The sequence below is a fragment of the Alosa pseudoharengus genome, unplaced genomic scaffold, assembly GCF_046254945.1.
Source record: "Alosa pseudoharengus isolate Yale_2024_CS ecotype anadromous, Long Island Sound unplaced genomic scaffold, YU_APseudo_1.1 YU_APseudo_1.1_scf_16, whole genome shotgun sequence".
Lineage (NCBI taxonomy): Eukaryota > Metazoa > Chordata > Actinopteri > Clupeiformes > Clupeidae > Alosa > Alosa pseudoharengus.
In genome coordinates this window covers 18,335,122-18,407,210 of record NW_027468630.1, presented here as the reverse complement: position 1 = coordinate 18,407,210, position 72,089 = coordinate 18,335,122, and the positions used below count along the sequence as shown (strand labels likewise).

The following is a 72,089-nucleotide window of genomic DNA, read 5'->3' as shown; positions in this document are numbered from 1 at the left end:
TGACTGTAATTGTGAATGGCTGCTATATGAAGTCCAGGAACCTGAAACAATGCTGTCCTTTTTGTAGAGCAATGAGTTGATACTGACAGATGGAGGTTACCAAGTTGTTAAAAGAAATTCAGGAGCAGAGGTGCCCTACCAGATCCGCACAATGGGGATCTACCTTGTGATTGAAGCTAACAATGGTCTGATTCTCATGTGGGACAGAAGAACAAGTCTCTTCCTTAAGCTGAGTCCAGAGTTTAAGGTGAGGATCTTTGTGTAACACAGTATACAATATTTGTGTTACCTAGTAAAAAATCATTCTCACTGATCACTTTCTTCTTAAAGGGTAATGTTTGTGGCCTTTGTGGAAACTATGATGGTAACGCTAACAATGACTTTGGCACAAGAAACCAAGGACAAGCCATTCAGTCTCTGGAGTTTGGAAATAGTTGGAAAGTTTCTCCAAGCTGCCCTGATGCAAAACAGACCCCAAGTCCCTGCACATCCAACCCTTACAGAAAATCTTGGGCTCAGAAAAAGTGTAGCATTATCATAAGTGAAGCATTTGCATCGTGCCATTTTCAGGTAAGCTGAATGTAACTATTGCTGCTTCATGGATCTTTTAATGAGCCCATCTTGTTTTCTTGCAATTCTTGTGTGCTTAACTGGCATATCTTTCCTGACAAGGTGGATCCTTCTCCATTCTATGATGCTTGCGTGAGTGACTCATGTGCCTGTGATAGTGGTGGAGACTGTGAGTGTTTCTGCACTGCAGTGGCCGCTTATGCAGCCGCCTGTAATGAAGCTGGAGCCTGTGTAGCCTGGAGAACCCCAAAGATCTGCCGTAAGTAATAACAACATATCTCTAGAGCAGTGTTTCTCAAACTTTTTCAGACCAAGGACCACTTAACCAATAAAAAAAAACCTCACGGACCACCTAGCTAAAAAAAAAAAAACAGTAGACCTACTTCAACAGTATATTACACAGTAGACCTACTCACTGAACCACCTTGCTTATTGTGTCAGAAGATTAATTTAAACTGGCTTAGCTTACATAAGCAGTGTTGCAGAACTGTCTGGATTTACATACAATTTGGTTCAATATTGCAAAAAACTCATCTATATTATATTTTACCATGTCTGCTCGCGGACCACTTGGGTCAGCTTGCGGACCACCAGTGGTCCCCGGACCACACTTTGAGAAACACTGCTCTAGAGTACTCCCAGAGTTATACACATATTTTATATATGTACACATTTTTAAATGGTAAGTTCAGAGTGATGGCAATCTTTGGACAGTGACACAATGTTTGTAATTTTGCTTCTGTAAACCACCAGAATGGATCTGAAATTATACACTCAGGAAGTGCTTAATACATAGACTTTGAGCATTAATTCAAGGAGTAGAACTAAAATATTACATTAACTGTTTAAGAATTACAGTCATTTTCATACATTGTCTCCCTATTTTTGAGCTCAAAAGTAATTGGACAAACAAACATAACTATAATAATAATAACTATGAAAATCCATTTGCACTATTTATGCAAATAGTAATCTATGGAAAGTTTAAATTACTGCGACCCTGACCTGTGATGATGAAGACTTTCTCTTCACTCATAGGAGTTTTTTGTAATCCTGTCTAAATAATTTCCCAATGGCTTGTCCTCTCATTCCAGCTCTCTTCTGTGATTACTACAACCCACCTGGTGAGTGTGAGTGGCACTACAAACCCTGTGGAGCTCCATGCATGAAGACCTGCAGGAATCCCACTGGGCAGTGCTCTCAGCAGATACCAGCGTTGGAGGGTAATAATCAGAAACACCATACACACAATTCATTCTTACTAACATCTATGTGGTGGTGTTTTCCTGTTCCTACTAATCTCAATGGCATCATAACATACTATCTTGCATTGATTAACTTATGCTTAGGATTTTCTTTAAGATTTATCTTAGAAATACGTCAGGTCACGGCACTAATGAAAAATGGATTCGATCAGTAGGATTCACACATTTCCCCCTCTGGGAAATCAATTTAGAGTGTGTCATTAGAGGCTTAGTAAAGGACCGGATAAAGAGTCACAGGCCTTGACTTAATAGACCGTTACTATATCATGTGAGCTTTGAGTCTGTTGGCACCAAAAATATTTGTTTTTGCCTGTGAACCAAAGTGGGTGTGTCATTCGAATTAGACAGGTTAGTTATGCATGTTACCAGTGTTGGGGAAGTGACTTTTAAAAAGTAGTTTTTGCTTGTTACTTCTTAAAAAAGTAACCTGTTACTTTACTTAGTTACCCTCTATGGAAAGTAACTTTTTACGTTACTCGTTACTTTTACGTTACTTTTATGTTACTTAGGGCAGAACCAAATATCTGTTCCTAAATGTGTAGGCCTACATAAAGTTCTACTACGGAGGACATAACAGGTATTTCTTTTGTGCTCTTTATTATAAAAAAATGCCACAAACAGAGCACTTGACAAAAAAAACATTGGGCTATATAGGCTTTACCACCACCACTAAAGCCCTATGAAACAATATCAAATAACATAGCCTTGATACATCTTAAGGGCATATAGGTGAACACAAAATACATGAGGGCTTATTTTATAGCCTTATAGCCTTACTCTTATAGCCTTATAGCCTAACTCTTTTCACTCAGCCGCCGTTGAAGCAGGCAGCTCACTGCGCCGGGATTAGTGTGTGCTTCACCTCACTGAGTGTGTGCTGTTTGTGTTTTTGAGGTTTTTTTTTACTTTGAATTTTTGGCTGGCCTGTTTGAATGGACTTTGTCTACTGCCCTCTGTTTTTGGATATTTTGCCTTTTTTTGACTAGATGGTCATTGCCTTATACCTGTGATACATTGCAACAATCTTCAAGGTGGTACAGGGGATTCATCTCTACCTTTTACTCCGGAGACCCGGGTTCGAATCCCCGTGCGGGCCTGACTCGTGATAGGCACAGTAAAGGCTAGGCTACAACTTACACTCACATTCCTCCCCTTAGTTTCAATGAGTTTGAAATAATGTGAATACGTCTATCCCTCAGAAGTTAGCGTTGGCTGCGTCTCGCTTGCTACGATTGCTCTTCATTGCCACCAGCCTCTGTCACGTACCGTGTGGAGCTATGATTGCACTTTGTGCAACCAGCCTCTGTCATGTAGAATGCCGCTGCCAATGGAGCTTGTGCCTATTGCGCAAGTGTGCAGATGAGAAAGCAGCGTTGCTGTGAAATCTGTCCCTGGGAAAAGTAACGTTGCACCGATTTGAAAAAGGAACTATGTTACGTTACCAAATTTTAAGTAGAAGCGTGTTACACTACTTTTTACCCGAAAAAGTAGTTACGTTACATTGCACGTTACACCCTATCTTGGGTGCATTGGGAAAATAACTTTTTCAAGGTCATTGTATTTAAACATTGTATGAAAAGGTTTATTTTGCCCCCCAGGTTGCTACCCTCAATGTCCTGTCAATGAGCCCTTTTTTGATGAAGACACCATGAAGTGTGTACAGAGGGAGAAATGTGGTTGTTTTGATAGTGATGGCAGACACTACAGCAATGGAGAGAAAGTCCCTACCACAACAAACTGTGAAACATGGTATATCAGACAAAGTACATTAAACAACAAATACACATGAGATGACTGGATGAGTTAGACATTAAACTTATATTTTATCTTTCCACAGCCAATGCATTTCCACAACCATCAGCTGCAAATTTGATGCCACAGGTGAAAATTGCTTTATGGAATTGTATTGAGTCTTTGTTGTAAAAATGTATTACTAGAGCCAGGTTTTGATCAAATAAAATTCTATTGTATCTGCAGCTTGCACCTGTCTTTACCATAATAAGGTTTACCACATTGGCGAACGTATATATAACACTACCGATGGAATGGGTAGCTGTTTCATAGCTGTTTGTGGAGAGAATGGGACTATTATTCGGTCAATTTATCCTTGTCCCACAACCCCAACAACAACAGTGCCATCACCAGTGTTTACCTCCACTACTCCAGGTAAGTGCAGATAATAAAACTTGGGACCCCCAACCACTTTGTAGAGGCTAATGGAGATGCACATAAAGACTAAAGAACAAAGAATAGATTTCCTAAACATTAAAGGGACACCAGACACCAAATGTTTTGGTGTTAATCATCTTCGTAAGTCGGTATATGGTTAAATGACTCATTACGGGGCGAATGAAGGCTCTCTCGCCCGCCCCTACTGCCTGTAGGAAGAATATCCCACTTGCAAGTTCGGTGTATCCTACCCGCCGACCGAAGCAGGATCAGTTTACAGCACAGAGGCAGGCTAACGAAACGCTAGAGATTGTTGCAAACGTGTGTATAATGGCAGAGCCGGCGAAGAAGCAGCGAAAACCCTTGACGGAAGACGCAAAGAAAAGGAAAAGAGCTTCAGACCGAACGAGGGGGAGTTTCGTAGAGAAAAAGCATCAGGCTTGCCTGGTGTCCCTTTAAATCAAGTTCAAGTAATACCAGTAGTACGATTTTTGTGTTTTTAATCAATTATTTATTCTATGTCAACAGAAACAACAGAACCTACCTCAACTGAATACTCAACACCCACTGTCACCCCAATAACATCAACCCCATATTGTAAAGTATGTACTTGGTCAAAATGGATAAATGTTGATTATCCGCAATATGGCTCTGGAGGAGGTGACACAGAATCCATTAGTAATATCATCAAGAAGGGTTATAAAATATGTGAAAGACCAGTTAATATCAGTTGTCAAGCATCTCGTTATCCAAACGTTCCTCTGTCAGAACTGGATCAAAAAGTGACCTGCAACACTGATATGGGATTAGTTTGTAAAAATATAGATCAAAGCCCAGTACCGATGTGCTTAGATTATGAGATAAAGGTTGAGTGTTGTAAGATGGAGCCATGTCCAACTCCAATGCCAACACCGAAAACAACATCCACCACGACCACAACAACAAATCCATCAACAACAAATCCATCAACAACAACTCCATCAACCACTCCTATATCCAGTACAACACCATGTACCTGTGAGTGGTCTGACTGGATTGACCAAGGACCTACTACACCTGGCCCTGATGGAGGAGACTCTGTATCAATTTCACAACTCGTTAATTCTGGACGTATCGGTTGTACACAGCCAACAGAAGTTGAGTGCAGGGCTAAGTTGTATCCAACATTGACACTTTCCCAGTTGGGCCAAGATGTGATTTGCAATCCATCAGTAGGACTTGTTTGCCTGAACAAAAACCAGGCCAATAAGCAAGAGTGTTTCAATTATGAAATCAGAGTACGCTGCTGCGGACCATGCACATCCACTACCACTACAACACCCACAAGTACATCAACTCCCTCTACACCTACAACTCCAACATCGACAACAACCTCCACGACAACTACAACCACTCAAAGAACCTCGACACCTGTAACAACGACACCGTCAACTTCAACAACTACATCAGTCCCAACAACAAGTCCTTTATCCAGCACAACGCCTTGTACCTGTGAGTGGTCTGACTGGATTGACCAAGGACCTACTACACCTGGCCCTGATGGAGGAGACTCTGTATCAATTTCACAACTCGTTAATTCTGGACGTATCGGTTGTACACAGCCAACAGAAGTTGAGTGCAGGGCTAAGTTGTATCCAACATTGACACTTTCCCAGTTGGGCCAAGATGTGATTTGCAATCCATCAGTAGGACTTGTTTGCCTGAACAAAAACCAGGCCAATAAGCAAGAGTGTTTCAATTATGAAATCAGAGTACGCTGCTGCGGACCATGCACATCCACTACCACTACAACACCCACAAGTACATCAACTCCCTCTACACCTACAACTCCAACATCGACAACAACCTCCACGACAACTACAACCACTCAAAGAACCTCGACACCTGTAACAACGACACCGTCAACTTCAACAACTACATCAGTCCCAACAACAAGTCCTTTATCCAGCACAACGCCTTGTACCTGTGAGTGGTCTGACTGGATTGACCAAGGACCTACTACACCTGGCCCTGATGGAGGAGACTCTGTATCAATTTCACAACTCGTTAATTCTGGACGTATCGGTTGTACACAGCCAACACAAGTTGAGTGCAGGGCTAAGTTGTATCCAACATTGACACTTTCCCAGTTGGGCCAAGATGTGATTTGCAATCCATCAGTAGGACTTGTTTGCCTGAACAAAAACCAGGCCAATAAGCAAGAGTGTTTCAATTATGAGATCAGAGTACGCTGCTGCGGACCATGCACATCCACTACCACTACAACACCCACAAGTACATCAACTCCCTCTACACCTACAACTTCGACAACAACCTCCACGACTACAACAACCACTCAAAGAACCTCGACACCTGTAACAACGACACCGTCAACTTCAACAACTACATCAGTCCCAACAACAAGTCCTTTATCCAGCACAACGCCTTGTACCTGTGAGTGGTCTGACTGGATTGACCAAGGACCTACTACACCTGGCCCTGATGGAGGAGACTCTGTATCAATTTCACAACTCGTTAATTCTGGACGTATCGGTTGTACACAGCCAACAGAAGTTGAGTGCAGGGCTAAGTTGTATCCAACATTGACACTTTCCCAGTTGGGCCAAGATGTGATTTGCAATCCATCAGTAGGACTTGTTTGCCTGAACAAAAACCAGGCCAATAAGCAAGAGTGTTTCAATTATGAAATCAGAGTACGCTGCTGCGGACCATGCACATCCACTACCACTACAACACCCACAAGTACATCAACTCCCTCTACACCTACAACTCCAACATCGACAACAACCTCCACGACAACTACAACCACTCAAAGAACCTCGACACCTGTAACAACGACACCGTCAACTTCAACAACTACATCAGTCCCAACAACAAGTCCTTTATCCAGCACAACGCCTTGTACCTGTGAGTGGTCTGACTGGATTGACCAAGGACCTACTACACCTGGCCCTGATGGAGGAGACTCTGTATCAATTTCACAACTTGTTAATTCTGGACGTATCGGTTGTACACAGCCAACAGAAGTTGAGTGCAGGGCTAAGTTGTATCCAACATTGACACTTTCCCAGTTGGGCCAAGATGTGATTTGCAATCCATCAGTAGGACTTGTTTGCCTGAACAAAAACCAGGCCAATAAGCAAGAGTGTTTCAATTATGAAATCAGAGTACGCTGCTGCGGACCATGCACATCCACTACCACTACAACACCCACAAGTACATCAACTCCCTCTACACCTACAACTCCAACATCGACAACAACAATAACATCAACCCAATATTGTAAAGTATGTACTTGGTCAAAATGGATAAATGTTGATTATCCGCAATATGGCTCTGGAGGAGGTGACACAGAATCCATTAGTAATATCATCAAGAAGGGTTATAAAATATGTGAAAGACCAGTTAATATCAGTTGTCAAGCATCTCGTTATCCAAACGTTCCTCTGTCAGAACTGGATCAAAAAGTGACCTGCAACACTGATATGGGATTAGTTTGTAAAAATATAGATCAAAGCCCAGTACCGATGTGCTTAGATTATGAGATAAAGGTTGAGTGTTGTAAGATGGAGCCATGTCCAACTCCAATGCCAACACCGACAACAACATCCACCACGATCACAACAACAAATCCATCAACAACAAATCCATCAACAACAACTCCATCAACCACTCCTATATCCAGCACAACGCCTTGTACCTGTGAGTGGTCTCACTGGATTGACCAAGGACCTACTACACCTGGCCCTGATGGAGGAGACTCTGTATCAATTTCACAACTCGTTAATTCTGGACGTATCGGTTGTACACAGCCAACACAAGTTGAGTGCAGGGCTAAGTTGTATCCAACATTGACACTTTCCCAGTTGGGCCAAAATGTGATTTGCAATCCATCAGTAGGACTTGTTTGCCTGAACAAAAACCAGGGAAATAAGCAAGTGTGTTTCAATTATGAGATCAGAGTACGCTGCTGTGGACCATGCACATCCACTACCACTACAACACCCACAAGTACATCAACTCCCTCTACACCTACAACTTCGACAACAACCTCCACGACTACTACAACCACTCAAAGAACCTCGACACCTGTAACAACGACACCGTCAACTTCAACAACTACATCAGTCCCAACAACAAGTCCTTTATCCAGCACAACGCCTTGTACCTGTGAGTGGTCTGACTGGATTGACCAAGGACCTACTACACCTGGCCCTGATGGAGGAGACTCTGTATCAATTTCACAACTCGTTAATTCTGGACGTATCGGTTGTACACAGCCAACACAAGTTGAGTGCAGGGCTAAGTTGTATCCAACATTGACACTTTCCCAGTTGGGCCAAAATGTGATTTGCAATCCATCAGTAGGACTTGTTTGCCTGAACAAAAACCAGGGAAATAAGCAAGTGTGTTTCAATTATGAGATCAGAGTACGCTGCTGTGGACCATGCACATCCACTACCACTACAACACCCACAAGTACATCAACTCCCTCTACACCTACAACTTCGACAACAACCTCCACGACTACAACAACCACTCAAAGAACCTCGACACCTGTAACAACGACACCGTCAACTTCAACAACTACATCAGTCCCAACAACAAGTCCTTTATCCAGCACAACGCCTTGTACCTGTGAGTGGTCTGACTGGATTGACCAAGGACCTACTACACCTGGCCCTGATGGAGGAGACTCTCTATCAATTTCACAACTCGTTAATTCTGGACGTATCGGTTGTACACAGCCAACAGAAGTTGAGTGCAGGGCTAAGTTGTATCCAACATTGACACTTTCCCAGTTGGGCCAAGATGTGATTTGCAATCCATCAGTAGGACTTGTTTGCCTGAACAAAAACCAGGCCAATAAGCAAGAGTGTTTCAATTATGAAATCAGAGTACGCTGCTGCGGACCATGCACATCCACTACCACTACAACACCCACAAGTACATCAACTCCCTCTACACCTACAACTCCAACATCGACAACAACCTCCACGACAACTACAACCACTCAAAGAACCTCGACACCTGTAACAACGACACCGTCAACTTCAACAACTACATCAGTCCCAACAACAAGTCCTTTATCCAGCACAACGCCTTGTACCTGTGAGTGGTCTGACTGGATTGACCAAGGACCTACTACACCTGGCCCTGATGGAGGAGACTCTGTATCAATTTCACAACTCGTTAATTCTGGACGTATCGGTTGTACACAGCCAACACAAGTTGAGTGCAGGGCTAAGTTGTATCCAACATTGACACTTTCCCAGTTGGGCCAAAATGTGATTTGCAATCCATCAGTAGGACTTGTTTGCCTGAACAAAAACCAGGGAAATAAGCAAGTGTGTTTCAATTATGAGATCAGAGTACGCTGCTGTGGACCATGCACATCCACTACCACCACAACACCCACAAGTACATCAACTCCCTCTACACCTACAACTTCGACAACAACCTCCACGACAACTACAACCACTCAAAGAACCTCGACACCTGTAACAACGACACCGTCAACTTCAACAACTACATCAGTCCCAACAACAAGTCCTTTATCCAGCACAACGCCTTGTACCTGTGAGTGGTCTGACTGGATTGACCAAGGACCTACTACACCTGGCCCTGATGGAGGAGACTCTGTATCAATTTCACAACTCGTTAATTCTGGACGTATCGGTTGTACACAGCCAACACAAGTTGAGTGCAGGGCTAAGTTGTATCCAACATTGACACTTTCCCAGTTGGGCCAAAATGTGATTTGCAATCCATCAGTAGGACTTGTTTGCCTGAACAAAAACCAGGGAAATAAGCAAGTGTGTTTCAATTATGAGATCAGAGTACGCTGCTGTGGACCATGCACATCCACTACCACTACAACACCCACAAGTACATCAACTCCCTCTACACCTACAACTTCGACAACAACCTCCACGACTACTACAACCACTCAAAGAACCTCGACACCTGTAACAACGACACCGTCAACTTCAACAACTACATCAGTCCCAACAACAAGTCCTTTATCCAGCACAACGCCTTGTACCTGTGAGTGGTCTGACTGGATTGACCAAGGACCTACTACACCTGGCCCTGATGGAGGAGACTCTGTATCAATTTCACAACTCGTTAATTCTGGACGTATCGGTTGTACACAGCCAACACAAGTTGAGTGCAGGGCTAAGTTGTATCCAACATTGACACTTTCCCAGTTGGGCCAAAATGTGATTTGCAATCCATCAGTAGGACTTGTTTGCCTGAACAAAAACCAGGGAAATAAGCAAGTGTGTTTCAATTATGAGATCAGAGTACGCTGCTGTGGACCATGCACATCCACTACCACCACAACACCCACAAGTACATCAACTCCCTCTACACCTACAACTTCGACAACAACCTCCACGACTACTACAACCACTCAAAGAACCTCGACACCTGTAACAACGACACCGTCAACTTCAACAACTACATCAGTCCCAACAAGTCCTTTATCCAGCACAACGCCTTGTACCTGTGAGTGGTCTGACTGGATTGACCAAGGACCTACTACACCTGGCCCTGATGGAGGAGACTCTGTATCAATTTCACAACTCGTTAATTCTGGACGTATCGGTTGTACACAGCCAACACAAGTTGAGTGCAGGGCTAAGTTGTATCCAACATTGACACTTTCCCAGTTGGGCCAAAATGTGATTTGCAATCCATCAGTAGGACTTGTTTGCCTGAACAAAAACCAGGGAAATAAGCAAGTGTGTTTCAATTATGAGATCAGAGTACGCTGCTGTGGACCATGCACATCCACTACCACCACAACACCCACAAGTACATCAACTCCCTCTACACCTAAAACTTCGATAACAACCTCCACGACAACTACAACCACTCAAAGAACCTCGACACCTGTAACAACGACACCGTCAACTTCAACAACTACATCAGTCCCAACAACAAGTCCTTTATCCAGCACAACGCCTTGTACCTGTGAGTGGTCTGACTGGATTGACCAAGGACCTACTACACCTGGCCCTGATGGAGGAGACTCTGTATCAATTTCACAACTCGTTAATTCTGGACGTATCGGTTGTACACAGCCAACACAAGTTGAGTGCAGGGCTAAGTTGTATCCAACATTGACACTTTCCCAGTTGGGCCAAAATGTGATTTGCAATCCATCAGTAGGACTTGTTTGCCTGAACAAAAACCAGGGAAATAAGCAAGTGTGTTTCAATTATGAGATCAGAGTACGCTGCTGTGGACCATGCACATCCACTACCACCACAACACCCACAAGTACATCAACTCCCTCTACACCTACAACTTCGACAACAACCTCCACGACAACTACAACCACTCAAAGAACCTCGACACCTGTAACAACGACACCGTCAACTTCAACAACTACATCAGTCCCAACAACAAGTCCTTTATCCAGCACAACGCCTTGTACCTGTGAGTGGTCTGACTGGATTGACCAAGGACCTACTACACCTGGCCCTGATGGAGGAGACTCTGTATCAATTTCACAACTCGTTAATTCTGGACGTATCGGTTGTACACGGCCAACACAAGTTGAGTGCAGGGCTAAGTTGTATCCAACATTGACACTTTCCCAGTTGGGCCAAAATGTGATTTGCAATCCATCAGTAGGACTTGTTTGCCTGAACAAAAACCAGGGAAATAAGCAAGTGTGTTTCAATTATGAGATCAGAGTACGCTGCTGTGGACCATGCACATCCACTACCACCACAACACCCACAAGTACATCAACTCCCTCTACACCTACAACTTCGACAACAACCTCCACGACAACTACAACCACTCAAAGAACCTCGACACCTGTAACAACGACACCGTCAACTTCAACAACTACATCAGTCCCAACAACAAGTCCTTTATCCAGCACAACGCCTTGTACCTGTGAGTGGTCTCACTGGATTGACCAAGGACCTACTACACCTGGCCCTGATGGAGGAGACTCTGTATCAATTTCACAACTCGTTAATTCTGGACGTATCGGTTGTACACAGCCAACACAAGTTGAGTGCAGGGCTAAGTTGTATCCAACATTGACACTTTCCCAGTTGGGCCAAAATGTGATTTGCAATCCATCAGTAGGACTTGTTTGCCTGAACAAAAACCAGGGAAATAAGCAAGTGTGTTTCAATTATGAGATCAGAGTACGCTGCTGTGGACCATGCACATCCACTACCACTACAACACCCACAAGTACATCAACTCCCTCTACACCTACAACTTCGACAACAACCTCCACGACTACTACAACCACTCAAAGAACCTCGACACCTGTAACAACGACACCGTCAACTTCAACAACTACATCAGTCCCAACAACAAGTCCTTTATCCAGCACAACGCCTTGTACCTGTGAGTGGTCTGACTGGATTGACCAAGGACCTACTACACCTGGCCCTGATGGAGGAGACTCTGTATCAATTTCACAACTCGTTAATTCTGGACGTATCGGTTGTACACAGCCAACACAAGTTGAGTGCAGGGCTAAGTTGTATCCAACATTGACACTTTCCCAGTTGGGCCAAAATGTGATTTGCAATCCATCAGTAGGACTTGTTTGCCTGAACAAAAACCAGGGAAATAAGCAAGTGTGTTTCAATTATGAGATCAGAGTACGCTGCTGTGGACCATGCACATCCACTACCACCACAACACCCACAAGTACATCAACTCCCTCTACACCTACAACTTCGACAACAACCTCCACGACTACTACAACCACTCAAAGAACCTCGACACCTGTAACAACGACACCGTCAACTTCAACAACTACATCAGTCCCAACAAGTCCTTTATCCAGCACAACGCCTTGTACCTGTGAGTGGTCTGACTGGATTGACCAAGGACCTACTACACCTGGCCCTGATGGAGGAGACTCTGTATCAATTTCACAACTCGTTAATTCTGGACGTATCGGTTGTACACAGCCAACACAAGTTGAGTGCAGGGCTAAGTTGTATCCAACATTGACACTTTCCCAGTTGGGCCAAAATGTGATTTGCAATCCATCAGTAGGACTTGTTTGCCTGAACAAAAACCAGGGAAATAAGCAAGTGTGTTTCAATTATGAGATCAGAGTACGCTGCTGTGGACCATGCACATCCACTACCACCACAACACCCACAAGTACATCAACTCCCTCTACACCTACAACTTCGACAACAACCTCCACGACAACTACAACCACTCAAAGAACCTCGACACCTGTAACAACGACACCGTCAACTTCAACAACTACATCAGTCCCAACAACAAGTCCTTTATCCAGCACAACGCCTTGTACCTGTGAGTGGTCTGACTGGATTGACCAAGGACCTACTACACCTGGCCCTGATGGAGGAGACTCTGTATCAATTTCACAACTCGTTAATTCTGGACGTATCGGTTGTACACAGCCAACACAAGTTGAGTGCAGGGCTAAGTTGTATCCAACATTGACACTTTCCCAGTTGGGCCAAAATGTGATTTGCAATCCATCAGTAGGACTTGTTTGCCTGAACAAAAACCAGGGAAATAAGCAAGTGTGTTTCAATTATGAGATCAGAGTACGCTGCTGTGGACCATGCACATCCACTACCACCACAACACCCACAAGTACATCAACTCCCTCTACACCTACAACTTCGACAACAACCTCCACGACAACTACAACCACTCAAAGAACCTCGACACCTGTAACAACGACACCGTCAACTTCAACAACTACATCAGTCCCAACAACAAGTCCTTTATCCAGCACAACGCCTTGTACCTGTGAGTGGTCTGACTGGATTGACCAAGGACCTACTACACCTGGCCCTGATGGAGGAGACTCTGTATCAATTTCACAACTCGTTAATTCTGGACGTATCGGTTGTACACGGCCAACACAAGTTGAGTGCAGGGCTAAGTTGTATCCAACATTGACACTTTCCCAGTTGGGCCAAAATGTGATTTGCAATCCATCAGTAGGACTTGTTTGCCTGAACAAAAACCAGGGAAATAAGCAAGTGTGTTTCAATTATGAGATCAGAGTACGCTGCTGTGGACCATGCACATCCACTACCACCACAACACCCACAAGTACATCAACTCCCTCTACACCTACAACTTCGACAACAACCTCCACGACAACTACAACCACTCAAAGAACCTCGACACCTGTAACAACGACACCGTCAACTTCAACAACTACATCAGTCCCATCAACAAGTCCTTTATCCAGCACAACGCCTTGTACCTGTGAGTGGTCTGACTGGATTGACCAAGGACCTACTACACCTGGCCCTGATGGAGGAGACTCTGTATCAATTTCACAACTCGTTAATTCTGGACGTATCGGTTGTACACAGCCAACACAAGTTGAGTGCAGGGCTAAGTTGTATCCAACATTGACACTTTCCCAGTTGGGCCAAAATGTGATTTGCAATCCATCAGTAGGACTTGTTTGCCTGAACAAAAACCAGGGAAATAAGCAAGTGTGTTTCAATTATGAGATCAGAGTACGCTGCTGTGGACCATGCACATCCACTACCACTACAACACCCACAAGTACATCAACTCCCTCTACACCTACAACTTCGACAACAACCTCCACGACTACTACAACCACTCAAAGAACCTCGACACCTGTAACAACGACACCGTCAACTTCAACAACTACATCAGTCCCAACAAGTCCTTTATCCAGCACAACGCCTTGTACCTGTGAGTGGTCTGACTGGATTGACCAAGGACCTACTACACCTGGCCCTGATGGAGGAGACTCTGTATCAATTTCACAACTCGTTAATTCTGGACGTATCGGTTGTACACAGCCAACACAAGTTGAGTGCAGGGCTAAGTTGTATCCAACATTGACACTTTCCCAGTTGGGCCAAAATGTGATTTGCAATCCATCAGTAGGACTTGTTTGCCTGAACAAAAACCAGGGAAATAAGCAAGTGTGTTTCAATTATGAGATCAGAGTACGCTGCTGTGGACCATGCACATCCACTACCACTACAACACCCACAAGTACATCAACTCCCTCTACACCTACAACTTCGACAACAACCTCCACGACAACTACAACCACTCAAAGAACCTCGACACCTGTAACAACAACACCGTCAACTTCAACAACTACATCAGTCCCAACAACAAGTCCTTTATCCAGCACAACGCCTTGTACCTGTGAGTGGTCTGACTGGATTGACCAAGGACCTACTACACCTGGCCCTGATGGAGGAGACTCTGTATCAATTTCACAACTCGTTAATTCTGGACGTATCGGTTGTACACAGCCAACACAAGTTGAGTGCAGGGCTAAGTTGTATCCAACATTGACACTTTCCCAGTTGGGCCAAAATGTGATTTGCAATCCATCAGTAGGACTTGTTTGCCTGAACAAAAACCAGGGAAATAAGCAAGTGTGTTTCAATTATGAGATCAGAGTACGCTGCTGTGGACCATGCACATCCACTACCACTACAACACCCACAAGTACATCAACTCCCTCTACACCTACAACTTCGACAACAACCTCCACGACTACTACAACCACTCAAAGAACCTCGACACCTGTAACAACGACACCGTCAACTTCAACAACTACATCAGTCCCAACAACAAGTCCTTTATCCAGCACAACGCCTTGTACCTGTGAGTGGTCTGACTGGATTGACCAAGGACCTACTACACCTGGCCCTGATGGAGGAGACTCTGTATCAATTTCACAACTCGTTCATTCTGGACGTATCGGTTGTACACAGCCAACACAAGTTGAGTGCAGGGCTAAGTTGTATCCAACATTGACACTTTCCCAGTTGGGCCAAAATGTGATTTGCAATCCATCAGTAGGACTTGTTTGCCTGAACAAAAACCAGGGAAATAAGCAAGTGTGTTTCAATTATGAGATCAGAGTACGCTGCTGTGGACCATGCACATCCACTACCACTACAACACCCACAAGTACATCAACTCCCTCTACACCTACAACTTCGACAACAACCTCCACGACTACTACAACCACTCAAAGAACCTCGACACCTGTAACAACGACACCGTCAACTTCAACAACTACATCAGTCCCAACAAGTCCTTTATCCAGCACAACGCCTTGTACCTGTGAGTGGTCTGACTGGATTGACCAAGGACCTACTACACCTGGCCCTGATGGAGGAGACTCTGTATCAATTTCACAACTCGTTAATTCTGGACGTATCGGTTGTACACAGCCAACACAAGTTGAGTGCAGGGCTAAGTTGTATCCAACATTGACACTTTCCCAGTTGGGCCAAAATGTGATTTGCAATCCATCAGTAGGACTTGTTTGCCTGAACAAAAACCAGGGAAATAAGCAAGTGTGTTTCAATTATGAGATCAGAGTACGCTGCTGTGGACCATGCACATCCACTACCACTACAACACCCACAAGTACATCAACTCCCTCTACACCTACAACTTCGACAACAACCTCCACGACAACTACAACCACTCAAAGAACCTCGACACCTGTAACAACGACACCGTCAACTTCAACAACTACATCAGTCCCAACAACAAGTCCTTTATCCAGCACAACGCCTTGTACCTGTGAGTGGTCTGACTGGATTGACCAAGGACCTACTACACCTGGCCCTGATGGAGGAGACTCTGTATCAATTTCACAACTCGTTAATTCTGGACGTATCGGTTGTACACGGCCAACACAAGTTGAGTGCAGGGCTAAGTTGTATCCAACATTGACACTTTCCCAGTTGGGCCAAAATGTGATTTGCAATCCATCAGTAGGACTTGTTTGCCTGAACAAAAACCAGGGAAATAAGCAAGTGTGTTTCAATTATGAGATCAGAGTACGCTGCTGTGGACCATGCACATCCACTACCACTACAACACCCACAAGTACATCAACTCCCTCTACACCTACAACTTCGACAACAACCTCCACGACTACTACAACCACTCAAAGAACCTCGACACCTGTAACAACGACACCGTCAACTTCAACAACTACATCAGTCCCAACAACAAGTCCTTTATCCAGCACAACGCCTTGTACCTGTGAGTGGTCTGACTGGATTGACCAAGGACCTACTACACCTGGCCCTGATGGAGGAGACTCTGTATCAATTTCACAACTATTCCATTCTCAACGTATTGGCTGTGAACATGCTACAAAAGTTGAATGCAGGGCCAAGCAGTTTCCCAATTTGCCACTGTCAGAAGTAGGCCAGGATGTGATATGTATTCCATCTGTTGGACTTGTCTGCTTGAACAAAAACCAAGGGCTCCAAAAGATTTGCTTTGATTACGAAATCCGAGTGCAGTGTTGTGGACCATGTCCAACAACAACAACAACTAAACCTACAACCACAACAATGACTACAACAACAGAAACACGCCCAACATCTGTGACAACTCCATTAACTTCAACTAGTAAAACTGTACCTACATCTACTACCCCATTTACTGTGATTACTGGCACAACCAGCACCCATGTTACACAACCTCAGTGTACTGGATGTGAACTCCAAAATGGAACAATTTCCCCACCAGGCAAGTGTTTTCATTATTTATATATCAAGCACCAACTGTATGTGATCACTTCTGTACATTGTTTTTTAACTAAAGTTCATTTTTTACACAGATTCTGTTATATATAGTTATACCGATCTTGGTGGATGTACTTACTTTGCCCATTGCCTTAAAAACTGCACAATAAAGAAGGGCATGTTATGTAGCCCCACCAGTGCTCCATCCACAACTCCTTTGACTTCAACGACTCCTACACCTTCAACGACTATTTCAACTTCAACAACTCCTTCTCTTGACTGTTATCCCAGAAAGGTATTACATCACTTAAATCAGTCTGTTCGTTTTCATGTAAGGATTTTGGACTTTCAATAGACGGGCTGTTTTTTTTTATTATGTCTGTGCAGAATGGAGAAACTTGGGTATCCGCCACCGATAAGTGTATGCTAGAAACATGTTACAATGGTGATATCATCAAGCACCTTAAGAAATGTCCAACTCAACCACCGCTTTCATGTGTGAATGGCCTCCCTCCAAAGACAGTTCCTGATGGATCAGGCTGCTGTTTCAAACAGGAATGCCAATGTGAGTATTTCCAAAGTCAAAATAAATTCAGTTAATGATAATAATCATTATCACCCAGAGAGAAGAAGTATTATTTTCTGGTAGGGTGGCTATTCATTTTGTACAATGAGACACCTATGAAGTAGATTTGGTAAAAAAGTTTAATCACCGTTCCATATCAATGCTTCGCAACAATGGATTTTTTCCTGAACTGAACTTGAATTACCCCTTGGGGATCAATAAAGTATCTATCTATCTATCTATCTATCTATCTATCTACAAGTCAGCTTCTTTTTAAACTGAACTGCTTGTTTCTTTTGCATGCTATAAAGGCATGACCATTGCCCATATACATATTGTGGCATCTCTGCCTTGTCCATTAATTCTGTTTATCGGCATACTTTGTGGCCGTTATCCCTTGCATATACTAGGAAAAGCTGGGTTGTGCAAACTCTCTTAGAAAATGGTTCATACAAGCTGTAATATTGTTATATATCCAAAACCAATGACTGACATAATTCATACTTCGTATCTATTTAGGTCACTGCTTTGGCTTCGGGGATCCTCATTATGTGACATTTGATGGAACATATTATGGTTTCCAAGGAAATTGCTCTTATATATTGGTTAAAGAGATCAAACCAATATACAACTTCAGCATCATCATTGATAATGTGTATTGTGACGCACCAGATGGTCTTTCATGTCCTAAATCACTGACTATTCACTATAAATCATTTGAAATTTTTATGAGTCAAGAGGTCTCTCATGGAATAGTCACAAACTTGGTAAGAAACTCTTTGGATTCTTTTTAAATTATTTAATCCTTTGATACTTTTAAAACCCATCTGTTTAAAAGTACTAAACGTAGAGTGCCTTTCATAATATAAACTGTTGTTTCCTTTTTGTCATAGATTTATGTCAATCACAAGCGCATCTACCCAGCTTACAGCAACAGGGACTTCCAAGTCACAGACAATGGCATTGAAGCCTTAGTGGTAATACCTGCCATTGGCGCACAAATAATGTTCTCTGGGATGCAGTTCAGTGTTGAACTCCCTTGGAGTAAATTTCACGGCAACACGGAGGGACAGTGCGGTAAAAACAATTTTTAATTGTTGTTCAGTAGTAGCACTTGTAATGATACATTTGGCAATCTCTGGAAGTAGACAGAGGAATTGTCTTAAACCCCTTGCTCCTTGCTCGAGAAGTTATCAGAGTAGATTACAAGCTGTTTTATTGGCAAAGGAAGGCTTGACAAACTATTAAATACAGGGGCCAATAAATATAAAAAATAGCTTCCTTTCGAGTTTGGGGAATTTGTCATTGGTTGCATTATGACACAGTTGTGACAACTTGGCAGAAGTAAAATTGTATACCTCTTTTTACTCAAAAGATACCAATAAATCCTAGGGATACCAATAAATGTGTATATATTTTCATTTGTACCCCATGGTCAAGTATGACCCTTACGTCCATTTCCCAAACATGCAGCACATTTATCCTCTGATAAAATTCAAATATGTTCTCTTATTTGTCACAGGAACATGTGACAACAATAGGACAGATGACTGCCTCTTGCCCAATGGAAAAATTGATCCATCTTGCCCAGATATGGCCCACCAGTGGAAGGTTAATGATAGCAACTGCCCAGTACCCCCAACCACGATCCCACCTTCCACCTGTCCACCAGAAACTTTATCCATCTGTAAAATCATTGCAAGCAAGTAAGAAAGTCATAAAGTAAATGACACATCATGTCAAAAAAATGAATTTATTTATTTTTGCTATATTTTTAATCAGTGGACTAAATCTGAAATGTACTGTTGCTGACTGTGACGTGTCTCCTGCCAAGGGTCTTTGAAAACTGCCATGAAGTGGTCCGCTATGAGCCATTTATTGAAGGATGCGAGTTTGACATATGCTATACGAAGAAACCTTCTATTGGTTGTGCCAGCCTTCAGTCTTATGCTCAGCAGTGCGCTTTGAGTGGCATTTGCATTGACTGGAGAGGTGCCACAGATGGAGTGTGTGGTAAGATTTGTAGAAATCTATTTTCTAATCTCACAGCTGAAATTATACCTTCACAGCTGATTTTTCATCTTTTAATATGTGTCTTGTTCACACAGATTTTGAGTGCAATGCACCCCTGGTCTACAAGCCCTGTGGTCCACAAGTTCCACCAACTTGTGATAAATGGTATACTGAACTAATGTGACTTGAGTGTGTTTAAAATATTTATAAATATAAATAGGAAATCATCTAATTTGATAAAAAAATTCCCAATTAGGTATAATTTCAGATTCATTGAAGAGAAAACTGAATTCACTGCGTTGACATCCATGAGATGGGAGGGATGCTATTGTCCAGATGGAACTACTTTGTTGGACCATGAAACTAATGAATGCGTTTCACCCTGTGGTAAGAAAATGATATGAAATATGTTAAACATCTGGTTTTATTTCAAGCAATTCACAACATAGATGCATCTTGTTGTATGTAATAAATAAATGATCAGGGTGCAATCTGTGTGGAAGATGTTATTTCTAAATGAACATTTTCTTTTTTAAGGGCCTTTATGCCGCCTACCAAATGGAGAGTGGAAACAGGTAAAGACAATTCTCCTATATTATAGCACTTTATATATCTCAGATCCTTTTCTATATGAACAGAAAAACAACCGTGATATGCCTGTACACATTAATCGTGAAAACAAAATGCACAAATGTGTGCTTGTTGAAAATAATAATTTATTTAACATGGATTTTAGGCACATGTTTTTGAGACACACAACCCTACCTGACTTTAAATGTCTGTCCAACTTTGAATTAGTTAATTATAAATTTTTTGTTACTTGTGCTTGTGCTCTGACATGTTCTTTATTGTTAAATCAGGGTAATTCAACTTGGATCAGTGGCTGTGATCTTTGCACATGTGACGCAGACAATGAAAGAGTCTACTGCAATCCTTTGCCATGCCCATCTGAGCTCCCAGTCATGTGTGATCAGCCTGGCCAGATTAAAGTGCCTGAAAAAGTAGGATGTTGTGAAATAGACAAATGTGGTAAGTAATCACTGACAGATCTTGACAGTCGTTGGTAGGGAAACAATGCAAGTCCTTACAGAACCTTATATGTTTTTGTAGATTCAAGTTGCAAAACTAAGTTCCCTTTCTTTTTTACAATAACTTAAAATAACAACAAAACCCAGACAACAAATACTGTGGTACACATGTTAACACAGAGAAAGTAATTTGAACATGCCTGTGGTTTTGTCATTATAGTATGTGATGTCACCACATGTCCAACCCACTCTTGTCCCATTGGCTACATTCAAGAGACTGAAGTGGGGGCATGTTGCCCTAAGTGTGGTAAGCATTTATCTAGTGCAAAATGTCTAGCTCTACAAGTGTTGCTTCCCCATGGCAAAAGTTAACTGCAAAACGTATTTGTGTTTTTTATCAACTTTGCAGTTCCTAAACCTGTTTGTGTATACAACAACACGGAATACTTGGTAAGAACTCGAATGAAATCTCATGTCTATGCATTCATGGTTAGCATTTAGCAATAGAACTTATTGTGTTGTCACATTACTTGGTAATATACAAGAAAATATCCTACAAATCTGAATGATTTTTATATTAATTTCTGTTTCCTGTTCTATTACAGCCGCACAGCAGTGTGCCTATGAGGCATTGTGAAACCTGTCTGTGTAGTGACAAACTGGAAAATGATGGCGTCTTTCACAGGATTGAATGTGAGCCTATTACATGTGACACTTACTGCCCACAGGTAAGAGGCTTCCTACATAGTCAAACAAACAACAGTGAAGTTGTAGGAATTTAAACACACACACACACACACACACACACACACACACACACATGACCTGAGCTGAATTTTCAAAATCATTTCGGAGGCATGCTCAGTATGTTATGATGTCTTCTTTTCCTAAGGGCTTCGAGCCAGTTTTGCCACCTGGAGAATGCTGTGCAAAGTGTGTGCAGACCATGTGTGTGGTTGTGTATTCAGGAAACCTCACACACTCTATTCCTGTGAGTTAATAACCAAAATATTATATGTTGCTGCCAGCCAATATCAAAGCTGTGTATGTAATGCATTATGCAGTGAGGAGTTCATTGGGCTGATTTTGGGGCATTATTTTGTGATAAAGAAAGAGAAGGATGTGGAAGCAAAGGAAGAAAATAGTGTTTTCTCTTAGTAGTAAGAAAATGCAGGACTTTGTGATATGTTTATAATGCAACTAGTTTTGGTATAATTCAGTTAAATGTATACTCAAGTGCACCCACTCACAAACAAAACTAAACACTATTATATGGACTTTGTTGTTTTTGACAGGTCAATGGTATCTGGAGTCCACCTGGGAACAAGTGTGTAAAGTATGAGTGTGTGAAGGTCGGGAGCAGGTTCATCACTATGGAGGCCAGAACACTCTGTCCTCCCTACAACCCCAATGACTGCATTCCTGTAAGTGTGGAACGACTAAATGTGAATAGGCAATTTGATCATGTTTGAGCCATACATTATAGAGAAATTAAATAGTTAAATGTAACCAGTGTGTAGACTTAAGTAAATAATCTCATTACGATATGGGAAAACATATACACTAGATAATCTTGCAATTGTGTAGGTGCCCCAATCAATAATGTAACAACCAGAGAGAAGGCTATGCTATTTAGTTTGTACACCATCATCACATACTGCCAGTCACTGTGGTATTACGATCTTCGGGTGTTGGCATCACTTATATATTGACCTTATTTTGTATCTTCTGTACTTATGTGATCTGTACAGGGGACAGAGGTCATTGCACCTGATGGTTGCTGCCATTTATGTGGTAAGTTGTTTTAAGGTTTTATTGTCATCAGGTATTGTCAGTAACTGTAAATGTACAAATCCACTGGAAGATGTTAAATATTAATAGGATAGGATTAATAGGATTTTCTTTGGCTTGTGAGAGCAATGCTAAAAGCTGCCTGTCTGGTTGTTTTTCTATAGTAAGAAAATGCAACCGGACAACGGAATCTACATACCTGCAGCATAATGGCTGCACATCCTCCCAGAAGGTTGACTTGACAACTTGTCAAGGTCTTTGTCCAACATTCTCCTGGTAAGTAGCTGATCTGCAGAACAAAGCAGATCTTGCCAAAGCTATAGTAACAATAACTTAATTTAACACTTTCCATATGCTGTCTTTCAGGTTCTCTCTGGGTACAAGCACGTTTCAGCGCTCATGTTCCTGTTGCCAGGAGATTACCACCAGCAAAAGAGAGGTGGAGATGGTCTGCCCTGATGGCTCAAAGTTCAGTTATTCATATAACTACATTGAGCAATGTGGCTGTCTTCAGTCAACATGCACTACCATGGAGAAAACAGTGACTAAAAGGCTACGAAGAAGGCGTTAATGAGTTAGCGCTAGTACATCTCACCTCTTAATACAAATCACTTCCTCTATTTATGTCACACTCTTAGAGTAATCTGTAGTTTTAGCATTTTTATGGAAGTATGTGACTGTATGTATCTTCCTAAATCTAATAAAAAATAGCATGTATGTATGATTGTGTCCTAATATTATCATGTTTGATCATTTTGCATGTAACTATAAAACAGTTGTTAGCAGTTACTTGTAACTTGGATGGAAACCTTTCACCTTTTATCACCTTTGTGCCAAACCACAGATAACTATTTATCGGTATTATCTAATTTAGTTGAATTATGACCCTTAGATCCATCATAGATTGCCCTTTAACATATAGACACCAGCACTGTAATATCTACAACACCCAGTACACCTATGCCGCCGTGCACCTGTGGGTAGTCTGACTGGATTGATCTCGTTCCCCCATCACCTGGCCCTGATGGAGGAGACACTGAATCAATTACACTACTCATAAATTCCTGATGTATGCAGAGAACAAAACAAAACAAAACAGAACAAAAACCAGGCAAATAAGCAAGAGTGTTTCAATTACGAAATCAAAGTATGCTGCTGTGGACCATGCACATCCACTACCACTACAACACCCACTATTACATCAACTACCTCTACACCTACAATAACATCGACAACAACCTCCACAACTACAACCACTGAAACACCCTCGACACCTGGGGCCTGTACTACGAAGGGAGCTTAACCTACCCAGATGTAACCCAGGGTTACTTTGTTAAACCGGGGTTGACAAAACCTGGTTATCTCAAGTGGTGTTAATCGGTACTACGACGCTGATTATGAAGTTGATTTGTTGAGCCGGGGTTAACCTAATTGGAGTTTGTGCGCGTTCACATAAAAGGGGCGTGTTGCAGCGCAAGTCACCACTTTCAATGATGACGCGATCAGCTTTTACGGATTTGGAATGGACAATTATTATGCCAAGTTATGAGGAATTAAACCCCACTCTACGACAAAAATCAAATACGTCGGCAGTGAACAAAGCAAGACTGTTGGCAACGTATTGCAGATCGGGTAGCCTTAATGCCTAAAAGTAAAGTTTTATTTCCACATGTTCTTCAAATATGTGTTACGGAGGATTAATAGCTTGCGGAATGTCTGAAATTAGTTAAAATAATGAAATTGCCTATTTTGAGTTCATAGAAGCCTACAGATGCAACACAATTTAGAAGTGGGCATATAGATTACAGTAATAGGATAATTGAATATTTAAGTAGCCGCCATTGACTGATTTAGTGTATGCCTAATCCTGTGAATATTTCAGATGCAACACCATTGCCAAACGCACATGGCAGCAGGTGAAAATGAAACACAAACACATTATTCAGAATAGTAGGTTTATATAGTTATAGCTTGCATTAATATTTCCTAATTATGAAAACATGTAGGCCTAGTAGGCTATAGCCTTCACTTGGCCTCTGTTTTACAGCTAACAAGAAAAAGGTGTCTTTGAACACTACTGTAAGGCACCAGAGTGTTTTACAGTAGCAGAGGAGTTGGCCATCGCAAAAAATAGTGGAAGGCCGATTACGGAAGGGGTTGAAGGCATGCATTCGGTCGGATTCTGGTGCTGTGGAAATGTGTAGCCTTTATGTGCAGGGTACAGTAATATGACATTCAATTCAACAAGTTTGTTAAAATGGTTATTTTAATTTATTAGGCCTACTGTAGGCTATGTCCGATTTATTTCAGGCTATTCTTGCTCAGATGTTCAGCATCACCGATTAGATGGAATACATGAATGTCCACGTAAGGGCATTGCTATGATGGGTGACATTAGAGACTTCTGCCTAGATCATCTGACAAAGATAACGAATTCCCTCGGCTGACAATATCTTCATAGAGAGCATCGTCCGGATATATATATATATATATATATATATATATATATATATATAGTCAGAGGCAGACAGAGTACACAGCTTCATTACTTGAGTAAAAGTACAGATACCCTTGGCTAAATTTTACTCAAGTACAAGTAAAAGTACAACAGTCAGATGTCTACTTAAGTAAAAGTACTGAAGTACTTGTTTTTAAAAGTACTTGAGTATCAAGAGTACAAGAGTAGCCTACATTTTCTAAATATTACATTACTACTGCCACAGTGCTTACATTTACTGTATGTACAGAAACGTCCTACATGGAGTTATGAAAAATATGTTAATACCTTGGAGAATGTAAGGAATTGAAAGTAAAATCATCTTTTTACCATGTTACCATTTGTAATTGAAACACTTGAAGCGAAAACTATCATTAACTTGTTCAGAAAATTGAAATATTCTGGCGAGGTGGGGTCACAGGTTGGCACATTCCCGGGATGGACCTGCTGCGTTTTCATCAATTTTTTCGTCCATGGTTTCGTCTCTTATCTAAATCTGACCATGGAGTTGACTTTGGCGGAAAGCTGAAGGTGATTGCTGATAGGCTGTCCCAATCAGTGGTGCCTGCACAATTCAATCACGTTTGAGAGGGAAACAACAAATTGAGGGTTTCCAAAATCTTTCTTTTTTCCTTTTTTTTTGTAATAGGTACTCACGGTTATGGATAGAAATGTAGTGGAGTAAAGAGTACAATATTTGCCTCTCAAATGTACTTGAGTAAAGTCATGAGTACTCCCCAAAAATGATACTCCAGTAAAGTACAGATCCCTCAAAATTGTACTCAAGTACTGTACTCAAGTAAATGTACTCCGTTACTGTCCGGCTCTGTATATAGTCTATATATGGCGGTCTCTAAAACCCCTCGCCCTGCGAAGAGAGCCCCTCACGATTTGCGCTCCAATGTCGCATCCAGGTACGCCGACATTGTCTTGAATTGTTAGTGGAGGGGTGGTACTTATAAAGGGTGTGGTTAAAGGAAACCTCGGGTTAACCAAGAACATAACCTGCTCGGAGCAGGTTTGAGATGCAGCGTAAATTGCCATGGTAGCATAGCTCGGTTTAAACCTATCCACCTTAATCGGGAAGTTACGCCACACGTGAGCAAGTTACTCTCGAAGTTACCCATAACCCCGCTTCGTAGTACAGGCCCCTGTACCAACAACGGCGATAACTTCAACTACCCCATGACCACAACAACATCTACTACATCTACCAACACAGCACCGTAACATCTACAACACCCAGTACACCTATCCCAATCTGTACCTGTGAGTGGTCTGACTGGATTGATCTCGGTCCCCTGTCACCTGGCCTTGATGGATAGGTACCATAGGTTGCCAGTTAACATATAAACATGCAGCAGCAAACATGATAGGTTTTGTTTTTATGTAAATTACTTTTATTAGCCAAAAATCCCCACAAATGTGCACAAGATACAACATAATCCACATAGACATACCTGAGCGCACAGAGAGACTCTCATCAGTTCTCTCCTCCTTCAGCTCTCCCTCTCTGAGGACCTTCCTGTCCTTTTAAAGCCCTGCACTAATTGCAGCTAGCTCCTCCCCCTGTCCAACGGCAGGTGTACTCATTAACAATCTACCTGCTGGCCCCACTCTGAATGAGCACAATCGATCAAATGGTAAAGCACTATGGTGCGATGTGGGGGTGCCAAAACCCCACATCGTCACATGCTGACTTGCCATAAATGGCATAAATCCAGTCGCCCTCACAGCAATGATAAAATAAACATGTTGACCAGAGTGTAGCTTAACTAGAGTCTAATGGTTTCTCAGACTGAAAAAATAAATACATTTATAAACAGATTATTCATAACTCTTCCACTGCACTGACAGTTAAAACTTCATTGCCGGCCAGTTTGACTTCCAAGTGTTTCTCAGCTCACAAGCTGAATCAAGGCAAGAGAAAGATAGTATGTTTCACTGTGTTTAACCAATGCTTGGTAGAATATGAAAATGTGGAGCTTACTATATACCATGATCAAATACAACCACTTTGACCCCACTCACCAATATCAGAGAGCAGAGATATTACTCTACATTATACCCAAGACAACTGCTCCATTGTACACTAATGTGAAACATGAACAGTTAACAAAACAATAGCAAATAATTGTAATGGAAAAAGCAAAAAAAAGCAACAAAATTCTACAACAACCTGGCCCTGAAAATCATGAGTTTAACACATACATATCAAGCCAACTAAATAAATTAGGTATATAACATGTACTAAATAGATTATAAATAATATGAAATAATACATATTACCAATAACACCAGTTCCTGTCCAACATTTGATTGATTTAACAAGCATGGATCTACAACTTGTCACAATTCTTTCCTTCATCTAATGAAATGCTAACAGTCACTCCAAGGGCCATAGCATCTCCTAAACACTCCACACAAAGTTGCTGGCACGTGTGAGGTTACAATGACGTTTTTATGGGCAATAAGTATACCCATCTTGGTATACCTAAGTCTTGAAATGTCAATGATAAGAATTCATTAACTTTTCTTGCTGACCACAGACTCCGAGTTTAATCACAGTTCAGCTACATGCCTCATACGTGAAACCACAGTGTATATACATATTCATATAACGTAAATAATTGAAACATTAACAAAACTGACCTTTACAAAAAAACATCTTTGAATCAAGTCCATTTAATCTGTATTTACACAGTATCAGTCATTGCAGCTTGTTTGATTTGCAACACTAGGCCATTGATTCTAATACTGCATCCTGTATCCAGTTAACACCAAAGGGGATCTAGAGCTTCAGCTGTTTACCAAGAGCTTTTGAAATAATGAATTCATACCTCAGAGGGGGCCAACCCACAGGACCGTCTGACAAGAGAGCAACTAAATGTGCAACCCTAGGCCAATGGCTTTGACAAACTATGTGGTCAAAGGTGTGTGCAGAGCACACAGCCTCTGGTTAGACATTGAGCAATGGTTGTGTAAGGTGATGCAGAATGCTGAATTTAATTCAACATCTTTATCACTAATGGAAGCAAGAAACCCCGAGAGAGAAAATACACTGATGCCTGATGATCTCAATGAATCAAACTTTGATTACACACCTACACCGATTCAGCAACGTACAAAATGGTATATGTATTATATGTAGCACTTTTATATGGAGAACCACGGAGTCTTAAACTTTAGCTTGTAACATACTATTATGTACATATATGTATAAGAAAGTTACTTCAGTCTTGTCACTAACATAATATCTGTGTTTATGCATCTTCACCCAAACAATCCAATCACACTCACCACCAGCGACACATAATCTGACTGCCATAATCATATATCAGACATAATCCGAATTTTTTTTGTCAAATGTCATGATTCCCTATGTATGTATTTGATTTGATTCAATGTACTGTCATTAACAGAATGTACAGTGCTCATGTTATCAAAAGTTGGCTACGTAAGCATACTAACACAGCTCCTTTCCACACTCTCTAGTAGGTCTCGGTTGGTATCAGGCTTGAATAGTGGTGTTCAAGTTAAGACGATTGAGGCATTGATGAAATAAAGTCTGGTTTAACTTATGTTCTGATTATGTTTGATTCTTCTGTGAATGGAAACATTTGATTAGAAAATAATGTCAACAACAAAGAAAAATGAACAACACTATCAGCAATCAACAGTTAATTCATTAACATGTTTTGGACACCATAAGATGTCCATGCATTATTTGAAGTGTGTGGAAGAGAGTAATAATTGCATAACATTTTCTTAGTGAGCACATGTGCATAGACTGCATGAATTGTATTCAGATCACAAAATTGAATTGAAAGTTTATGACAAGCAAAGTTCTTCAAAAGGATGGCTGAAACAAGAGTCCTATATAAACACTTCAACTTGGATGTTGTGCATACTTCAGGATACAGTTCCTGGACTGGTGTATGACTCACACTATTGGTCCCTCCTTTGGACAAAAAGGTTAAAAAAAAAAGCATAAGGGTTTGCCTCTGTGTACACAAGATATTGTGCCATTTCGGACTAATGCATTAGGAACCCATTATTAACGACTAAACGACATGGGTTGGCACTGGTATTTATAAATCATTTGATATATCAAAAATACCCCACCCCTAGTATTGTTTACTGCCCCATTCATTGATGAGGAAGTTCAAAGCTAAGTTGACATAGATATCAGAGGCCTCTTGAGGAGAGAGCCTTAAGCCATTAAATAAGTTGAAATATGAAATAAACACAAATGTTTAAAGAGTTCCTGAAAAAAATGTGCAATTTCTGACATTCAACTAAATGTAGTCAAAACACTCAAAAACAGGGATGTTTTTAGTTTGCAGGCAGAAAACTATTCCACAATTTTTACATATATTATTACACACACTTGTTTCTCATTGTCTTGATATTACAGTATCATAAGCCTAAATTCTGAAATGACAGGTGTGTGTGTGTGTGTGTGTGTGTGGTGTGTGTGTGTAAGGGGGGGGGTGCTCTAAAACCCGCAAGGACGTCATCTGTGGAAACTCACACTAAGTCCTGAGCCCAACCCTCATCCTGACTCCCAGACATCCTGATGTCACTCCTTAAGAGAATGTGGTATAAAGCTGTCAGCACAGGTGAGAAACTCTCTAAATCTACCTGTGCGGAATCCGTCACACCACACAGGGGACACTATGGGGACTGAGAAGGATATATGCACAGGGATACTGACATGGCTCACCCTCTCCATCTCTCTGACCTCCTCACAAACAGGTAAGTGAAACAGATGCCATGAAGCGATATGGCATGGTTAAATAAAGTCAATTAAATTAAATTACCTGACATAGCTTAATAACGAATGTCTTTTGTCAGGCAACCTGAATTAGCCTACCATAGAAAATCACATTTTGTAGAATTTGTTGCTATTTCTTCCAGTTTATGTATACAATATATATATATATATTTTTTTCTAATCCAATAAGCTAAATAATGAGACTTTATGTGCTTATTCATACAGTTTCTGATATTGTCATCATTTTAAATCTCTAAGATTGTCATTAGGCTATTAATATTATTAGAGTCATTATTATATCATTGATGGGATAAGAACAACTATACAACAATTAGGTCTGGTAGAACTATTTATTAATTTCCGATTGGAAGAGAGGCATTCCATGGGTCTTCACGAGTGGCGATATAATGGCTGCCGAGGTATCCCGTTATACGGAATTAATAGACTCAGAAGTTTCCTCCACCCGAGATTAATTCCGTATAACGGGACACCTCGAAGGCCTGCTTATCACCCGGTTGCCACTATTCACCTTATTCAGCCCCGCCCATTTTTTTATAGCGCCCTCCATGTATGCGCGCAAAATAAGGTGAATAGGCAATAGTCATGCCTTTATGGCACGCAAAGGAAACAAACGGTTCTATTAAGTTGATTCCATTTGTTGCGAAGCCTGCTTCCAGGCTCAACCGTCGTCCTACTATGGTTATTATGTAAGGGATAACGGCCGCCGAGGTGTCCTGTTATACGGAATTAATGGACAAGGGCGAGGGGCAAAAACTCCCCGACGCGCAGCGGAGTCCATTAATTCCGTATAACTGGACACACCTCGAAGGCCGTTATCCCGCTTATCACCAGGTTGCCACTGTAAACACTGGAAACACGCGATTCTGTTTAAAAAGAAGCTCACTAGTTCAGCTTGTACAACTTTAGCATGGACCAAAAGATTCTAGAGCGCTGCAACCGTCGTCCTATGGTTGTTATAGTTACCATTCATAAACATTGATATGGAACGGTGTCCTGTTATTCAGAATTAAAGGCCACCCGCCAGCCAATCAGAAAAGAGTATTTCTTCTCTCCGGGTGATAAAGGCTAGTTATCATTCATAAGTAAAGGATAATGGCCGCCGAGGTGTCCTGTTATACGGAATTAATGGACGAGGGCGAGGGGCAAAAAACTCCCCGACGCGCAGCCTCCGCCCGAGTCCACACCTCGAAGGTCGTTATCCAGCTTATCACCCGGTTCCGTTTTAAAAGAAGCTCACTGTTGTACAACTTTCGTTGGCCCTATAACAGCGATAGCATGGACAGTTAGCTTGTTTACAGTTGATTCCATTGTTGCAAAGCCTGCAACCAAAGATTCTAGAGCGCTGCAACCGTCCTCATACTATGGTTGTTATAGTTACCCTTCATAAGCATTGATATGGAACGGTGTCCTGTTATTTAAATAGCCACCCCACCAGCCAATCAGAAAAGAGTATTTCTTCTCTCCGGGTGATAAGCACTGATATGGAACGGTGATTAAACTTTTTTTTTTACCAGATCTACTTCATAGGTGTCCCGTTATTCAGACGTAATAGCCACCCCACCAGCCAATAAGAAAAGAGTATTATTCTCTCTGAGAAGAAATATTCCTTTCTGATTGGCTGGCGGGGTGGCTTTTACTGTCCATGCTATTGCTGTTATAGGGCCAACGAAAGTTGTACAACAAGCTGAACTAGTGGGCTAGAAGAGTTCTTTGCCCCTCGCCCTCGTTCATTAATTCCGTATAACAGGACACCTCGGTGGCCGTTATCCCTTACGTAATCACTTTGCATACTGCATAGAATTATCCAACGCGAACATTCCAATAATTCAAAGCAATAGAGCAATTTCGTAAGATCACGGAAACGGCAAGGCTAAGATTGGAAGTATTTTTGTGGATGGAGGATGAACACAGAAAAATAAAATTATTTAGGCCTAGAAAATCTAAATAAACAATAGAAAACCCAATTTTGTATTTTTAAACAAGTAAGGGATAATGTATAGAACGCCGGTCATTACTGGGAAAATAAGTCCCGACAGGGCGAACCCTTCTTGTTCCGCCCTGAAGGGACTTATTTTCACAGTAATGACCGGCGTTCTATACATTATCCCGCTTATTATACGGCTACTTGCCAAAACGAAATAATAAACTCCCCACGATATCACTTTAGCCTACATAACCTAGCCTGTTTGTTACCGTTCATCGTGGCATTTGCTGAGAAACAAATAGTTCGCAACAACACACACTGCTGAACTTGAATCAAACATTCTTTAGAACACAGCTGATCAACCGTCTGCTTTCACGTTTGAATGAAGTTCCAGTCCTTGCGTAGTGATATGAAAGACGTATCAGAAGCACAAAACCCGTTGCCATTGACAGCGGTAATTATATGTTTGCAGCGGTAATTACATGATATATCTTACCGCTAGAACTTTGGGAAATCCCATTCAAGTCAATGGAGCGTTCTACTAGCATTGTGAAGAGCCGTATAATAAAATTAGTTAATGGAACTGTTGTTTAATAGCAATACTGTATGACACTTGTGGGCGTGGTGTTGGTAAAGGATATTGCCACGGCTGTAATTACCTTCATCAAACGGCCTTCGGACTCGTACCCACGGCCGAATTACAGCCATGGCGATATCCTTTACCAACTCCACTCCCACTCGTGTCATATCGCTTAGATATGTACACATGTAGTTGGTTTCATGGTACATATTACAAGACCTGTGTCTTCACTTTCTCATTCATTCTATGATTGATCTTTCAGTTGGCCCAACCACCATCAATATCATTCCTACTATGACAACACAGGTGTTCTCTGGTAAGACTGTCAGCTTTTTCATTATAGTTAGTAGGCTAGGCTAGCAATGTCCTCATGAAGACAAACTGGAAATCTGGTTCCTTATTTTACAGCTAGTCAAGCACACAACGAACAGGTCTGCAGCACATGGGGTAATTACCATTTCAAGACATTTGATGGAGACATCTTCCAGCTCCCGTCCAGCTGCAACTACGTCCTGGCCTCTCAGTGCAAGAGCAGCTATGAGGATTTCAACATCCAAATAAGGCGGAAGTTGGAGAACGGCCTGCCAACCATCAGCAAGGTCACCATGATTTTGGAGGGTGCCAGAGTTGAGCTGACCACAGGCACTGTCAGAGTCTCGGACCAAATGTGAGTTGTGTCAAAAGTAGAAAATAAAATAGTTTAAAAGAATAAAGAAAAAAAAAATCCAGGGACAACTGAAAAGGCCAAATTAAGGACTGATATTATATGGTTTTTTCCCCAGTGTGACACTGCCATATGGGAATTCAGGGATTTTCATCGAGAGAACATCTTCTTACATCATAGCAAAGGCAAAACTGGGACTGTTACTCATGTGGAATGAAGATGATGCTGTTTTGGTAAGCCATCACAGTGATTAATAAAAAAACTAAAAATTAATAAAAACAGCCTTCTATGCTTGAGGAAAACAGCCTTCTATGCTTGAGGAAGACAAATGTGATGGGAATTTTGTGTAACTTACATTAAAAAATGAGACTAAAAATAGACCCAGGTTTTTCTTAGACCAGAGGTATCCTTTAAACCCTCTTCACATAGTTTAAGAAGTTGGTTGAAACATCTTAAATAAGGACCTACATAAGGACCTGAATTACATTCATGACTAACATATTATGTTGGCCCCTTACAACAGGTTGAACTGGATGCAAAGTATATAAATCAAACCTGTGGTCTCTGTGGCGACTTCAATGGAGTCCCAGTGTACGATGAGTTCATCATGAATGGTACAGTTCCATGAGAAAATCACTGTTAAGGATCTATCACGGTAAATGATGTAACCTATTTGTAATTCCGATAAATAAAAACACACGTCAATGTGTTGCAGGAGATACCCTGTCACCATCTACATATGGAAACATCTGGAAGATGGATGGACCAACGGAAACATGCGAGGAACAGCCTTTGCAGGAAACACAAAATTGTGGAGATGAGGTGAGAACATAATTAAGGAAAGCTAGCCAATTTCCCCAAAAGTTGGTGTGTTCCTTTAACACCCACACCCATGGTATATTTGTGATACCCTATGGACTTCAAGTATGCTACTGCTTTGAGTGAACTGCTTTTAAAGGTCTTGTAACAGTTTATTCTAGATGTGCTCAAAAAGTAGACAGTCCTGGCTCTGTTAATGGGAACCACAGTGACATGCCTTCTGGTCTGGATGATACAGTATATAGGCTATGTATTTATCCTGTCATAATGTGTACACTTCTTCTCAACTACTTTTTACTTTTTAAAATAGTTTTTATATTTTCTTTTATATTTTGCTATTTCCCTGGTGTGGGATAAAATAAGGTCTTATCTTATCTTATAAGTACAAATAGAGGATCATTGTAAACCTTTTGTGCACTTGAGGATGCTCTAAACCAGTACACATTGTTTTAAAATGGGAAACTTCCCAGGTTTTGGGTGATTTGTTTAAATGTTGGCATTGACATCTGTTTTGTATCTTTTCCTGTGCAGAATTTTTGCAGAAACATGTTCTCAAGTGATTCCTTCAGTGGCTGTCAGGATGTGGTGGCAATTGATGCATTCATTCAAGTCTGCATGGTGGACCTGTGCCACTGCAACACCTCTGCATCCTTCTGCTTGTGTGGTACCCTGGCTGAGTACTCCCGCCAGTGTGTCCATGCAGGAGGGAAGCCTGACCAGTGGAGATCTAACTCTTTCTGTCGTAAGTGTTTTCAACAGAGAGTAAATAAAGAAAAAGAGATTTACATGCAACAATGTAAAAATCCTACCAACTTAAGCTTAAAGAATTGACAAAGAAATATCACTGGGTGAGTGCTAGCACAAGATTGTTAGATAGAAACTTTTATTGACCTTTTTGACTTAAAGGTACAATATGCAAGATTTTTACCTTAATATAACTTTTACGAAGCCAATTTGATGGTAAATAAACTTGTAGTAGGGGAATCAGTTCACCTAGCATAGCCGTAGCGGGTCACTACCGAGAACCAGCAATGTGACTTCAAGAATTGCTGACCTGAAGACATCTTCTGAGAATCTTGAAATATTACCTTGTCAGTAGATATAGCTCTTTGGAGATACTTTTTACCTTTTGTTAGTCCTTTGTCCCAAAGTAAAATATAAATACAGCTCTGGAGACCGCTGCACATTTTTCTGATGTCATCCGACGGTTGCTGAGTGACTTTTGAATGAGTTGCCGGTCATATTCAAAATTAAGAGACCACTGCAAATTTGAATGTGACCATCACCTCTTTCGAATGTCACTAAGCAACCACAGGATGACATCAGAAAAATGTGCATTGGTCTCTTCATTTTTTCCAGAGCTCTAGAGGGAGCTCTAGAGTCGCCAAATATACCTGAAACTGCATACCTTTAATAGATAGTGTTATTGACCTGTTCAGATATGAATGTACATCTTTATACAACCCTAACCCTAAGGGATAGACCAAACAGTCATGACAGGTAATGCGCTGTTTTGCATACAGTTTGTTTTGTTTCGTCTGGCTAACTAAAGCTGTGTCTTTTTGGCAGCTAAGTCATGTCCTCAAAACATGGTGCACCAGGAGTGTGGAAGCCCATGTGTGGACACCTGCTCAAACCCTGACAGAGGACAGGTGTGTGAGGAGCACTGTCTGGATGGATGCTTCTGCCCACCAGGTACATGGACTTCTTATTTCTTTTATTTTTCTATCCATGTGCATAGGCATTTCTCTAAAGTTTGATGCTAATTACATAAAGACAGGCTGAAATATTAAACATGACATTATACGTACATGTGACATATGATTTCAAACACACTGTACATATATTGTGCCCAACTGATTTGCCTATAGTTGTATTAATAATGTATTGAACCGGTAACCTTTTCTTTTCATTGTAAGATACTGTCTTGGATGACATCAACAAAACTGGATGTATACCACTAAGCCAGTGCTCATGTGTTCACAATGGAAAAATATATGCATCTGGAGAGAATTACACCAGTAGCTGTAAAGAATGGTAAGAATAATGCCCAGCAAAAATATGTGAAAGTAACATACACTTTCCAGTGTACTTTTAAAAAAAAATGCCAATGGTAACTTTTTGGACATATTTCTGGATTTAAAATGCTATATTGATACCATCCGCTAGCTGCCTGTGCCCTGAATACACTGTAAAAAAACAAGGTCTCTGTGGACAGTCCAGGCTCCAAAAATGGCAACAAAAACAATTTGGTCCAGTCTGGACCATAAAAACATAACAAACTGTTCCAGCCAATCACCAACGATATGCACATTTAGGAGATTTTCAATTGCATGAGAGGGAGGGGAGGGAGTAGCGAGCTAGTTCTCTGTTTTGTTTGAACGTCAACAGAAGTGACGTTACCTAACATCGCTTAGGGCACCTTTAACATGTCATCTCTTGCTCTAGCACCTGCGTCGGAGGTCAGTGGAGCTGTCTGGAGAACGACTGCCCAGGAACATGCACAGTGGAGGGGGGTTCTCACATCACCACCATGGATGGAAAAGCCTACACTTTCCATGGGGACTGTTCCTATGTCCTTTCTAAGGTGAGAGAGGTCTAAACAAGGCAAGTAAGGCAATTCAATTTGATGCACTAATTTTTGAAGGAATAATATATATATATTTTCTTTTTTCCTTTAGCATTGCTATGGGGATGAATTCACTGTTCTTGGAGATCTCGTGAAGTGTGGTTTAACTGCCAGTGAGACCTGCCTAAAGACAGTGACTCTAGCTCTTTTTGGAGGGATTACTGTGAGTTTAAATTCTAAATATTAGACATGAATGCATATCAAATATTTTTAAAATGTGATGTTTTTGTGATTAGATTAGTGATGAACAATTGAAGCATCTTGAAGAATTTTTGATTATACTATTTGATGTAAGTTGACTTTTTTCTCTTATCTCTTGCAGGTGGTTAAAGTGGACCAAAGTGGAAGTGTTGATGTGAACAGAATATACTCTCAGTTGCCACTATATACAGGTGGGAACTTAGATCATGCTAAAGCCTAAAATACATAGAATGTAAAACTTTCCTAATCTTTTATAATTTGTACCCACGGTGACTGGAGACCCTTTGATTAACATCATATTTTTTTTCATTGATACTTTGTAGGAGAACTCAGCATCTTCAAGCCATCCTCCTTTTACATTGTCATTCATACCAACATTGGTCTCAGTTTGGAAATCCAACTTGTACCAATCATGCAGGTTTACATCACTGCCAACCCCACATTCCAGGGGCAGACATGTGGTATGTTGCTTTAATGGGTGCATACACCTGCTAATGAAAACTACTAATATAATATGTATCTTACCCAGAGCAAGAAACCCTCCCTTAATCTGAGCATGTACTGTGTTTTGTCTCATCATGTAATGGCTTTTTGCCATATGCAATCAAATCCCATTATTCATTCTTCACAAACTAATGAGAGCACTTGTCCTTGATTTCAGTAGTAAGTAGATATTGGGATGGTTATAGTACACCTAATGTAAGCTACATTTTCATCCTTTAAAAAATGTGTCATAAAATGTCTGAATAAAATTCTTTAGGACTGTGTGGGAACTTTAACAACATGCAAGCTGATGACTTCACAACCATCAGTGGACTGAGAGAGGGCACTGCTGTGGACTTTGCCAACACCTGGAAGACAAGAGCTAGCTGTCCCGACGTGAAGAGAAGCTTTGAAAATCCCTGCAGTTTGAGTGTTGAAAATGGTATGTCATCATCAGGTCTCAATTCAAGTCCAAATAAAATTGCAAATAAATCTCACTGTTAAAAATGTCCATGTAAATGTACAATAAGTTACTGGCAGCACAGTTGCCAGCACGTAACTGTATTTTTATATACAGTACAGCACAATACAGTATTGGAACTATAGTACGAATTACTTTTTTTTAAGGCTGACCATTGTATTGACACAACTACCCTTTATCACTGCCACATTCAAAGCAAAGTGTGACAAAAATGTGTCTGATTTATCATGTTAATTTATCAATTCATGTACTGTAAACATAAAACTGTGATATCTATTTCCTTTTATTTACAGAGCGGTATGCCCAATACTGGTGTTCCATGCTGACTGATCCGGCAGGAGTTTTTTCTCCGTGCCACTCAGAAATTAGCCCAGACATCTACAAAACAGTGAGTTTTTTCATGCTGCCAGTTTGCATCTGGCTTCTCCAATCCCCACAACTCCACCTATGGTTTCACTATGCAGCACACCATTGCAAATGCAATTATTTAGCGTGTATATAGCTTACTCTTTATCCTGCCTGTTATATGGGTACTTGCTCTTTATGCCAGGCTTTATTATTATTTTATTATTAATTAATATTATGATTAAAAATAATAATAGTACATTATGATTGGGCACTAGTGATGTAACACAGTGTTTCCCAAACTTTTTTTCTGGGGACCCACTTTTTAAAAATGACAGACCATCGCGACCCATTTTAACTTCAGATCTAACATGCAACCTGCATGCAACCACCAATATTTAATTTATTAGACAACGTAAATTGTGCTGGCGACCCAAATAAAATCTCCTGCGACCCACCTGTGGGTCGCGACCCAGTCTTTGGGAAACACTGATGTAACAAATAGTAAAGTATTTGCTCTTGTCATTAATCTGCAATACAGATCAGATTTCTACAAGCCATAACACATGTATTCAGAGTAATATATTATATATTATTTACTAACACAAATTATATATTACTGTTATGTTTTATCTGGAAGAGAATACTCACAGACTTTACAAACTAACCTTGCCTCTAAAATCATTGTTGTGATAGCAGCAATAAGCTCAATTAAACAGCAAATCCTATTAACTTTTTCTGCCGCAGAACTGCATGTACGACAGCTGCAACTGTGAGAAGAGTGAGGACTGCATGTGTGCTGCTCTCTCATCCTATGTGCATGCATGTGCAGCTAAAGGCATCCAGCTGAACGGGTGGAGAGACACAACCTGCAGTGAGTAATTGTAACTGCTTTTGGGAGTTTGTTTTTATATAATTGAGAGAATTTTCTCAGAACACTATTCTTCACTATACTTAAAACTCTTTAAACTACATTATAAATGGATTAGCCATACTATACTTACACACACTGTACATTGTTCCCCTTTCTCTCTCTCATCTATTCATTAAATTATTTCTAAATCTGTCTTTATCCTTTACACCTCTGAACAGGAAAGTTGAACAGCTAAATGCCATTTCACTAGGCCTACATGTTTTACAACAGTATCTCTATGTATGTGACAAATAAAAATCTTTGAATCCTTGAATCCTCTCTCTAGACAAATACACCAACTCCTGCCCAAGCAACACTGTCTACTCCTACAACATGACAAGCTGTGGCCGTACCTGCCGTTCCCTCAACCAGAATGATTACTCGTGCCACATTGACTTTGTGCCAGTAGATGGCTGTGGTTGTAAGGAAGACACCTACATGAATGATCGAGGAGACTGTGTGGCTGCTACCAGCTGCCCTTGTTATGATGGCAACACTGTGATACCATCCGGAGAGGTCATAAGTAAAGATGGAACCACATGGTGGGTTTATGATTTCTATCATATAAACCAGAAACACGTCATGGCTTAAGGCTCGATCATTCATTTTTCAAGTTTTAAAAAATCTCTTCAGAGAATAACTAGGCTATATCTGTTAAGATTCAAGTTCAGTACATGTGAAATTGTTGTTGAGCTATTACTTAAAAATCACCATAACCAAATTCAGACCGCAACCTTAACCATAAATTGTAATTGATGGAGTGTCAACAGATTGAGGTTGAGACAGAGGTTGTTGATAATCTTAGCATCTGTAGATAGTCTGGGCAGACTTTCCAGGTAAAGTGTGACTGGCATTTTACTGGATGCTTATGTGAACAACACTGTTAAAATGTGTGAAGGCACATGGAATGGTTTGGGATTTTTAGGACAATTTTGTTGGAGGACAAATGAAACTTTGTAAATTGGCAGGTAAAAACTGTTTATAATGAAGAACTTGTTTATTACTCTATTTAGCACATGCAAACAAGGACAACTGCAGTGCATTGGTAAACTGCAAGGTAAGTAGATACTTCACATTTTATTAATTTTCATTGCCACAATCCTTATCTTTTTACCCTCAATGTAACCATAATTGCTATTACTATTGTTAGTTGCCTCTTTCCACATATTACCATGTTTACCACCAACACATCCTGTAATACCAAAATAACATCACAATGTCATTGTTATCATATTTTAGCCATGTTAATAACATGTCCTGAGCCCATGGTGTACTTCAACTGCTCCAGTGCTGGCCCTGGAGCCAAAGGTTCGGAGTGCCAAAAGAGCTGCAACACTCTGGACATGGCCTGTGTGAGTTCCCTACTTCATGTAGCCAAGTCTGAGGAGAACAACAAATCTGAATTTAAGTTTTCTTTACAAGAAAGGAGCCTTTTGTGACTCACTGCTGTTATGTCCATACAGATAAGCACAGAATGTGTGTCGGGATGCATGTGTCCCTCTGGCCTTGTCACCGATGGAAAAGGAGGATGTATTAGCGAGGATGATTGCCCCTGCACCCATAATAGTGTTCTATACCAGCCTGGAGAGACTATCAAGGTTGACTGCAATACCTGGTATGTTTGTTTGACTTTTCTAAGACATCTTATACAATTGCAAAACATTCTTATCATCAGGAACTCAAGCAATGAATGTCTGATATTCCTCTTCATATCCAAACAGTGTTTGTAAGGACAGAAAATGGCAGTGCACTTTCAACCAGTGCCACGGCACTTGTACCGTCTATGGGGATGGACATTACATCACTTTTGATGAAAAACTGTACACGTTCAGTGGAAGCTGTGAATACATTCTTGCCCAGGTTAATATTTTTACTTTTACCTGTATAGATCTATGAAATTAGATTTGACCAAAAAAAATCTTAATCACATACTAAGTCTTGGTTTTGCCATCTTTTGTAATCTTTGTCAAATTATCTGTCATGCAGGATTTCTGTTCCAACAACAAAGACAATGGCACATTCAGAGTCATCACTGAGAATATCCCATGTGGAACAACAGGCACCACCTGTTCAAAATCCATCAAGATTTTCTTGGGTGTAAGGAATCTGAACTCATTCTTTTTAAAAAAAATCTTAAATGTCAGGAGCGCTGCCCTAGCCACATTCAGCCTGCGTCCCCATGGGATCCCCAGTTTGATTCCAATTCAGGGTCATTTCCTGATCCTACCTCCATCTTTGTCTTTCACTTAACTTTTGTCAATCTCCACTGTCCTGCCCTACGTATATGTATGTATTTAAAACAAAAAAAAACATTAACTGAGGCAGGGCAAATATTCAGTTACACTCTCTTTGCAGAACACTGAGCTGATTCTGACGGATGGGAGTTACCAGGTGGTCCAAAGAGACTCAGGAGAGCAAATACCCTACAAAACCCGCATTATGGGAATCTACCTGGTTATTGAAGCCGATAATGGCCTTATTCTCATATGGGACAAGAAAACAAGCATGTTTATAAGGCTCAGTCCAGAATTTAATGTAAGTTTACCTGTTTTGCATCCACAACTGTATACTGTATAATGTGCTATCTCATGCAGATCATTCAGGAAAATTCATCTATATCAATATCAATCCTGACAGGGTCGCGTCTGTGGTCTGTGTGGAAACTACGATGGTAACACCAACAATGACTTCACCACAAGAAGCCAAGAAGTCGTTATTGATGCCCAGACATTTGGTAACAGCTGGACGTTCTCTTCAAGCTGTCCAGAATCAATGGTTGCTGTGAGCCCGATGCTTGCTGCGAGCCAAGTGCTTGCTGTGAGCTCAAAGGCTGCTGTGAGCCCATGCGCTAATAATCCCTACCGGCAGTCCTGGGCTCAAAGACAGTGTAGCATCATCACAGGCACGGTCTTCTCCTCCTGCCACTCTCAGGTAAGAACAGGGGCCACGGGAGGAATCTATAGTTACAGGGAGGCTACACCGGGCGCGTAACTGAAGTGTTCCGTTCACGTAGTGTATGCTGCAACAATTAGCTTCCACTATAAGGACGCTTAAGACCAATTTAGACCAAAGGAGTTAAATAATGTCTGGTGCAAACACCAAAAAAAAAGAAGAAATGTTTTATTGTTTTACAAATTAGACAATAAAACACATCTGAACAATGCATTGTGTAAATTATATATTTTTAAAAGGTGGATCCCTTGACTTACTATGATGCTTGCGTGAGTGACTCATGTGCCTGTGATACTGGTGGAGACTGTGAGTGTTTCTGCACTGCAGTGGCCGCTTATGCAGCCGCCTGTAATGAAGCTGGAGCCTGTGTAGCCTGGAGAACCCCAAAGATCTGCCGTAAGTTTGTGCTCCCATGAAATAATAATCACAATGCCACTATGTTAAAACAAAACCCCTTGCTGTTGCTTCACCAGTATTATAAATGCAACCTAAAAGTTTGCCTGAAGCTACCTGAAAGATATAGCGAAGATACACACGAAGGATCATCTAATTGCAATTCCCATTTACACATGGCTTGACCAAATCAAAGAAATACATACTTTCCTGACTCACAAGAGGGCACACAAACATCACAAACATATACACTGTGTAAAGTAAAAGTTTACTTTACTGTAATTTCCCAATGGCGTGTCCTCTCATTGCAGCTCTCTTCTGTGATTACTACAACCCACCTGGTGAGTGTGAGTGGCACTACAAACCCTGTGGAGCTCCATGCATGAAGACCTGCAGGAATCCCACTGGGCAGTGCTCTCAACAGATACCAGCGCTTGAGGGTACGTTTCAACAACACAGGGCAGCAGAACCCAAATCTCTCACTACCAGACATCCTCAGTTTTCCACCAATGTCCAAAACGCTATGCAATCTGCTTCCAAATAAGACTTTCAGTTTTATGCTCTGCTCTCTGTAGGTTGTTATCCTCAATGCCCCTCTGATCAGCCATACTTGGATGAAGATCAGATGAAGTGTGTGGAGAGAGAGGCATGTGGCTGTTATGTTGGAGAGATTCAATTCAGCAACGGACAGAGTGTACCCACCAATGAGTCCTGTCAGACATGGTATGAACTATATTTTTGTTCCCATAAGAACAGGTAAAAACCTTAGTTAATGAAAATGAATTGACTCCATTAAAAATACCTCACCAAGACAGACACCGTTTTAATATTTCAAGATCAAGTACATATTTGATCTACTAGCTGTTTTGTGAATTTGCTATGCTTATAAAACATTATACAGCTGTTAAGTATGTGTTTGCAAAGTTAATACATTGGTTACTAGCTATAGTAACTATACTGGTTAGTTTGCTAGATTTAAACAAAAACTCTGTAAATGTCTCTTTGAACTAACCCTTCATGCGACAGCTTAAAATTAAGGAGATTATAAATCAGAGTATAGTGATTTAAAGTTCATTCCTTTATTATTTTTACATGTGCTAGAGCACCAGTCTAGAAACAAACAGGGTTCTGCATATATTTCCTTCGAACTCAGGCACCTGTAAAAACAATTGGCTTCATGAACCAAATATTCCGATCTCTAGAAAAACAACAGGAATTTTTATTTGTAAAAGCCTGTTAGGGCATGATTGTCCCCTCTCTTCTCTCCACCTGCTGGCCTGCTCTCAAACTGCACTTATCGATCCATTTGAGAAACACTCTAGCCCAGGGGTCTCCAACCTTTTTGGGAATGAGGGCTACCTGAAGACCCGAAATCATATGGAGGGCTACTCATTTGAAACAAACATACAGTCATCCCTTTTTTGCGAGGGTAGTCCTCCTAAATAATAGGCCTATGAGATTTGTACTTTTAAATGATCAATATTGTGTAGGCCTATGCAACACTACCAACATTTTTGTTCAGTTTGTTCATTCAAAGTTTGCATGGGGAATCTAATCTATTTTATTATAACAAAAAAAAAAACAATCGTTTTGTGCAATTAATAATTTGGGTTAAAATTTGTACCCAATTTATACCCACCCACCATTATGAATTCAGGGGTTGTTTAAGTTCTGATTTCAGTGGACAATTCAGTTTTAACATTTCAATAGTAATCGCCCACACCACCCTAACATATGAAAATTCCTTTTAAAGTTATTGCACACCTGAAATCTCTCCATGATCTGACAAAAAAGGTAATGCACAGTCCTGCTCAGTCATGCATGCAACATTTTCAGCGCTATTATACGGCAGTAGCCTATGGAGGAGAAAAGGCCTGTGAGCTAAAGCAATTGTTTTTCAGTTCTTGAACAATCATGCAAGAACCGTATTTGACGAACATGGAATGGCCACAGAACTTTTGCAAAGATATGCTTCCATTGGCTACACCAGACGAGCTAGTTTTGCCCCCTTTACTGTCTATGCGTGCGAGCAGCGTGTATGCGCTCCGCTTCTGTTGTTGTTTAAAGACTGAATGGGAAACGGATTTGGAGCCAAAGGCTAAAATTCAACGCAGCTACAATTTGTAAGATATCACCAATATCAATTTAATGTTACAGATGTATGGCTACATACATTCTTAAAATGGTTCTGGTCTAGACTTAAATATCGATTGAAAACTTCACAATAGAGCATGTTTTTAGAGCGTGATCTGCAGGCGACCTGTTGGCTATTTTTAGAAGGTGCGCTGGGGGCGCCTCATAGCCGTCCCGCGGGCTACCTGGTGCCCGCGGGCACCGTGTTGGAGACCACTGCTCTAGCCTCTTTTATTACCATAACAACCTTGCAGTTGAGCAGTAAACATAACAGTTGTGTATACCACATCACGATTTACGTTCTGTACTTATGTATGTGTGGTACAGGTGGCATGGTGAAATTACTGGCAAATTACTGAACTGAAAATACATTTGTTAATTAAAATGGAAACCTTGGTAAGATGTGGGAGATTTGATTTGTTTTTCTCCATTTCCAGCTATTGTTCATCAACTGGAGTTCAGTGCCACTACGATGTCAATGGTAAGGAAATCCTTCAGACTAAAATGACATACATTTAGACCATAATGATGCTGTTTCTGAGTGTATTTCACATATTTCTGTTCTCTGCAGCATGCATTTGCACAGTAAATGGCCAGGAATACCACTATGGATCAGTTCTCTACAATACAACAGACGGGCTAGGTGGTTGTATAACAGCCATTTGCGGTGTAAACGGAACAATTGAAAGGCAACTTGAACCTTGTGACATGACCACATCTATCCCTACATCAACACCAATAAGTTCAACAACAGCTGTGCCTCTTACAACAGTCTTTGTCTTTACATCAACAGGTGAGTCCATATTTGAATTAATTAGATACCCTAACAAAGATTAGAAACAAGACTAACAAAACAAATTTGAAATCAAATACATCAAAAATATATAAATAAATGCAAAAAAGTGTCATTAACAGCCTGCCCTAATTTGCATCCAAAACTACAGTTGCGGAACAGACGACAACAACAGGTACACGATCAACATCAAGTGCAACTGCTGGGTCAAGTACACATACCTCAGGCCCTATTGTAACATCAAAACCTACAACTGTTACAACAACAACAGCCAAGCCCACCACAAACACTGTATTTGAGACAACAGAGGAAATCACATCAACAAGGCCACCAAAGGTTGAGACTACACTGCCAACAACTTCCTCAACAACTAGATCACCATCAACCTCCACAGAGATGACAACAGTTAAAACATCTCTTGAACCAGTGACAGCTACTTTACCTGTGATAACGCTGACAACAGAAGGGAGAGTAAGTCAAACTGCACAAGTTTCTACAACATTACATTCAACCTCCACTGAAACACCTGTCTCAAGCTCAGAAACCTCAACTTCCGCTGTGATTACATCTGGTCCAACTACTGCAACCACCACAACAAATGCACCTACAACAACAGCTCAAGCTGAAACTACAACAGAGGAATCTGCCACAACATCTACTAATCCACCAAGGGTTGAAACTACTGGGCCAACAACAGCATCTACAACGATTATTGTGGAAGAAACGACCACAACAGGTAAACTATCAACATCAAGCGCAACTGCTGGGCCAAGTACACATACCTCAGGCCCTATTGTAACATCAAAACCTACAACTGTTACAACAACAACAGCCAAGCCCACCACAAACACTGTATTTGAGACAACAGAGGAAATCACATCAACAAGGCCACCAAAGGTTGAGACTACACTGCCAACAACTTCCTCAACAACTAGATCACCATCAACCTCCACAGAGATGACAACAGTTAAAACATCTCTTGAACCAGTGACAGCTACTTTACCTGTGATAACGCTGACAACAGAAGGGAGAGTAAGTCAAACTGCACAAGTTTCTACAACATTACATTCAACCTCCACTGAAACACCTATCTCAAGCTCAGAAACCTCAACTTCCGCTGTGATTACATCTGGTCCAACTACTGCAACCACCACAACAAATGCACCTACAACAACAGCTCAAGCTGAAACTACAACAGAGGAATCTGCCACAACATCTACTAATCCACCAAGGGTTGAAACTACTGGGCCAACAACAGCATCTACAACGATTATTGTGGAAGAAACGACCACAACAGGTAAACTATCAACATCAAGCGCAACTGCTGGGCCAAGCACACAAACTTCAGGCCCTGTTGTAACATCAAAACCCACAGTTGTTACCACAACAACAGGCAAGCCAACGACAACAACTGTATTTGAGACAACAACTGAGGGAATTACATCAACTAGGCCACCAAAGGTTGAGACTACACTGCCAACAACTTCCTCAACAACTACATCACCATCAACCTCCACAGAGATGACAACAGTTAAAACATCTCTTGAACCAGTGACAGCTACTTTACCTGTGATAACGCTGACAACAGAAGAGAGAGTAAGTCAAACAGCACAAGTTTCTACGACATTACATTCAACCTCCACTGAAACACCTGTCTCAAGCTCAGAAACCTCAACTTCAGCTGTGATTACATCTGGTCCAACTACTGCAACCACTACAACAAAAGCACCTACAACAACAGCTCACGCTGAAACTACAACAGAGGAATCTGCCACAACATCTACTAATCCACCAAGGGTTGAAACTACTGGGCCAACAACAGCATCTACAACAATTATTGTGGAAGAAACGACCACAACAGGTAAACTATCAACATCAAGCGCAACTGCTGGGCCAAGCACACAAACTTCAGGCCCTGTTGTAACATCAAATCCCACAGTTGTTACCACAACAACAGGCAAGCCAACGACAACAACTGTATTTGAGACAACAACAGAGGGAATTACTTCAACAAGGCCACCAAAGGTTGAGACTACACTGCCAACAACTTCCTCAACAACACAGATTGTTGTAGACACAACAACAACTAGGTCGCCATCAACTTCTACTGAAACACCTGTCTCGAGCACAGAAACCTCAACTTCAGCTGTGATTACATCTGGTCCAACTACTGCAACCACCACAACAAAAGCACCTACAACAACAGCTCACGCTGAAACTACAACAGAGGAATCTGCCACAACATCTACTAATCCACCAAGGGTTGAAACTACTGGGCCAACAACAGCATCTACAACAATTATTGTGGAAGAAACGACCACAACAGGTAAACTATCAACATCAAGCGCAACTGCTGGGCCAAGCACACAAACTTCAGGCCCTGTTGTAACATCAAAACCCACAGTTGTTACCACAACAACAGGCAAGCCAACGACAACAACTGTATTTGAGACAACAGAGGGAATTACATCAACTAGGCCACCAAAGGTTGAGACTACACTGCCAACAACTTCCTCAACAACTACATCACCATCAACCTCCACAGAGATGACAACAGTTAAAACATCTCTTGAACCAGTGACAGCTACTTTACCTGTGATAACGCTGACAACAGAAGAGAGAGTAAGTCAAACAGCACAAGTTTCTACGACATTACATTCAACCTCCACTGAAACACCTGTCTCAAGCTCAGAAACCTCAACTTCAGCTGTGATTACATCTGGTCCAACTACTGCAACCACTACAACAAAAGCACCTACAACAACAGCTCACGCTGAAACTACAACAGAGGAATCTGCCACAACATCTACTAATCCACCAAGGGTTGAAACTACTGGGCCAACAACAGCATCTACAACAATTATTGTGGAAGAAACGACCACAACAGGTAAACTATCAACATCAAGCGCAACTGCTGGGCCAAGCACACAAACTTCAGGCCCTGTTGTAACATCAAATCCCACAGTTGTTACCACAACAACAGGCAAGCCAACGACAACAACTGTATTTGAGACAACAACAGAGGGAATTACTTCAACAAGGCCACCAAAGGTTGAGACTACACTGCCAACAACTTCCTCAACAACACAGATTGTTGTAGACACAACAACAACTAGGTCGCCATCAACTTCTACTGAAACACCTGTCTCGAGCACAGAAACCTCAACTTCAGCTGTGATTACATCTGGTCCAACTACTGCAACCACCACAACAAAAGCACCTACAACAACAGCTCACGCTGAAACTACAACAGAGGAATCTGCCACAACATCTACTAATCCACCAAGGGTTGAAACTACTGGGCCAACAACAGCATCTACAACAATTATTGTGGAAGAAACGACCACAACAGGTAAACTATCAACATCAAGCGCAACTGCTGGGCCAAGCACACAAACTTCAGGCCCTGTTGTAACATCAAAACCCACAGTTGTTACCACAACAACAGGCAAGCCAACGACAACAACTGTATTTGAGACAACAGAGGGAATTACATCAACTAGGCCACCAAAGGTTGAGACTACACTGCCAACAACTTCCTCAACAACTACATCACCATCAACCTCCACAGAGATGACAACAGTTAAAACATCTCTTGAACCAGTGACAGCTACTTTACCTGTGATAACGCTGACAACAGAAGAGAGAGTAAGTCAAACAGCACAAGTTTCTACGACATTACATTCAACCTCCACTGAAACACCTGTCTCAAGCTCAGAAACCTCAACTTCAGCTGTGATTACATCTGGTCCAACTACTGCAACCACTACAACAAAAGCACCTACAACAACAGCTCACGCTGAAACTACAACAGAGGAATCTGCCACAACATCTACTAATCCACCAAGGGTTGAAACTACTGGGCCAACAACAGCATCTACAACAATTATTGTGGAAGAAACGACCACAACAGGTAAACTATCAACATCAAGCGCAACTGCTGGGCCAAGCACACAAACTTCAGGCCCTGTTGTAACATCAAATCCCACAGTTGTTACCACAACAACAGGCAAGCCAACGACAACAACTGTATTTGAGACAACAACAGAGGGAATTACTTCAACAAGGCCACCAAAGGTTGAGACTACACTGCCAACAACTTCCTCAACAACACAGATTGTTGTAGACACAACAACAACTAGGTCGCCATCAACTTCTACTGAAACACCTGTCTCGAGCACAGAAACCTCAACTTCAGCTGTGATTACATCTGGTCCAACTACTGCAACCACCACAACAAAAGCACCTACAACAACAGCTCACGCTGAAACTACAACAGAGGAATCTGCCACAACATCTACTAATCCACCAAGGGTTGAAACTACTGGGCCAACAACAGCATCTACAACAATTATTGTGGAAGAAACGACCACAACAGGTAAACTATCAACATCAAGCGCAACTGCTGGGCCAAGCACACAAACTTCAGGCCCTGTTGTAACATCAAAACCCACAGTTGTTACCACAACAACAGGCAAGCCAACGACAACAACTGTATTTGAGACAACAACAGAGGGAATTACATCAACTAGGCCACCAAAGGTTGAGACTACACTGCCAACAACTTCCTCAACAACACAGATTGTTGTAGACACAACAACAACTAGGTCGCCATCAACTTCTACTGAAACACCTGTCTCAAGCACAGAAACCTCAACTTCAGCTGTGATTACATCTGGTCCAACTACTGCAACCACCACAACAAAAGCACCTACAACAACAGCTCACGCTGAAACTACAACAGAGGAATCTGCCACAATATCTACTAATCCACCAAGGGTTGAGACTACTGGGCCAACAACAGCATCTACAACGATTATTGTGGAAGAAACGACCACAACAGGTAAACTATCAACATCAAGTGCAACTGCTGGGCCAAGCACACAAACTTCAGGCCCTGTTGTAACATCAAATCCCACAGTTGTTACCACAACAACAGGCAAGCCAACGACAACAACTGTATTTGAGACAACAACAGAGGAAATTACTTCAACAAGGCCACCAAAGGTTGAGACTACACTGCCAACAACTTCCTCAACAACACATATTGTTGTAGACACAACAACAACTAGGTCGCCATCAACTTCTACTGAAACACCTGTCTCAAGCACAGAAACCTCAACTTCAGCTGTGATTACATCTGGTCCAACTACTGCAACCACCACAACAAAAGCACCTACAACAACAGCTCACGCTGAAACTACAACAGAGGAATCTGCCACAACATCTACTAATCCACCAAGGGTTGAAACTACTGGGCCAACAACAGCATCTACAACAATTATTGTGGAAGAAACGACCACAACAGGTAAACTATCAACATCAAGCGCAACTGCTGGGCCAAGCACACAAACTTCAGGCCCTGTTGTAACATCAAAACCCACAGTTGTTACCACAACAACAGGCAAGCCAATGACAACAACTGTATTTGAGACAACAACAGAGGGAATTACTTCAACAAGGCCACCAAAGGTTGAGACTACACTGCCAACAACTTCCTCAACAACACAGATTGTTGTAGACACAACAACAACTAGGTCGCCATCAACTTCTACTGAAACACCTGTCTCGAGCACAGAAACCTCAACTTCAGCTGTGATTACATCTGGTCCAACTACTGCAACCACCACAACAAAAGCACCTACAACAACAGCTCACGCTGAAACTACAACAGAGGAATCTGCCACAACATCTACTAATCCACCAAGAGTTGAGACTACTGGGCCAACAACAGCATCTACAACGATTATTGTGGAAGAAACGACCACAACAGGTAAACTATCAACATCAAGCGCAACTGCTGGGCCAAGCACACAAACTTCAGGCCCTGTTGTAACATCAAAACCCACAGTTGTTACCACAACAACAGGCAAGCCAACGACAACAACTGTATTTGAGACAACAACAGAGGGAATTACATCAACTAGGCCACCAAAGGTTGAGACTACACTGCCAACAACTTTCTCAACAACTACATCACCATCAACCTCCACAGAGATGACAACAGTTAAAACATCTCTTGAACCAGTGACAGCTACTTTACCTGTGATAACGCTGACAACAGAAGAGAGAGTAAGTCAAACAGCACAAGTTTCTACGACATTACATTCAACCTCCACTGAAACACCTGTCTCAAGCTCAGAAACCTCAACTTCAGCTGTGATTACATCTGGTCCAACTACTGCAACCACTACAACAAAAGCACCTACAACAACAGCTCACGCTGAAACTACAACAGAGGAATCTGCCACAACATCTACTAATCCACCAAGGGTTGAAACTACTGGGCCAACAACAGCATCTACAACAATTATTGTGGAAGAAACGACCACAACAGGTAAACTATCAACATCAAGCGCAACTGCTGGGCCAAGCACACAAACTTCAGGCCCTGTTGTAACATCAAATCCCACAGTTGTTACCACAACAACAGGCAAGCCAACGACAACAACTGTATTTGAGACAACAACAGAGGGAATTACTTCAACAAGGCCACCAAAGGTTGAGACTACACTGCCAACAACTTCCTCAACAACACAGATTGTTGTAGACACAACAACAACTAGGTCGCCATCAACTTCTACTGAAACACCTGTCTCGAGCACAGAAACCTCAACTTCAGCTGTGATTACATCTGGTCCAACTACTGCAACCACCACAACAAAAGCACCTACAACAACAGCTCACGCTGAAACTACAACAGAGGAATCTGCCACAACATCTACTAATCCACCAAGGGTTGAAACTACTGGGCCAACAACAGCATCTACAACAATTATTGTGGAAGAAACGACCACAACAGGTAAACTATCAACATCAAGCGCAACTGCTGGGCCAAGCACACAAACTTCAGGCCCTGTTGTAACATCAAAACCCACAGTTGTTACCACAACAACAGGCAAGCCAACGACAACAACTGTATTTGAGACAACAACAGAGGGAATTACATCAACTAGGCCACCAAAGGTTGAGACTACACTGCCAACAACTTCCTCAACAACACAGATTGTTGTAGACACAACAACAACTAGGTCGCCATCAACTTCTACTGAAACACCTGTCTCGAGCACAGAAACCTCAACTTCAGCTGTGATTACATCTGGTCCAACTACTGCAACCACCACAACAAAAGCACCTACAACAACAGCTCATGCTGAAACTACAACAGAGGAATCTGCCACAACATCTACTAATCCACCAAGGGTTGAAACTACTGGGCCAACAACAGCATCTACAACAATTATTGTGGAAGAAACGACCACAACAGGTAAACTATCAACATCAAGCGCAACTGCTGGGCCAAGCACACAAACTTCAGGCCCTGTTGTAACATCAAAACCCACAGTTGTTACCACAACAACAGGCAAGCCAACGACAACAACTGTATTTGAGACAACAACAGAGGGAATTACATCAACTAGGCCACCAAAGGTTGAGACTACACTGCCAACAACTTCCTCAACAACACAGATTGTTGTAGACACAACAACAACTAGGTCGCCATCAACTTCTACTGAAACACCTGTCTCGAGCACAGAAACCTCAACTTCAGCTGTGATTACATCTGGTCCAACTACTGCAACCACCACAACAAAAGCACCTACAACAACAGCTCACGCTGAAATTACAACAGAGGAATCTGCCACAACATCTACTAATCCACCAAGGGTTGAAACTACTGGGCCAACAACAGCATCTACAACAATTATTGTGGAAGAAACGACCACAACAGGTAAACTATCAACATCAAGCGCAACTGCTGGGCCAAGCACACAAACTTCAGGCCCTGTTGTAACATCAAAACCCACAGTTGTTACCACAACAACAGGCAAGCCAACGACAACAACTGTATTTGAGACAACAACAGAGGGAATTACTTCAACAAGGCCACCAAAGGTTGAGACTACACTGCCAACAACTTCCTCAACAACACAGATTGTTGTAGACACAACAACAACTAGGTCGCCATCAACTTCTACTGAAACACCTGTCTCGAGCACAGAAACCTCAACTTCAGCTGTGATTACATCTGGTCCAACTACTGCAACCACCACAACAAAAGCACCTACAACAACAGCTCACGCTGAAACTACAACAGAGGAATCTGCCACAACATCTACTAATCCACCAAGGGTTGAGACTACTGGGCCAACAACAGCATCTACAACGATTATTGTGGAAGAAACGACCACAACAGGTAAACTATCAACATCAAGCGCAACTGCTGGGCCAAGCACACAAACTTCAGGCCCTGTTGTAACATCAAAACCCACAGTTGTTACCACAACAACAGGCAAGCCAATGACAACAACTGTATTTGAGACAACAACAGAGGGAATTACTTCAACAAGGCCACCAAAGGTTGAGACTACACTGCCAACAACTTCCTCAACAACACAGATTGTTGTAGACACAACAACAACTAGGTCGCCATCAACTTCTACTGAAACACCTGTCTCGAGCACAGAAACCTCAACTTCAGCTGTGATTACATCTGGTCCAACTACTGCAACCACCACAACAAAAGCACCTACAACAACAGCTCACGCTGAAACTACAACAGAGGAATCTGCCACAACATCTACTAATCCACCAAGGGTTGAGACTACTGGGCCAACAACAGCATCTACAACAATTATTGTGGAAGAAACGACCACAACAGGTAAACTATCAACATCAAGCGCAACTGCTGGGCCAAGCACACAAACTTCAGGCCCTGTTGTAACATCAAAACCCACAGTTGTTACCACAACAACAGGCAAGCCAACGACAACAACTGTATTTGAGACAACAACAGAGGGAATTACATCAACTAGGCCACCAAAGGTTGAGACTACACTGCCAACAACTTCCTCAACAACACAGATTGTTGTAGACACAACAACAACTAGGTCGCCATCAACTTCTACTGAAACACCTGTCTCAAGCACAGGAACCTCAACTTCCGCTGTGATTACATCTGGTCCAACTACTGCCACCACCACAACAAAAGCACCTACAACCACAGCTCAAGCTGAAACTACAACAGAGGAATCTGCCACAACATCTACTAATCCACCAAGGGTTGAAACTACTGGGCCAACAACAGCATCTACAACAATTATTGTGGAAGAAACGACCACAACAGGTAAACTATCAACATCAAGCGCAACTGCTGGGCCAAGCACACAAACTTCAGGCCCTGTTGTAACATCAAAACCCACAGTTGTTACCACAACAACAGGCAAGCCAACGACAACAACTGTATTTGAGACAACAACAGAGGGAATTACATCAACTAGGCCACCAAAGGTTGAGACTACACTGCCAACAACTTCCTCAACAACACAGATTGTTGTAGACACAACAACAACTAGGTCGCCATCAACTTCTACTGAAACACCTGTCTCAAGCACAGAAACCTCAACTTCCGCTGTGATTACATCTGGTCCAACTACTGCCACCACCACAACAAAAGCACCTACAACCACAGCTCAAGCTGAAACTACAACAGAGGAATCTGCCACAACATCTACTAATCCACCAAGGGTTGAAACTACTGGGCCAACAACAGCATCTACATCGATTATTGTGGAAGAAACGACCACAACAGGTAAACTATCAACATCAATCGCAACTGCTGGGCCAAGCACACAAACTTCAGGCCCTGTTGTAACATCAAAACCCACAGTTGTTACCACAACAACAGGCAAGCCAACGACAACAACTGTATTTGAGACAACAACAGAGGGAATTACATCAACTAGGCCACCAAAGGTTGAGACTACACTGCCAACAACTTCCTCAACAACACAGATTGTTGTAGATACAACAACAACTAGGTCGCCATCAACTTCTACTGAAACACCGGTTCAAAGCACAGAAACCTCAACTTCAGTTGTGATTACATCTGGTCCAACTACTGCCACCACCACAACAAAAGCACCTACAACCACAGTTCAAGCTGAAACTACAACAGAGAAATCTTCCACATCTACTAAACCACCAAGGGTTGAAACCACTGGGCCAACAACGGCATCTACAACAACAATTGTGGAAACAACAACTACAACATTTAATCCTGTGACGGGTGCAACAACAAAACCCTCCAGTGCGTCACATGGAGTTGTTACCTCAACACCTTCTATACAAACTACAACAGAATTTACCACAGTTAAAACATCCCTTGAGCCAGTCACAGCTACTTTACCTGTGATAACACTGACAACACCAAAGGTAACAGGGGAGTCTACAACCATTTTCAGCACAGCACATACAACATTGATTGGTCCCATTACAAAGACTCTCGCTAACATTACTGGCACAACACCACAAACAACAACAGAGACAATTAAAGAGACAACTACAACCTCGGAACCACTGACAACAACACCCACTACTGTAACCACAACAACTACTAAACCACCAAGAGTTGAGACAACTTTGGAGACAACAACAGGTTTCACAACAGTCTCAACAACTTTGGAGACATCTATTGCTCCACTGACTCAAACACTGCCACACATCACTGGAACATTACCTCCAACAACATCGGGACCTTGTTCCTGCATAGTAAATGGAACCAGTTATCTTCCAGGTAATTATAAAAAATATTTGAGAATATTTATATTAAAAATGTGAAATAATTGAATAATTGAAATAAGTTCATGAAAACACATCAGGTGTATCATTTGTCTATTTGTTTTACCTTTATGAAGGGTCCAGTGTGTACAATGTGACTGATGGAATGGGATGGTGCTACATAGCTTACTGCAATGGAACATGTAATGTGGTAAAGGAGTCAAAACCTTGTGGCTCTACTCCATCTCCCACCACTATTTCATCCACCACTGTTGTAAGGACCACAGTAAGCCCAACAACAACTGTTTACACAACATATTCCTCCTCAATATCTGCTTCAACAACCACTCCTGCAACCACCACGTTTGAGCCAGATTGCAACACACTTGTGCCACCAAGAAAGGTGAGACATAAAAAGGCTGAATGTATTAGACATTTCTATTGTTTCAGTTAAAATGATCAGATTATAGATTTAACATGAGTATAACATTAGTATATCATGTGGATATCAAATTTCATTTTTATTTTAATTTAAACATACTATTAAAATATATCTAACAATAATAATATTTCCCCCCTTAAATGTGACAACAGAACGGTGAATCTTGGCAGATGAATAGTTGCACAAATGCAACATGTGAAAATGGAAAGGTTGTGTATACATCAGTTCAGTGCAAACCAACTGTAAAACCAAACTGCGAAAATGGCAGACATCCTGTGGAAATATTTGAGGAAAACGGATGCTGCTCCACATATGAATGCGAATGTAGGTTTTGAATAATTTACACAGCAATAGCTATATGAATAACTGCTTATACAATATCCATGATGTTCAATATCTTTCTTTATCACAGGCTCTTGTAATGGATGGGGAGGCTCTCACTATGTGACATTTGACGGGCAAGATTACGATATTCGGGAAAATTGTTCTTATGTTTTGGTCCAAGAAATCACACCTAACTACAACAACTTCAAGGTCATCATAGACTACCATGACTGTGGCAGTGGCAGCTCATTTTGTCCACAATCCTTGACAATATATTACAAATCTTATGAGGTTGTCCTTACACAGACGTTAACTGCAAATGGAGTCCTCAATATGGTAATTACTTTACAGAGTTGTATTAATTCCTCCCTGTTGATTCACTACATAATGTAAACTTTTATGATGGTATTTTATCTTAATATGAAATCTGTTCAAGACTTCTTTGAAGGCCATACCTCTAATCAACAATACAATACTTCTGTTGGATTTACTTTGTATCTTTCAACTATGCACAGGTTATTGTTAACCAAAAGCGTGTCTACCCCGCTTTCAAAAATGGAGATTTCATCATCACAAGCACAGGCTTGGAGACTATGCTAGCAATCCCATTGATTGAGGCCCAGGTGACCTACACAGGATCCTCCTTTGGCATAGACCTGCCCTTCTCTCTTTTCAAAAACAATACCGAGGGACAGTGTGGTGAGTATATAGTTAATTAATTATCTTTGATGAAATTGAATGGACTGCAGTGGTATATGTGTATTTTAGACACCTACTGAATACAAACCAACAGCTTTGGCTTTATGTAGGCTACTCTGCATGACTCATGCTTAGAAGTCTGTATCTGTATTGCTTTGTAGGTACCTGTGATAACTCAAAAGAGAATGATTGCCGTTCACCTGATGGCCAAGTTACAGCTTGCTCTGTGACAGCTCACTCCTGGCTAGTCCCTGGTGAGACTTGCGAAATAACCCCAACCCCTATCCCAACATTACCACCTAAGACCACTGCTCCAGTTTGCAAGCCCTCCATCTGTGAGATTATAAACAGTGTGTAAGTACCAGCTTTGAATCAAAAAGCAGTTAAACGAGAAGGAGAAACTATTACAGTTTAAGGCTATTGATGAGTAACCTGGCCCTAGCCAGATGAATTTCGCTCCGCCTAGCTCCACTCATCCATCTGGAACCGATCCATTGAAGTGTTGCTTCAGAAGGCTGGACCTAATCAAAAAATGCTTGCATATGATTGAATAAGCCACTTGTCCGTCATCTATTGACGTGCTACTTCAACCACTCACATCGAAGCCAACCCGTGACGCTGATAACATTCTCACAGTCGCTTCTACGCTATGTCACATCTATGAAACTCCCGCCCTGGGTCCTGATTGGCTAAACCATAAAGTTGGTTGGAGAAATCACTCTCAATGGAAGAGGTTCCAGATGGATGTGAGTGAAGCTAGGCGGAGCTAAGCGGAACGACATTCATCTGGCTAGGGCCAGGTTAGTTGATGAGGGAATAAGCTTTTGATTACAGAAACATGTTTTTCCTCAAACTATGGTATGTTTAGTTAACACCAGATTACATTGAATTTATTTAAATGTTATAATATAGACCTGTTGAATTTGTTTGTATGTTTCCATCATCTCTATTTCCATGTGCACGCAGAGATTTTATTCCAAAACTGTGACATTTTCACTGTGTCCATGGAGCTGAGACAACATGGTAATTGTTCAATGAGTGTATATCCTAGTCTCCATTCACACACAATGTCTTTGCTGTATTAGAATATTTGAGGCATGCCGGAAGGTGGTTCCTTCAGGGGCGTATGTGGAAGGCTGCAAATCTGATGTGTGTACCAAAACAACATCTGGCTGTGCCAGTCTACAGGGATATGCCTCTGCTTGTGCCCAAGCTGGAGTGTGTGTGGACTGGAGAGACTCTACCAATGGCGAGTGTGGTAAGGGCCAATATATTTTCTAGCAGTTTATTATAATATTCTAATTTGTTTATTCAAATCATGTAGACATATTAAGTCTAATTTATTTACTTAGCTGGCATGTGGACAATTTGAGCAATACTCTTATATCACATTGATATGGACATTGGACAGTATTTCTTTAGAGGAAGTTGTGGTCTTGAATTACCGGTAAACAACCTGGAATGTGTTTTGTGCTTTGTTGTAGCATATAAATGCCCAGCAACAAAGGTGTACACGCCTTGTGGCCCATCTGTGGAGCCAACCTGCAACTCCAAGTAAAGAGACTTCTTTTTGAGTTTTCAGCTATTTTGGACCATTACACATGTACTCCAGTTTTGCTTTTGAAATACAGTGAATGTAACATATGCATTATTTTACCCCTCAGCTACAACATCAAGTACATGGACCTCATAAGCAGTAACAGTACTGACATGAAGGAGGGTTGCTCCTGTCCAGTAGGGACAACGCTGTTCAGCACTTACTCTGATGTCTGTGTCACCTCTTGTGGTAAGTCTTAAATATGAGTGTATACATTATAAAGAGGATTAACCTGAAAACAATGAATATTATGAGATTAACAACTTGCAATTCTTAGTACCTGTAACTCTAATCAATTTATGTATTCTTCCTAAAGAATGTACCGGCCCTGATGGCAACCCTAAAAAGGTAAGATGAGTTTTCTTTTTCAAGACTGAACCAGAAACCTTTTCCAAGTAAATGTACTGAATAAAACACTGGCTTGTAATAGTCACAGTAATTAAAGCACATTTGAATTGTTTGTAGGTAAATGAGACTTGGCAGACTGACTGCAAACAATGCACATGTGAGCCTGACACACTGAGCGTCCAATGTGAGCCAGTCTCATGTCCTCCGCCAATCACTGTCACTTGTGACCAGCCTGGGTATGAAATTGTCAACAAGACTGATGGCTGCTGCCAAAGCCAAACGTGTGGTGAGTGCTTACAACTTTAAGGCTATGGTGTCAAAAGCAAGTTCATTACTGGATGCCTGACAAAACAAAAAATGTGACCAAAGAAAAACATATCTATGATAGTAGATAGCACTGTAAGCAGTCTATTGCCTTTGTTTCCATGTGCAGTGCCCAAAGCTGTCTGTGTACGCGACAACAAAGAGTACCAGGTAAGAATGAGGCAGTTGTCTGTACAGCTTGACCATGAATACATTGATATAGTATGTGTGTGCCATCTGGTAACGTCGGTTTTGATTGCGCTCTTCTGTCCACTCAATTTATAGCCTGGTGCAGCTGTTCCCACCAACAATTCCTGTGAGTCCTGTACCTGTGGCTCAACAGTGGACCCCAACACTCAGCTCCATGCCGTCAAATGTTATCCTCTTCTCTGCTTTGTAAACTGTCCAGAGGTTTGTACAACTATTAGACATTTAATGATGTAATAATGGCGTTTACAAACAGAAGTTCAGGAGGAGCGTGACGGAACTTCTTCAATCAGTCAGGTTACTTATTCGCAGTCTACCTGCCGAAGTTGCAGCATCGGCGTTACTCCGCTCGCAACCTACCACCTCCCCTTAAGCCTCCCGTCTTCCATTTAAAGAATAAAGGGGTGTATGGCGGAATCCTGCCCGACTCCTGCCTGCGCAGTCGACTCCGGCACGATTCCGCAAAGCACTTCAGGACCCTGGCCAGAGACTTCGCCAAACATGCACTTCTATTATGCTTTTATAATGTCTAATTCCAGAATGTGAACTAGTGAAATTAAGATTTTTAAGATTATTATTTTAGATAACAGTTATTCAGTGGCATTGTCAACTGTTATGTATAAGTTGCCTTTAGGGGGTGTCATTACCCATAAAAACCCGATAAAGCTCATGATGAGTGATGAGTAATGACCGGATATTACCTGTATTTTGAGATTCCTTTAAAGATGAGCTAAATGAATATAATTTTCTTTTTTTTTTCAGAACCATGTATACCAGCCAGTTCCCGGACAGTGTTGTGGCACATGCGTACCAAGCAGCTGTGTGGTTAAACTCCCAGATAACACTACACACAGCATCCCAGTATGAACCTTGACCTTTCATTCATATTGACACCTCAAAGAAACTACTGGACTGAATCCTTTTTATAAATGTAAAAATATTATTTTCATTATAACAGGTTAACGAGACATGGTCGCCTACTTATGACAAATGTATAACCTACAAATGCGAAAATCATGATGGATCACTTGAGGCTGTGAAATCCACCAAGGTGTGCCCTTCGTTCAACCCAGACAACTGTGTCCCAGTAAGTATCTACCTCATAGTCCCCTCCTGTGACCAAGACCAAGAACTTAGCAGATGCAATTCTCATCTACTGTTAATGTCTCTAAAGTCACACCACAATGAACAACATGAAATATCATCATTTAGGTTGTGAAATAAACATTGTGTTTCGTAACAGGGAACAGAGACAACAGATGCAGATGGCTGCTGCAAGACCTGTAAGTGCTGCCATTAGATGTTCAATGTATTCATTTGATGTATTAGTGTATACATTTTAACAGGCCAGTGATAAAAATGCATTGATATTTACATAAGATGGTACTATCAGGCCCCAATGACAAATAATGGAGTTTAACTTTTGTAAGTCGCTTTGGACAAAGCATCAGCTAAATTAATGAATGTAAATAAATGTGATAAATGTAATATATGTTAATTACCAATACTGTTTACATTTGCTGTGATTGGAAAATATCTCTATCTCTATCAAGTAGCTTCTATATGAAACCCTCTTACCTTTTAATTTCCCACAGGTACCCTGCGCAGTACCTGTAATGTGCAGACGAACAGCACCAAACTGACCTACCTTGGCTGTACCACCTCAGAGAACGTAGAGCTCACCTCCTGTGCAGGCTCCTGTGGAACATCATCCATGTTAGTATCATAAGTCAGAACTCTCTAGAATCAGAAAAAAGTATTGTCTGGTGTATATGTATGAGTGCATGCATATTATATATATGTATGCGTGTGCTGATCAATCAACTTTATCAATAAGCGATGTGAAATTACTTCAATATTTTGTATGAAGTTACTGGTCACATTCTAAACCACATCCACCTTTATGTGTGTACGTTCATCTCTTCATAGATACTCGGCGCAGGCCAACGGACTGGTGCATTCTTGCTCTTGTTGTCAGGAGGAGATTACGCAGAAGAAAGTCGTGGAGCTGATCTGCCCTGATGGCAAAAGAGTTCTATACTCATACATCTACATTGAGTCGTGTGCTTGCAATGCCACAGACTGTGGTGAAAAATCCACTTCCTCCTCAAAACTGCGTAGAAGGAGAAGATGAAATCCTTCTTGTGCATTACAAATGTGATGTGCAGCCGGTTTTAAAGGAAATGTTTTAAAGTGTTACTACGAGGTAGTATAAGTGTTTATTTTGTCCTATCTATTTTAGCCCCTGAAGCATCATGTTTCTATATGAAGTACCCTCTACGTTTGTCTCTTGCCTTTTCTTTATCAATAAACGTATTGCAACTCAAAAGCAATTTTGTGTGTGACACTTTATTCTAAGAGTAATATCTATCTGAATACTTCAGTCCTTAACTTGGCACTGATTAAAAAAAGAAAACTGTTGACTACAACTGATGCACAGAGACAACAGAGACATTATTGTGGTCAAACAAGAAATGTTTACAGACTGATATTTTGTGTATGGTAGTTGCCAAAGGCTTGAATGTAACCTTACATTGGGGAAAAAGATCAAACTGTTGTGTGCATCCTACTTATTTAGATAGGCTTTGACAAAAGCAAAATTAACCTATACTCTCCCCTACATGCATTGTCATTGGTGCTATTTTTGTTAGGCCCTCAACAATAATTGGGACCCCAGTGGCCTATTGCACAAAACTAGGATAAGGGATTAAGCCGGGATATCTTGGTTATCCTGGCTCAATTTATCCGTGATGCTGTTGCACCAAACCGGGATAGGGGGCAGCAGGATATGTTATGGTATAAGTTACCATGGCGATTTATTCTGTGGAGCTAGCTGTCGGCATTCCCGACCTGTCATGCGACAATGTGACGTCACGGGAGTGCCTAACCATTTCACGCATGGTGGTCGCGGAACTACTTGCAATATGTCCCCATGACATCCTTAGTCCAACATCAGGATACCTGGCGTGTAGGCCTACAGCCCTTATCCTCTTCACATATTCAGAAGACGTAGAGCCGAGCCACTTGACTAAAAAATCGAGTTCTTCACTCGCTGTAAGGAACAGCCCTTGTTTTGCATTATTAAAAGATGACTTCCACGGCCAATAATTTCAGGACGATCATCAAATTTTGTGAGTCCACCATGAATGAGGTCACGCCGGGCCAGAAATCTGACTATGTCGCCAATGGCTTCTTCTCCATTGATAAGTGGTTGTGAGATGACAGTATGCGCTATGCTCTAGCTATGCATTTTTTTCTGACTTCAGTCAAACGGGTGACTAATCTGTCAGCCCTATTAGTGAACCCTGCCTGCATGCACTTTACCACAGACTGTTCCAAAGTTGTCCTTCATCCGATCCCTTTTTATCAGCAGAAGGTGCTCTCCTCACCTCTTAGGATAGGGTCATCAAACTACCTGCTTTACGCCCTGCCACTATAAAGTGAACATCATTATAATTATCCACTGTAGTGGACAATGGGTGACCCTTGAAGACCACACCTTACTTGTTTGACCCCTAGAGGCCAAGAGTGAGTACCTCTATACTTTGCTAGAGGGATGATGCTCTGGTGGCCATGGTTTACTAGTACATAACTAGAATATAAAGGATGGTTCCACCGGCAACTGATGGTGGTGGGTTACCCTGTGTAACAGATGCCAGCTAGCATAGCTGTGCGTGTGGAACGTTGCGTGAGTAAACCTGACCTCGACGCTTTAAGAGTAGTGCTGGCATGAAAGCTAGCAGCCTAGGCTAGCAATTCCCTCTGTATTTAGGCATATCATACAATATCATAAAGGAATAAACATTTATTGCTGAATTTGATCAACTAGTGCAGTGCCCGTTCAAACATGCTATTCCTGTAGCCCAATTACATGCCTGCAGGTAGGCCTGCTTTAAAAATAGGATGATAGGGAAAAACATAATTCCAGTTAAGCATCCAATAATGAATAGGCCTACAGATAATATAATAATATAATAAATGTGAAGTGAGCAGAATTTAAGCATGGCTGCATGTGACATTTTTTACAAATCAAAATGACATAATCCTAACAGCTGTTTTGAGTCAAGGCTATATGCTTAGCCTATTGAATAACTTGATGATAGAGAAAACAAACCATTTTGTGGAATGATGCATCATATGGAATTTGCAACGGTGTGACTCAAAAACAGTCTCTGATGGCCTATAAGTGACATCACACTCTGTCTGCCACTCGTTGCTTGTCGCTGGTTATGCTTTGCATGTGTGGCATTCTGAGACGTTCTTTAATTCGGGACCGTTATCGCTTGTTTCAATTTAGGACCTTGCAGTTGGAATTGTCGTTTGTTTATTCAAAGTCTAAAGACAGTCCAAAGTAATCTGGGCTATTCATAAGTGACATCACACTGTCTGCCACTCGTTGCTTGTCGCTGGTTATGCTTTGCATGTGTGGCATTCTGGGACGTTCTTTGATTCGGGACCATTATCGCTCGTTTCAATTTAGGACCTTGCAGTTTGAATTGTCATGTCATGTGCTTATTCAAAGTCTAAAGACAGTCCAAAGTAGCCTGGGCTATTCGAAGTGTCCGCTTATTGCACATCATTTTTTACGTCATTTTGAAGAGCCACTGCATATAGCCTACCTGTGTGTGTTGGCATGTTGGCGTGTTGTTGCAAAATCCGTGGAGTTTTCTTGCACTCGCTTAAGTTTTTACCCGTAACCTACACTGATCCAATTCTGCCAAAGCCCTGCTTCTATCCTCACTGGTAGCTTACAGTCCTACAGTGCTGTGTGGGAAGGGGAGTGGCTAGCGGCGAAAGCCAATGCGTGCTTCTTTTACCGATATAGGCTATTTAACGATATCTTTTGCATTTCTTATTCAAACAACGTCAAATTCGGCAGTGCACTTACGCATGCCTGTAGCAAGACACCTGCCAATTTTGTAATCAGTCTGACAAACGGTCAGCGAGATATGCGTGCCACAGACAGACACACACACACACACAGACGCTTCTTGCTTTATAGATAGATAGATAGATAATTGAATGAATCATTGCTGGGGTTTATTGGGAAAGGAGTGTGGAGTTAGAATGGGGGTGAAGCAGCGATAAGGTGTTTTTTTGAAACTCATCCCACATGCAGTTTGCTGTCTCCTCTGTTTGTTTCATCATGTGCTCAAAAAAGTTTTCTGCCACCTTCAAAACCAAGAACTGGCGTTCATCCTAAATGTGGATAGGAAATTATCACGTTAGGATATATTTCTGTTTGTAGCCATGACATCATACAGGTATGTGTAGTGTAGTGTAGTGATGCATTCATTTTGGTCTGGGCTTACCAGCAGAAGTGACAGTGGCTTCAGATTTTGTTGTTTTTTCTTCACCAGTCCACAGTGCTTCAAAACTGCTTTGGTTAAGTTATCCTTGAAAGAGATAGAAAGTAAATAATTACATTCAGTAGACTGCGTAACCAAAATATGTGAATGAATTGCATTAAACTGTTAATGTCTGGCTGCCCAGCTTTTGAGCCACTGGACATAACATTTTTACCTTTGTAATGCTCTTACCTGAAACTGTGCATTGCCACTGAACGGAATCTGTTTTGAGCTGTTGGTTTTTATGTTAGATCCGGTTTTGGTTGCAGACAGTATCTTAGGCTCTCTTGGATAACACTCCTGAAGTATCTTCCAGGTGAAGTGGAAAATGTACTGTTGAGAGAAAAATGGGTAACCAAAGGTGTATACTGTTTTTCATACATTCGTCTGTTCTCAGTTTTAACATTTACAATATCCACAAATAAACTAATCTCATCTGTCTAATCGTCTGATCAGCATAACCACTTTCAGATGCGTTTTCAGATGCCTAACCTTGAGATAGTCATATTTCTTGATAGTTTTAAGGTGCTGTCCGTGAATCTCCAGATAGCATTCGAGGGGCAGGCGGCTGTCAGTTGGGCCAGGTCCTTTCAGCCTCGTCCAAACTCACAGATATCCCAGGGGCCTCATTTATAAGGCGTTCTTACGCACAGATTTGATCTTGGACCGTGCTTACGCTCAAATCCATGCCAACGCTCAGATTTATAAAAAAAACGTCTTTGACGTGGAAAAGTGTTTATCTCCACGTCAGGGTCAAACTTGAAGTACGACCATTTCCTTGTGGTAATGCCGGGGTACTGCAAGTAATCTGAGGTCTAAGTGCGATACATTTTCAAAATTCCAAGACCAACGATCTCATGTCTTTCTTTGCCCTATGCATGATCAATATCAGAAGATTTTTAAAGACGTTTTTGGACGCAGCTTAATGTTTCATGGTTTGGCATAAAACTGCTAATGAGAACTATAGCACTTAAGAAAGTAAAAAAATGTATAGCTTACTTATTTCATAATATCTATAAAAAAAACACCAAGACCTACGATAGAATGATTGAAACTTTCTTACAGGTGATCTAGTATATTTAGTGTTCTCACCAATCTAATATTGACCATAAAATGTCCAATTGCCCTCGTTTAGGAGAGGAAAAGTACATTTGTGCCAGGGATGTAGTGGTAAAATAAGAGGTGGGTATGAATTCTGCAATCTCGAATCGGATTTTTAAAAAAGGCATTTGAACATGTTTGATAATGGTGGAGGTTATTATGCAGTATTGGGGATAGGCCTATAGGATAATATTGGATAATACAGTTTTGAATGTTAAAAGTGAATAAACTCTTTTGAGAGGTAGATAAACTCTAATAAGAGGTGGGTAGGCCTAAACTCTATTTCTGAAATGCCAGAGGTAGGTGTTTACTCGCGTTTAGCCTCCACTACATCCTAATTTGCGCTCATAGGCCTATTCCCAGCTTCGTAACAGAAAGGTAATATTTGAATGTAAGCTATACAATGTAGGCTATAGATATTTTCAGGGTTGGGTAGTAACGGATTACATGTAATCTGGATTACGTAATCAGATTACAAAAATCAAGTATAATCAGCCCAGATTACAATAAAAAAATAGTGTAATCAGATTACAGTTACATTGTTGGGGATTACCTGATTACATTTTATCATGCAAACAATGCAACTTTTTTATGATAGCCCAGCTATCTTTTAATTTGACAAGCAGTTCATTCGGATGTTCACTTTTTAGAATTTTTTAAGATATAAAAGAACAAAATTATTCATACCCCTGACAATATTGATTTTCTCTTGACCAATATGTTTGTTCTTACTTAAAATGACACTTGCACATGCCAAAAGGTTGCAAGACAATGTGGTAAAAACATGGAATCTTATTATCTTGGTTTAATGTTCAAATGCTGCCTTTTGGGGCAGCCTGGCCTACTGGTTTGGGCTTCAGCCTTTGGGCTTGCCGGTTCGACTTCACTAATTCACGGATTGGGTTAAATGCAGAGACCAAATGTCCCTCACGGGATCAAAAGATATACTTACTTAACTTATTGGGGCAGGTCTCTCGGCACACTGCCTGATCTTTTCCTCCTAATCTTAATCTCTTGTTTTAGTGTTACCGTTTACTTTGAGAAAGTCACCAGGTCCCCCTGGTTGAAAAACATCCCAAAATAATAATTTTCTCACCCCCACAATTGAAATGGACATGGTGTCATTTGGGTTTAATGCTTCCCTTTTTTATGCCAATCTCAGGCCATGTCCCTGGGTCACAAAAATCCAGCGAAAGCTAAATTCTTTGTCCAGGTGTGACAAAGAAAAGGTTAAGCTGAGTTGTGCATGTTTGGAGAAGAGTGGAGAAAAACAGAATGAGAATTCTTTCATCAATTTTGTGGTGGTGTCTTTTACTTAATGGGCATATTTATTGAAGTAATCCTAAAGTAATCAGATTACGTTACATGTTTTTGGTAATCCAAGTTATTACGTTACTGATTACAGAAATTGCCATGTAATTTGTAGTCAGTAATGGATTACATTTCAAAGTAATCTGACCCAACCCTGGATATTTTATATCATATATAGCATACACAACAAAGAAACAGAAGTTATCCTCTAAAAGCAGGGCATCTTCATATTTAGTGTTGCGTCGGAGTTGCGTAAAGAGGTGCAGAGCGCGCACCTGTTTGCTTTTTTTGACTGGCAGTGCCCAAGATCAGATGACAATACGTGAGTTGAATAATGTAGGCTAAAATATAAAGGTAGGCCTAAAGCAAACAATAAAGGACAATGTTTAAGCCATTGGACATTATTGAAAGAAAATGATAGCAAAGATATGCAGAATGAATGAATAATGACCAGCGAACTAGGATACTTTTTCAGCAAAACATAGCCTATCCTAAAAGAAACGTTAAGCCTACATGACATATCACGCTTATAATTTAGTCCTGTTTTGTAGGCTAAATCAGCATATTACCCTGGGTCATATTGGAAACGTACAGTAGCCTACTGTACCATAACGTACCGGTACATGATTATGCTGTAGGCCTAGAGGTCTTTCCTTCATAAGCTGGGCCTATACCCATTTTTTTTTCTACAAAGTAGGCCTAAACATACTAAATGTTGATTATTCACATTACTGCAAGCAAAAGGAATGAAAGCAAGCAGAGGACAATGGCCATGGATGCATAAAATCTCTTTCCAAAAAGCTTTGCTGGAAAAAAACATAATTAGTTAAGCTATTCGAACTGACATATATAGGCTAGTTAACATTAGATGGCATAGGCTAGGACTATACAATGTTTTCCATATATCATTTTACATAGGCTACAGCTTTTAGGCCATTGATTTCATTAAAACATATGCTAATGATATTAATGAGGGGGTGTTTACAAGGCGGAGACCTAAAACCATCCGGCTGCGCACAAGTTGACATACATTTGTGATTTATAATTGACACATCTGGAAGGGTGGTGTACGCACGCACGCAGAGCGGTACAAAATATGACCACCGCCCAGTCCAGCACATTTTTTCCACAAAAATAAATCACGCTGAAAGGCCTATATGATTCTAACTGTCTCACTAAATTGCATTATCCACACTCAATTCTCACTGGTATCTGCTAGACAACAAGTACCAAAACATGATTAGTTCATAGATTTCACATGTAAAATTCATTTTATACAACCCCACCCCCATCTTGCCTGTTCATAATTCTGAGAAATTCTTGTGTGCATGTGTGCGTGTACATGTTTATGTTTATGTGTGTGTGTGTGTGTGTGTGTGTGTGTGTGCGTGCTTGTGTGTGTGCCTGCGTATGTGCCTGTGTTTGTGCTTGTGCAAGCTTCGCTGCGCGGCGGTCATAAAGAGGCCCCAGACTCCTTAAGGGCAGAGAGAACCATCTCTTCCATGTCAGAAAGGTGTTGAGGGGAGTCCACAGTGGCTTTACGTCTCCTCTTCTCTTCCTTGTGGAGTGACTTATGGGTGGGCTGTTTCTTGGTGGTAACATCTTTCTTCTGAGAAATGGATATTTTCAGCCTCGTTTGCACCTTCACAGCATTTACCTGATCACACTCTTGTTTCTGGTTGACCTTAGTGTGGCTGGATTCAAAATTGTCTGTAGGTAGGTTATCCTGAGGCTGCTGGCTAAACCTCACAAGAGATTTTTCGCCAGTGTGATCTTTCGCTGTCACAGGCATATCAGCCTAATGGTAGAAAGTATGATAATGGAAGAACTGAAGGATTGTTTGAGGTGTACTCTAGTACTACGCTACTATGATTAGAGATGGAACATTAATGTAAAAAGTTCACTTACCGGTGTCTCACGGACAGTTAACACCGTATCTGGCCTTCCTCACTGATGTGCTGCTCAATGGGTGTTGTTCTTTCAGTCATTTCATCAACCAGCGTGACTTCTGTGTTACTCCACACTCGGCAATCGACTCCTACGGACTTTCCCCTAAAGATGGCAGCTGCAGCAGCAACATTTCCGGAAAGGTACTGGCTGGATGAAATTCATTCTGGACTCTCTATCCGACCACATAAAGACCTCGGGATACTTCGGTTTGGCTTTAGGTACCCTCTACTCACTACCACGTAAGTGTAATGTTGTTTGGAACTGTAGAAGAGGTATAAAAATTGCGCTTTGTAGCGGCGAAATGACATGCCCGGGTCACTTCCAGGCTAACGAGTTTTGACTAAAAACGGTAAAATCGAACTTTCTCAAAACACATCCGAAAGACATGATTTTGATGTCAATTTAACGTATGTACTCCCAATCATCCGTAAATTGATCTAAAGTGCATTTTACTCTGGATAATTCCTTTAAGCTCTTTTACAGCATTTCCCTGATATTATTGACTACAACTACTCACCATAGTATTGAAGGAAACAAGTAACCCTAATCATTTACTGTACTATGAGTTTGTGCCTGTAATTCCAGTTTTGTCCATGAGGGGTCACTGTGGGGTTTTTTCTGTTGCTGTTCACCTTCCATGTTTGATAAGTCATTAGTGTGTTCACCTGTGCTTGTTAACTTCACTATTTAAGCCACTGGCTTTCCTTTGTTCTTTGCTCAGTCTTGAGTTGTCTCTCGGGTGGAAATGCTGATCAAGTTTAGTTTTCGTGAGTTCTTTTTGACCTTGTTATTCTGATGTTATGTTTTTTGTTTCTACCTCAAAACTTGTTTTTTGCTGCTGTGGAATTATATTTTTTGACCTGCTGGACTGTTGGCTATTTTGTCTGGATTTTGGCTTTTTGCCTCATTGCCAAGTAAACTGCTTAAATCCTACTTGTCTCTGCAACTGGGTCTTTACAACCTGACTTGTGGTCTAGTGGTAGAGCTTCGGTCTGACACACCGGAGACCCGGGTTCAATACCCGAGCAATCCTAACAGCAAGACTGAGCCATGGAAGTAGACCCAGCGGAGACAGATCAGCCTACAACTGTGGAACATGTTTATGCAGCGTTGGTGAGTCATGAGGCTACAGTGTCTCGTCATGAACAGCAACTCCAGTCACACGACAATGCATTTAGTCGGCATGAGCTAATACTTCATGAAATTCAGCAATCTCTCAGAACCTAATTGCTCACCAGCTCCCTCAGGTTGCTGCCCCAGTTCTGTCTGCTCCTGTCCATCCGGAGCTACGGCCACCTGCTCCAACTCACCATGTGAACGAGCCGCGACTCCCTGCTCCTGAGAGATATGACGGTAATCATAAGGATTGTCGTGCATTTCTTACCCAGTGTTCTCTCACCTTTGAGCTCCAACCCTCCTCCTTCCCTACTGATCGGTCCCGCATCGCCTACATCATCACCCAACTTACCGGGAAGGCCCGGGCATGGGCAACGGCCGTCTGGGAACAGCAGGGGGTCTCCTGTAGTGATTACAGAAGCTTCACAGACGAGATGCGTCGGGTGTTCGACCATCCAGTAGGGGGCAGGGATGTTGCCAACAGACTGCTCCAGTTGCGTCAAGGTGCCTCCAGTGTTGCAGAGTATGCTGTTCAGTTCCGCACCCTTGCAGCAGAGAGTAAGTGGAACATGGAGGCTCTCATGGCAGCTTTCCGATATGGTCTTTCCAGTGGTATCAAGGATGAGATGGCAGCTAAAGATCCACCTCCTGACCTAGAGACTTTGATCGATCAGACCATCCGGCTTGACAACAGACTCCGGGAGAGGAATCAAGAACGACAGCCTGAATTTCGCCCAACCTCTGGAGCCAGTTCTTCCACCCAGAGTTCTAAGCAGTGGTCCCATGAGGTCCCAACCACACCTCCTGCTCCAGAAGAACCTATGCAGCTAGGTGGTGCCCGTCTCTCTCAAGCTGAACGGGATCTTAGAATGAGGGAGAAGGGCTGCCTATATTGTGGTAAACCTGACCACTTCCGCTCTTCCTGTCCTGAGCTTACGGGAAAAGGCCGTTCCCGTCCAGCACAGGGAGGACTGTGACGGGAGCAACCTTTACTCCCACCGCATCTACATCATGCCTGAAGATACCCGTTACCATCTCCTCGAAGCATCAGCACCTCCACCATCTACAGGCACTGGTTGACTCAGGTGCTGCAGGTAATTTCATGGACCTCACCTTAGCCAGTGACCTTGATCTCACTACTCTTCTTCTAGACCACCCTCTCACAGTGACTGCCCTTGATGGACGACCCCTGGGAAAAGGTACTGTACAGTATATTACTGCTCCTGTTCT

At 41.5% G+C, this 72,089-nt stretch overlaps 2 protein-coding genes across 2 annotated transcripts in view; both read left to right on the top strand.

The window, feature by feature from the left end:
• Positions 1-23,407, top strand: part of LOC143125242 (uncharacterized) — a 34,765-nt gene extending 11,358 nt beyond the window's left edge. Inside the window, exons 22-58 of the mRNA XM_076286583.1 lie at positions 68-247; positions 331-570; positions 673-829; positions 1,665-1,793; positions 3,434-3,598; positions 4,886-5,021; positions 5,283-5,495; positions 5,757-5,969; positions 6,231-6,437; positions 6,699-6,911; positions 7,968-8,174; positions 8,436-8,642; positions 8,904-9,116; positions 9,378-9,584; positions 9,846-10,052; positions 10,314-10,517; positions 11,247-11,453; positions 11,715-11,921; positions 12,183-12,389; positions 12,651-12,854; positions 13,116-13,322; positions 13,584-13,790; positions 14,052-14,258; positions 14,520-14,723; positions 14,985-15,191; positions 15,453-15,659; positions 15,921-16,124; positions 16,386-16,592; positions 16,854-17,060; positions 17,843-17,846; positions 17,939-18,116; positions 18,636-18,883; positions 19,010-19,193; positions 19,639-19,822; positions 21,810-21,885; positions 22,453-22,581; positions 23,315-23,407. Of these exons, the coding sequence (XP_076142698.1) occupies positions 68-247; positions 331-570; positions 673-829; positions 1,665-1,793; positions 3,434-3,598; positions 4,886-5,021; positions 5,283-5,495; positions 5,757-5,969; positions 6,231-6,437; positions 6,699-6,911; positions 7,968-8,174; positions 8,436-8,642; positions 8,904-9,116; positions 9,378-9,584; positions 9,846-10,052; positions 10,314-10,517; positions 11,247-11,453; positions 11,715-11,921; positions 12,183-12,389; positions 12,651-12,854; positions 13,116-13,322; positions 13,584-13,790; positions 14,052-14,258; positions 14,520-14,723; positions 14,985-15,191; positions 15,453-15,659; positions 15,921-16,124; positions 16,386-16,592; positions 16,854-17,060; positions 17,843-17,846; positions 17,939-18,116; positions 18,636-18,883; positions 19,010-19,193; positions 19,639-19,822; positions 21,810-21,885; positions 22,453-22,581; positions 23,315-23,407 (6,876 nt within the window). The remainder of the gene's footprint in view (positions 1-67; positions 248-330; positions 571-672; positions 830-1,664; positions 1,794-3,433; positions 3,599-4,885; positions 5,022-5,282; positions 5,496-5,756; positions 5,970-6,230; positions 6,438-6,698; positions 6,912-7,967; positions 8,175-8,435; positions 8,643-8,903; positions 9,117-9,377; positions 9,585-9,845; positions 10,053-10,313; positions 10,518-11,246; positions 11,454-11,714; positions 11,922-12,182; positions 12,390-12,650; positions 12,855-13,115; positions 13,323-13,583; positions 13,791-14,051; positions 14,259-14,519; positions 14,724-14,984; positions 15,192-15,452; positions 15,660-15,920; positions 16,125-16,385; positions 16,593-16,853; positions 17,061-17,842; positions 17,847-17,938; positions 18,117-18,635; positions 18,884-19,009; positions 19,194-19,638; positions 19,823-21,809; positions 21,886-22,452; positions 22,582-23,314) is intronic.
• A 6,755-nt stretch (positions 23,408-30,162) lies between these two features.
• LOC143126114 (uncharacterized) lies at positions 30,163-62,293 on the top strand. Its single transcript, XM_076288030.1, is given in 47 exon segments — positions 30,163-30,203; positions 32,593-32,621; positions 33,156-33,414; positions 33,530-33,644; positions 33,935-34,025; positions 34,127-34,233; positions 34,762-34,972; positions 35,800-35,925; positions 36,150-36,267; positions 36,679-36,817; positions 36,912-37,022; positions 37,182-37,251; positions 37,384-37,521; positions 37,821-37,985; positions 38,318-38,412; positions 39,117-39,243; positions 39,569-39,824; positions 40,296-40,339; positions 40,522-40,634; positions 40,746-40,897; positions 41,004-41,142; positions 41,269-41,379; positions 41,638-41,817; positions 41,920-42,057; positions 42,112-42,213; positions 42,474-42,630; positions 42,939-43,067; positions 43,203-43,350; positions 45,198-45,241; positions 45,332-45,553; positions 45,705-56,129; positions 56,251-56,516; positions 56,708-56,879; positions 56,968-57,215; positions 57,395-57,578; positions 57,740-57,932; positions 58,664-58,836; positions 59,063-59,132; positions 59,243-59,364; positions 59,492-59,523; positions 59,641-59,997; positions 60,112-60,237; positions 60,796-60,894; positions 60,992-61,120; positions 61,277-61,316; positions 61,629-61,749; positions 61,963-62,293. Coding segments are annotated over 47 exon segments (16,839 nt in total). The 3' UTR covers positions 62,168-62,293.
• Positions 62,294-72,089: the final 9,796 nt, after the last annotated feature.